Raw genomic sequence first — 72,089 nt, forward strand, 5'->3', positions numbered from 1 at the left:
CGCTCGCGGAACCTTGGCGTACCTCTGGCACTGCTCACACTTCCTGACATAATCCACACAATCCTTCTTCATGGTGGGCCAGAAGTATCCTTGTCGAAGGATTTTTTTGGAGAGGCTCAGCCCGGAGGTATGATCGCCACAGAAGCCTCCGTGAATCTCATGGATGATGGTGCTGACTTCGGTTCCGGCAACACACCTAAGGAAGGGTATGGACAACCCCCTGCGGTAAAGCTTTCCATCCATAACCACGTATCGGGGAGCTTGATACTGGAGCTTCCTTGCGTCAGCTTTATCGGTGGGGAGTTCTCCGGTGGTGAGAAATCTGAGGATGGGTCCTATCCAGGAGTGGGAATGGTCGATGATGGCGTTTATCCTTCGCGTCTCAGTACTGGGGGCTTCTAAGTGCCCGATGGGGACTAAGCCATACTGTTCAATCTCCGGGTCCGTTGCAAGCTTGGCCAGCGTGTCCGCGAGTGAGTTCTGGTCCCTGGGGACCTGGCGGATTTGGTAGCCTTTGAAATGCTGCAGTAGGTCGCGGGAGAGAGACACGTAGGCAGCCATCCTTTCGCCTTTCGTCTGGTATTCCCCGGATATTTGGTTTACCACAAGTAAGGAGTCGCTGTACACTTCGATTTTTTGGGCTCCGACTTCTCTGGCCAGTCGTAACCCAGCTAACATGGCTTCGTAATCTGCCTCGTTGTTGGATGCTGGGAATGCGAAACGGATGGCGCTCTGGAGCTGATGCCCTTGGGGAGATATTAGGATGACCCCCGCTCCAGCTCCTTTTTCATTTGAGGCTCCGTCTACGTAGACCTTCCAGGTGGGAAGTTCCGGGACAGGATCTTCTGGGAGGTCATTCATTCCCGAGCACTCCACAATAAAGTCCGCGAGAGCTTGACCTTTTATGGAAACACGCGGTTGGTAGTGGACGTCGAACTGGCTTAGTTCCATGGCCCACTTAAGCAATCTGCCAGAAGACTCGGGCTTCTGCAGGACTTGTCGGAGAGGGTGGTTGGTGAGTACTTTGATGGTGTGCGCCTGGAAATATGGCCTCAGCTTCCGTGAAGCGATCAGCAAGCAGAGGGAGAGTTTCTCGATCATCGAATATCTGGACTCGGCGTCCAATAACCTCTTGCTTACGTAATACACAGGGAGCTGGATACGGCCATCTTCCCGGACGAGAGCGGCACTTACTGCGTGCTCAGTCACAGCTAGGTATAAGAACAACGCCTCTCCTTCGACCGGCTTGGACAGAATGGGGGCTCGGGTTAAATGTTCTTTGAGGTGTTGGAAGGCCGCTTCGCATTCGGGGGTCCACTCGAACTTCTTGTTCCCTCGCAGAACATTGAAGAAGGGGATACACTTGTCGGTGGCCTTGGATACGAAGCGGCTAAGAGCAGCTATCCTTCCGGTAACGCTCTGGACATCCTTATGCTTCCGGGGGGAAGGCATGTCTATGAACGCCTTTATTTTCTCAGGGTTGGCTTCCACTCCGCGGGAGCTGACAATAAAACCGAGGAACTTCCCAGACGAGACCCCGAAAGTACATTTCTTTGGATTTAGTTTCATCCCGTACTTTCGGATCACGGCGAAAGCTTCCTCAAGGTCGTTACTGTGGTCCCCGGAGGTCTTGGACTTTACCAACATGTCGTCCACGTACACCTCCATGTTCCTCCCCAGCTGGTCCTTGAACATTCTGTTTACCAGACGCTGGTAAGTCGCCCCAGCATTCTTCAAACCGAAAGGCATGACCACGTAACAGTAGACACCCTTATCCGTGAGGAAGCTGGTGTGTTCCTGGTCCGCGACATGCATCTTGATCTGGTTGTATCCGGAGTACGCATCCATGAAGGATAAGAGTTCGTACCCGGAAGTAGCGTCCACCATCTGATCGATTCGCGGGAGAGGGAAACAATCTTTCGGGCAGGCCCTGTTTAGGTCCGTGAAGTCAATGCACATTCTCCAGGACCCATCGGGTTTCGGGACCAGAACTGGGTTGGCCAACCACACGGGATAGTGCGACTCCTGGAGAAAGCCTATGGACATCAATTTGTCCACTTCAGCTTTGACGGCTTCGGCTCTCACTGGGTCCAGCGGCCTCCTTTTTTGGCGAATTGGAGTTGCAGCTGGGTCTATGTTGAGTGCGTGGCACGCAACATTGGGATTAATCCCCGTCATATCAGCGTGGCACCATGCCAGGATATCCTGATTATCCTTCACAGTGGCCACGATCTTATCTCGAACGGCCGACGGCAGGTTTTTCCCCACCTGAATGACCTTGGTGGGTTCTCCCGGATTGAGGATCACCTCTTCGACTTCCTCCATCGGCTCTATTGCTTTCTCGATTCCCACTCTTGGGTCGAGTTCGTCAAAGTATGCCTCCTGAGCATCCCTAGTTTCTGGCAATACTTCCGCCAAAGGAATGGCAGCAAACGTCTCTCGGACCGTGTAGACGGCTCGGACGGAGACGTTATAACAGCTCCGTGCACTTCTTTGGTCTCCTCGGAGGGTGCCAATACGCCCATCGTCGCAGGGAAACTTCAAGCATAAGTGACGTATCGAGGTTATGGCCCCACAATCGATCAGGACCGGTCGGCCTAAGATGGCATTATACGCCGTGGGGCAGTCGACCACCACGAATGTGCTATGCTTGAAGGCACAAGCGTCGCTTTCTCCTCTGAGGGTGACCGGAAGTTGAATTTTGCCTAATGGCATGAGTGCGTCCCCATTGAAACCTTGAAGCTGGATGGGGCATGGGGCCAGGTCCGTCTCGGTCAATCCGATCGCGTGGAAGGCCGCTTTGAAGAGGATGTTCACGGAGCTTCCGTTATCGATCAAGATCCGTGAGACCTTCTTATTGGCAATCTGGGCTTCCACCACGAGGGGATCGTTGTGGGGGAAGTGCACATGTCGAGCATCGTCCTCCGTGAAGGTGATGGGAAGATCCATCATTCGGGGACGTTGAGCAGGTGATTGGACCAAGGCGCACATCTCCTCGGCGTGCTCTAACTCCCTCAAGTACCTCTTCTGGGAGTTGCGTGTGCTTCCGGCAAGGTGTGGTCCTCCGGAAATGGTGGCGACGTGTCCGTCAACGGGTGGCAGAGCAAGGCCGGGCGGATATGGGTTGCCTGGCCCTGGAGCCAACAAGGCAATGGGCGCCGGAGCAGGTGGAGGAGGAAGTGCTGGGAACTGAGACCCGGGAGCTTGGGGGTGACCGGCTCCAGGAGCGCTAGCGGCCCCCCTCTGTCCCGGTGAATATGCAGCTCCGTGAACTACCCCCTGTCCGGGATAGATTATGGGTATTCTCACCCACTGACCGAGGTGTCCCGCTCTTGCCAGGGACTCGATCTCATCCTTCAGCTGAAGGCACTCATTCGTGGTGTGCCCCACGTCTCCGTGGAACTCGCACCTCTTATTGGAGTCTCGCGGACGCCTTCCTCCGTGAGACACTTTCGGGGGCTTCCTGTAGTTGACCATATTACAGGTCGCCCGATAGACATTCTCTCGCGAGTCTATCAAACTGGTATATTCCGTGAACTTGGGCTCATAATCCTTTCGGGGTTTCTTTGAATGGTCTCCCCGGTTGGAGTTTCTTCCGCTTCGTTTGCTCCGCGATTGGCTCAAACTTCGTTCCGGGGCTTCCGCTTGCGGCTGCGGCATGCTAGGAGCGATACTACATCCGGTTTGTACTGCTCCATACCCAGAGAAATGGGTTTGACCCGGCGTCTGAGCAGACGCGGAAGGCCCATACACACTCGGAGTGAATCGGGCTCCTGGAAGCGTGAGGGCTGGTGCGGGAGCTTGCGAAGCAAAGCTCGGCGCAGTCACGGAAGGGGTTGGAGCCGGGGGAACTCCAAAGGCTTGCTGGTAGGCATCCTCAAGGTTGATGATTCCCTGAGCTTTTGACATGAATTCGGACAGGGTTTCTGCCCGTCTCCTTTGCATTTCCCCCCATAGCAGGGAGCCGACAGTGAGGCCCGATTGAAGGGCGATCAGCTTCATGTCATCGCTGACCTTGGTTTTTGCAGCAGCTTCCATCATTCTCTGAATGAAAGCTTTGAGGTTCTCAGTGGGTTGCTGCTTGATGTTGGTTAAGGAACCAACCTCCATGTCGTGGTCGCGGGCAGCAATAAACTGCCTCCTAAACGCGGACTGTAGCTCCTTCCAACTGTGGATTGATCCGGGAGCTAGTCTTTTCCACCAGTCCTCCGCGGACTTGGTAAGGGTGAGTGAGAAGCACATGCATTTGGCGTCCTCACTGACGCGCGCCACTTGCATCATTTTATTGTATTTAGCTAGGTGGGTACGCGGGTCTGTCCTCCCATCATATAATTCTATGTGAGGCATTTTGAAGTTATCCGGGAGGGACGTTTCCGCGATCCTCCTAATACATGGTTCCGGGTCTTCCTCCTCAGAATCTGACAGGGCCCCACTTTGCTTCCGGACCAGCTTGGTCAAGGCAGCAATCTGTTCCTCGAGCCTCTTCGTATCACTTTCCGGGAGGTCACGTCCCCGGAGCTTGTCATTAATATGATTTCGGAGGTCATCTCCGCGAGGCCGGGCTTTTTCCCCTTTGGCCTTCTCATACTTGGCCTCCAACCTTCTTCTTAGGTCCACCGTGGACCAGCTATCTTCGGAGTGCGAGTTCGCAGCCCGACCGTCCTGATTGACGGAATCACTGGGGCGGTTGTTCCTTCCCCTAGGCCTGGGTGCCTTAGCACCGGGCCCTTTAGGCACAGAGTGCCCCCTTGGGGCTGAAGGGCGTCTGGGCTTAGGAGCGCCAGAGACCTTCTGCGCGCGGGGGGGGGGCAGTCGGCCTGGTGATTCACGCCTTTAGGAGGTGCAGGGGCGTCAGCGCGCACAGGCTCTCCAACTTTTTCTTTGCCCTTGTTAGGGGCGGCTTTGGATGGTCCAGCAGCGGCTGGATCCGGCATGGGGGCATCAGCACCACCTCGAACAGAGGTATCCTCGTCCGAGTCGCCTAGATCTCCGAACTTACTTTGGAGGCGTTCCATCATGCGTTGCATTCTTTCGGAGACGCGCTCCTGCTCAGCAAGCTTGGCCTTAGTGGCCACCAGTTCTTCGGCTACTTGGACCAGTTCTGGGTCCTTCTCATAGTAGCAGCCGTCCTTGTAATAACCGTCTTGGACATACTCTTCTTCGTCTTCTAAGTATGTTGTATCTTCGGTACTGACCTGATCCTGGCGGGATGTCGGGTCTTCACTTCGGTAGTCTAAGGGTTCGCTTTGCACCACATCTTCCATCACGGTATCGGGGTTGACCGTAGCATTTTTGTCAACAGCGGATTTTCGCGTAGTCACCATCTCTTTAGTACGAAGTGAATACAAAAAACGTACACAGAAAAAGAGCTGACTAACAACTTCCTACAGCTCTCAATGAAAGCACCAAAATGTTTACCGAGTTTTTCGGAAACGAATAACTAACAGAATAATAAAAAGATAAGAACTGTAGAAATACTGAAATGTAACTAAACAAACAGTGTTTTTACGTGGTTCAGGCGTTAACAAGCCCTAGTCCACGAGTCGATGTTATTATACTTGGAAAAGGTTACAGTAAGATGGCTGGTGCATAAGAACTTCACACACTCACAATGTTTCTCTCGGGTTCTCTTGAAGAAGATGAAGCTAGAGAGATTTTGGTAGAGTTTTTGCTATGTGATCTCTCGGTCCCCCCTCTTCTTGTAAAATGAAGGGGCCTTTATAGCTAGGGTTTCGGATTAGGGTTTTTCTCCACGTACATGGGTCTTAATTACACCAGCCATAAATAGGGGATACAATTACTGTAGTCGCATGGCTACAAGACTCTATGTGGATATATTTACGTGAAAGTATGGGGAACACCCAAAGTCAGCCGTCTTTTCCAAGTTGTCAGCGGAACAGTAGGCGAAAAGGTACCTTTAGGCGTGCTGGGATGTGTGCGGCTTTGTCCTGACGGGCGTGTCAGGCGGGATCCTGTGTCAGACGGATATCATTCCAAATATGCCCTCTCCCGGACTCGACAGTTCGGTTTTGTTCTGTGCGAGGCACGGAACTGTTTCTGCGGAGACCACTCGAAGGGCCTCTCCTGGAAGGGGCCTCCCCGAGGGGTATCCTTCGGGAGTCCGGGAGAGTCAACGAGTTTCCGTGTTGTGCTTGCTTGGAAGAGTAATCCGGATATCAAACAGGGGAGGCGAAGCCTTTCTGTCCATCCGCGAGCTCTGGTCACCTATCGTGAAAGACATCGATAATTCTGCTTCCCCGAAGTCATCAATCTAAACGCTATCCGGAAATCTGGATAACAGTCCTGTGTTACGTGACTTTTCGATATCTAATGTCGGGGGTTATGAACATGGTTGGTCTTTGTTTTATTTTTATTGTCCCTAGTTTGAATAATGAAGTTGTTATCTCCAACTTTCTATTGGAAAATTATTGGTTGATGGTTGTTGGTAGGGTTGATCCATCATATTCCCATTTGGAAAGAAAACCTAGTTTACTTTGCACTCGTTGAAATCTTGATTGCTTGTGGCTAATTAGACCTTTAGTTGAAGTTTCTTTTTAGGGTTTTCTTTCTATTGATTATTGTAAACAACTTGGTATGCCTATGTTGGTTGATTTTGCTCTATGAATATTATCTTCTTGTAATGGACAATGTTAGATTGACCTATCAATAAATATTTCCTTTAACTTTAAAAAACAAATATAAGATAGAATTAACTATAGGTATATATTAATGGGTAGTTATCCGATGTACCCCCTTTAGTTTTTAGCTCAAGAAGTATCTTCGGTGCAAAAGTTTTTATGGTCGTGTATATTGTATTTATTTAGAGCATCCTACAAATTTTCAAGAAGTTTCGAATAATTTACAGTGTAGAAAATAAAGTTCAAATAGTTTATTACACGCGTAGTTGTTTTTTATGTGCTTAGAAAATTACATGTTTGAATATTATTTTTGGTACTGTAAATTATTTAAAATTTTGTGAAAATTTGTATGATGCTCTAAATAACTACAACGTACACGGTTATAAAAAAATTTGCCAAACAAAAAGGGTGCACCAATGTACCATTTTTTGAGGTGTCATGTAGAATCCTCCTATATTAATACTAAAGCCAATAAAATAATAATAAAAAATAGTATAACTCCAATAATAAATGAGAGAAAATATCATGGTTGCTGGGACCTTCGCGTTGGTAAGTATTGTAGGTGGGTTGAGTTGAGAAGATTTGAGACATTTTTCAAACTTAAAAAGCTTCTCTCTTTATTTTCATTTTGTCAATTCAATGAGTGCCTCTTGCGTCACTTTTTTTTTTCTTTTTTAAATTTAATGGATATTTTTCGTTTATTAACGAAATACTAAAAATAATGTCGGCAAAAAGAATAGTTTTTCTAAGCGGCCGGTGATTGCCCGTCTCCATCAAATGTTCTAATTAAAATTGAAATCCAGATAGTTTTACTAAAAATATATATCTCTTCCTTAAAAAATATTTTTTTTTCTTATTATACATTACCAATGATGGATTTATATTTTATAAAATTAAACTCATTTTCTGTATATACGTGGATCCAAGAGGATTCCAACTAAATTCCAAATTTGAGTCTCCTTCCCACTCCTTATCCAAGGTAATAATTGATTGAGAAAGCCAGAAAACTAGCCAAAGGAAAAGTGCACCATGTTTATTTTTCAAATTACTCATAATAATAATAATTTATTATATGAAAAGATTGATATTTAAAGAGTACAAATATTTCCTTTAAAAAATAGTGTACAAATATTGTATTTCAAGTATATTTAACTTTTTCGCAAATAGATTAGACAACCATTTATACTTATCTACGAACATTGTAACAAGAAGAAAAATAATTTAAAAATCTTTCATCCCAAACAATTGACAGTAACATCATGCAATTAATTATAGTATGGTTGAATTTGAGTACATAATTAGGAGATTTCATGAGAACCGTCAAATTTTCATAGTCTAGTCGTTTAATAATTTTTCTAACTAAATTGGATTGTTAACTAAGAGGGGGTTTGGTACCTAACTAAAAAATAATTTTTTGTTTTTAAAAGCTAAAAGTTGTTTTTTGAAAATAAGTTAGGGTATTTGGCGTTGTTTTCCTAAAACAATTTTTAAAAATAAAGTTACAAAAAACAGAAAATTTTGAAAATAACAAAAAATTGTTTTTTTGTTGTTCTCAACAAAAATTTATCTATATATATTTTTTTCTCACATCATTTATTTATTTATTATTATCTAACATAATTTATTGTCACATAATTTTCTCTCTCATTAGTTTCTCTCACATCACTTAATATATCATCATTTTCTCTCTCGTCATTTCCTCTCTCATCACTTTCTCTTTACTCACTTCTCTCTCTTCACTTTCTTTCTCATCACTTTCTCTCTCTTCACTTTCTTTCTCATCACTTTCTCTCTACTCACTTCTCTCTCTTCACTTTCTTTCTCATCACATTCTCTCTCATTTTTTCTTGGATCAATTTCTCTCTTCTCAATTTCTATTTCTTCAAATTTTCTCTCGTTACTTTCTCACTTCTTATTTTTCATCATTTTTTTTTTCAAATTATTTTATGTCATTATTTATTACAAACTTTTAAAATATATTTTTCTTTGTAAATATATTTGTTAATATTTTATTTAAGATTTAAAAAAAATAAAACTAAAAAATTGTTTTTAGAAAACATTAACTAAACACTTCTTGCTTTTTGAAAACTACAAAAACAATTTTCTGTTCTCATTTCTAAGAACACAACTTTGAAAACAAAAAACAGAAAACAATGCCAAACAGACCCTATTATTTGATACATACACTGTCTTAATTAGTGCTAAACATTGGTCGGTTTGGGCAGTTTTTTTCTATTCTAAAATCTAGATTTCGGTTCAGATTGGTGCGATCCAAAAACCAACCGACTTACTTACAACACCAAAAAAATAGACCGATTTAGACCGCGATTTGGTCGGTTAGAATCGTCCAAACCGAACTTGAATTTTTTTAAATAATTTTTTAGGAAATTTAAGTTAAAAAATGTAAATTATTGGAATCCATTTTTTTCCAGTTTTTTTTAATACGAAATTGATTCATTTAATTTGTTAACTTGAAGATTTGAAAACCTAAACACAAGGTTATAATGTTATATCCACAAATTTGGAACCTAAGCATATTCGGTCAGTTTCGGTTTGTACGGTTGGTTTGCGACCAACTTATAAACCGACTGATTTAATGTTGGTTTTCACCAAGGCAGTTTCAACAGTTTTTTGGTTCCATCGGTTTTGCTTTTTTCGGTGTTTGGGCATTCAGTTTGAGCGATTTATTTGGTTTTTGCACAACCCTAGTCGTAATAGGATAAATTCTTCTAAAGTTGCTTAACAAAATATACTTATTTGATACACTCTTTTAACAAAATATAATTTTAGTACTTTATGTTTTGATAATGATTATCGAGTATCGTGTAATTTGAAATCGTACATACTTTTGTATTATATGTTATCGATAATAGTTATTAAGTACCATATAATTTAAAAATTAGTATAAAAAAATACCCTATTGTATGTACGATTTCAAATTACAATAAACTCGATTTTAAATTACAAAGTTCGATAATCATTATTGAGAACATAAAATATCACTCTTGCATTTCGATAAAGTACTGAATCAATTGAGTATATTTCCTTACATAATTTATTTTTTAAAACTTTATACAAAATAGTAATTCTCATTTTGTTTTTGTTTTTATTAAGCTATATACACAATCATATAGTTGCATTCAAAAATGCACTCAATATTATATTAAGAAACTAATTTGCACATAATTTTTTAATATAAAAACATTTTTAAAACCTCTCTCAATTTCCTTAAAAAATTAAAGGTACATTTTTTAAAAACAAAAATACAAAACACACCCTTTCTCTAATTTCTAATGAAATGACTAATATACCTAGAATAGTATTATAGTACTAAGAAAGAAGATAATCAACAACCCACCCATTGTTTATTCGAGAGAACCCACCAATAATTAACACATAAAAAAGCACTATCTAAGATAGATTTTAATGAGTCGCACTTTTTGGGTATTATTTCATATTAGTGCCAAGTTGCTTAAATCTACAATATTAATATAAATAGTAGCATGAGGTTTCTAGAGCTTTTAAGGTTTTGGATTTTGGCTATGCAATGGTGGAGGAGTGCAGATTCAGTGCAGTGGTACTAAAGCTATGTAACCATTGGATCAGAATGGATGCCTGCCTAAATTAATAATTTAAACCAAACACTATTTAACAAAAAAGAGACTTGTACTCTTGTTGTTGCATAGATAATTAATTAAATAAATTGAATAGCAAACATCATTATAAAATGAAATATAATAATATATATTAATTTGAAGGGACAATGTAGCAAAAGCAATGAGATGGCACTCAACTACTGCCTGCTTGAAACTGTGAGAAGTACTTTTGAGTACTTGACAGTTAAAATTATATTTTAATAGGAAAAGAAAAATAACAAAATAAATAAAAACAGGTGAGGGAAAAAGTATCTTAGAATACTAATATTCAAATGATATTTATAAGGGAATGGAGTCCACATAAAGGGAAAAGTGTAGGAAAAGGACCAGGGTCCCACAAAATGTAATGCACTTTTTATCAACTTTGCTTATGTAAGATGACACATGTATATTTTTTCTCTTATGCTCTTATGCTCACACCCACCCCATATTTGATATCTATCTCTCTATCTTTTTATTTTATTTTAATTTTGCTAAAAAAAAAAAAACTTTCTTTCTTTCTCATCTGAAGACACACAAAAGAGATTCTGGAAAAGCTTCAGCTTTTAGGGTTCTTTGCTTCAGATTTTTCCCTTTTTTTCCTCTCCAAATTTTGGTAAACTATAAATTTGTGACTTTTCAGCAGATCTTTGTCATCTCTGTCCTCCTCTGAGGTAAATATCTGATTTTTTTTTTTTTAAAGCTTCTGGGTTCTGTTGTTTATGTCTTTGAAGAATTCATTTGATCAACCATATTTCTTTTTTTTTTTTATATATAAAAAAATTAGAGGTATGAAGTCAAATCTATGAATCTTTCTCCTTTTATTTTCTGTATATGATTTGGTTACAAACTGTAATTATACTTTATATATTTTTTATTTTCCTTTTATATATATTTTGTTGATAAACGAAAATTACATTAATAAAAACTAGATGTATATTTGTTGTGTTGTTTTAGCATATTTGTAATGATTTTATTTTAACTGTTGCTAAAAATTATATTAAATATGATTAGTGAAGGCAACTCCCTCTGCAGAATTTCTTGTAACCATTTTGTTTCAAAGCTGTAAAATTTCTGGAGCTTACCTTCTTTTAAGGATTGCTATGTCACAACAAAAAATTTCTTGACACATTTTTTTCATTTTTTTTAGTGTTATAATTCACATCCAAAATTTTAGTTTTCCCATATGAATTATGAAGATCAAGTTTTTTTGAGAATCGGATTAAATCTTTAATTTATAGGAAGAAGAGTTCATAGACATGTGGTGTAGTGGTTTAGTACTGATTTTATTTTTAGTCAACTTCCTTAATTTTGTTAGAAAGAAACAATGAAGCTAAATTATTCTTTCTGTGACATTATTTAAGGTTTTTGAGATACACTCTGAAAGTCTGAAGAACTGTGGTCCCCCTAAGAAGCTAATTTTGGTTAGGTTGGTCTGTAGTTTGGCTAGAAGTTTGGAAACTTGAAAAGTTTTTTATTGGCTGAGGAAAGCAGTCATTTTGAATCATGGGTTACTTGTGTGATTACTGTGGGGATCAAAGGTCCATGGTATATTGTCGGTCTGATGCTGCATGCTTGTGTTTATCGTGTGATCGTAATGTCCACTCCGCTAATATCTTGTCAAAGCGTCACTCGAGAACTCTAATATGCGAAAGATGTCATTCCCAACCTGCATTAGTGAGATGTGCAGAAGAGAGAGTTTCTCTTTGTCAGAACTGTGATTGGATGGGCCATGGTGCATCCACTTCATCTTCCACGCACAAGAGGCAAACAATCAGTTGCTACTCTGGCTGCCCCTCAGCTGCAGAACTCTCTTCTATCTGGTCCTCCATTTTAGATTCCCCTACTGGGGGAGAATCTGCTTGTGAGCAAGAAATGGGTTTGATGAGCATCAATGAGAATAGCTCTGGAAATGACCCTGGACCTTCCGAAAATGCATCTTGTTCGGTTGGAGTAAATAGTGGGACAAGCATGGCTAAGGCTAGTGTTTGGCCCAGCTCTTCTTCAGTGCCTGAGATTAATGCTGCATCTCAAGTTCTGGACCTTCCAGATGAATCTGATAATGCAACTTTTCCCAAGGTATAAATCAATATATACTTTTAAATGGTACCTATTTTTAGTTTTGTTTCATGAAATAAACTTTACCCTTGTTGAATGTTTGAAAGATATTTTTTTCTTACATTGAATCATTCTTTATCCAGTTTACAATGATAAGTCTCATGTTTTCCTAGGAAACTAAATTTTTAATACTATGGACTTGTAGTTTTCTCTGTGATGTTGATATATAGTTGTTTTCATATTTCATCTGTTTCTTGCATTTGGGTTATTACAAATAGTCTTACATATCAAGGTTCGTTTACATTTTTGAACATTGTACTCCCTCCCCTATTTGACATTGATAGCCGCCACTGACTTTTCACGTGTCTTTTGTCATTTGGAAGCTAAATTCTTTCCAAGTGCTTCTCTCTTAATTCTCATTATCAATTTTGCACTAGTGATCATTCTGATAGGATGAACCTGCACAGATAATTGCAAACAGCCCAGAAAATAGAATAAAAAATGGAAATGAAAGAGAAAAGAATGGATGAGCCTTGATTGTATTGATATCTAGGAATTCGAGAGCCTAGTTCTCTCCCCCAAACAGGTTACAATCCTCAACTCTCTTTCTACCCGATTCCCTCCTTGCTGGATTTGGATATACCCCTTACCAATTCTTACTGTGCACCCCCTCCTAGACAGTCCCTTCTCCTATAACTAACTGTCTAAAATCTTATTCCCCTACATCAGCAACACGTGTCCCTTTTATACCCTTTCTGCTATAGACATAAGTCAATGGAGGCCTAACACATTCATCACCATTCCAATTCCATGTTGAGAGGATTAGAGCATGTGCTGGCTGTGTTGTTAACTTGATCCTGTATGGTTAGTGACAAATCTTGATAAGAGTTTGTACTTTAGGTGTAAATTTAGGATTTATATATTTGCATTTTATACAGGAATCTCTCAGTTACATAATAATTTTTTTAGTTTATTTATTTTTCAGTTGTAATCTTTGTCCTATATTAGATTTTGGCTTTCCTAATTGCATTGAATATTCTGCCTACCTATGAAAAGTTTGATCTAAGTTAAACTTCTCAGGCAAAGATAAATTAGCAAAAATCACAGATTGTTCTTTGTCTTTCCTCTCGATAGATAGGTCTAGCACAATTTATTTGTGACTGCTAATATATGTCCATACATTGATGGAAATCGCACTATATTGCAAATGTGCAAGGTTTACTTAATGCATGGTTGTTACTCCAGTTATGGTTTATTACCCTTCTTATTACAACTATCCAACTATTTGTTTACTGAGAGTCTAGGTTGTTTTATTTTTTAAAAAGTCTAGGTTGAAATTGATTCTCAATGGACTAAAAAATCAGTTAGATTCAACCCCAGAAGTACTGCTAGTGTGGAATGGGATACATGGATAGGTATCTTATTTCTGCTAAGGTAAGAGGCAGTTTTTGCACTTGACTTACACACTCTGTGTTCTATATAACGTTTTAACTGGTTTTTTTCCCTTCTTCCTGGGGCCTCTATTGCCCATTTGAATTATTAAGGTGAGACCAGTTTCTCATAATCTGGATCAGTCTTGGTCTTTTAACTGTTTCATGAACTAATTTTAAACTTGCATCTTCACAAATGAAGACTTTGTTATGCTTAAGTAGTCTTCAGCATAAAGCCAAATTTTCTTGTTAAACTTGTTAATTATAGTCTAATTTGTCAATTAATGTGTATATGTGTAGTGCTATTGCACCTACTTTGTTTACAAAAAAAAATTGTGCATGAACTAGTGTTGCACTTTCCTTGCATGGCAATATTAGGTCAAGGCAATATTAGGTACTAGTGTCCTTACTTGTAGTGTTTTGTCAGATAATGCAACATTTGGTAAACAAATTTGTTGCACTCTAGTATTACTTTTGTGTAGCTCAGATAAGTTCTTCCAAGTTCCTACCTGTAGGGTAGGTGGGTAAATTATTTTTTATGTAAAAACTTTGTATCTTTTTTCTTGAATAGGAAAATGTGAATTTTTGTATTTGTAAGTGCAAGTATGTCTCTAGTATTTGTTTCTTCATTATGAAATGCACAAGCTTAATATCAATGGTTTACAGTTAAGCTTTCCTGGAATGAAAGGTTCTGAACTTTGTGCAAATGACGATCTCTATGCGGATTTAGACATGGATGAGGTGGACCTGAATTTTGAAAACTATGAAGAGCTATTTGGGGTAGCTCTAAATAATTCAGAAGAGCTTTTTGAGAATGGAGGTATTGATAGCTTATTTGGAGCAACAGAAATGTCTGGTGCTGACTCTAATTGTCAGAGTGCAGCTGCTGTTGAGGTAATTTTACCTCAAATTCACTACCCTTGTTTTTTTCGATAAAAAGACATGTTTGGTTTTGTGTTTTATTGTTTATATGTTATTGTATTTTCATCACCGGAACAACAACAATGACCCTCGTGGCTTTATGGTCAGCAATCTATAATAGTTCCTAAGTTTGTGGGAGATTAATTAAAGGAAAACTTTGAAATCTAGGCTGGCCTTTGCAACTGAAGCTTCTTCTTTGAAGTTTCTTAAGTTGTCCCGGTCCCACCACAATGGCTGGGTCATATGACCATTCTATATTCATGCATGTGACAGCCTACAAGACTGAATAATTCTTGTATGCATGTTGTGCTTGGAAGATGGTCAAAATGAAGCACTTCAGACTTAAAGTGATCAGTGATATAATTTTTCTAGTTCATGCTTTTGAACTTTAATGGTTAATTAATTATATGTTGCTTCAGGGATCAGTTGGACGGGTGAATGCAATGCCAGCATGCAGCAATGCTGCATCTGCTGATTCTGTAATGAGTACTAAAACAGAACCACTTCTTTGCTTCACTAGGCAGCAATCGAGTGTTTCATTTTCAGGTCCAAATGGGGAAACGACTGCTGGAGATTATCAGGATTGTGGAGCTTCTTCAATGCTTCTCATGGGAGAACCTCCATGGTGTCCTCCAAGCCAGGATAATTCTCTCCAATCAGCCAATCGAAATGATGCTGTTATGCGATACAAGGAAAAGAAGAAGATGCGCAAGTATATTTTCATACCATTCAACTTTTTACCTACCAAGTTCATAGCTTTGTACATTAAATTTGCTTAGATTTTCAGGTCTCTATGTATCTCCCACATGAACTAATGCATATTGGTTACATGAGAAGGAAATTCTAAATGTCTCTCTGAGTGCCATCATTGGAATTTAGGCAACATGATATATGCACACTACACATAAATAATCAAGGATATGCAGAATAGCATGGCCTTTTCCATCCTCTGCCATTTTTTATGATTGTTCTGTACATATTTTCTCTACATGCAGACTAATTGTGATTGTAATTTCAAAACTTCCAATCTACCAATTTGTTTGATTACCCTTCCACTGGTCAAGAAATTTACCTTATTAGTGTTTGTTGTTTTAGGTTTGATAAAAGGGTGAGGTATGCTTCTCGGAAGGCAAGGGCTGATGTAAGAAAGAGAGTGAAGGGGCGCTTTGTCAAAGCTGGTGATGCCTATGATTATGATCCTTTAACCCAAACCAGAAGCTGCTGAGTACAAATTTTTAACCATGCTTTATAAAAGGAAAGAAACACTTGCTGTTTGAATGGAAACAATCATACCTAAACAATGGATGAAATTGATGCATTTTTTCCTTGTGCATGACAAGCTGTGTGATGTATCACAGGGTCCTTGATTTTCACCAGTTGGCGAAAAAGGTGGATGTGGATGTAGAAAGCCTGTTCTGATGTCTCACCAATAGATTGGACAAGCAGATGTTTGATTCTATATCTCCATAAAGATCTGATGATCGCCCACATGATCCAACCAGATTGGTTGCCCTTGCCTTGCTTAGGCTATGACCTTTATTTCCTCTGTATCTCTGGGCAAGTTCGTCTTCATTATCTCAAGATTCATACTCTTTACAAAAAGGAGAGTTCTTATTGATCTCTCTTTGCCCATAATTATGCACCATTATACATATTCATTATCTCAACTATATAATCCTCCTCCACCAGTCAATCGAGTCAGTCACATACATAAAAAGATGAGGCTGCCAAGGCATCATGAGTAGCTAAACTCACAATTGCCAGGTCCTCCGGAAGCCTTGGGGTTTTAGTATTATCCTTTTTTGTTTTATTTGGGTCTTGACATCAATGACATGTACAGTTACAGGATCTATATGTATGTAGTAGAGGATAAGATGTTCGGCCGAAACCGCTGCAGGGTCGGACTTCGAACTTGCAGTTGTAAATATTTTCTTCTTCTTTTGCATGGACATGTATAGCACATGATGATTTCATATGCTGTTTAAAGAGAATAGTCTGTACTGATTTTTTACACCAATGATCATGATCATCTCTACTTGTATCTTTTTGCCCTTGTTGAATCTCGTTGCCACTGCGGATGGAGATACAGATTGCTTCTATGTTGAGGAACTGTAAAGATTGTTCAATCTTTCTCTTTGCTTGAAATCAAGAGGCACAATGGTTCATACGCTGAATAGAGTAGAATATTTTTGGTCTAATCTAAAGATTTCTAATGTTGCTTTGAATGAACAGATTGTTGTTTGGTTGAAATTTAAAGTCCTTGCAGTGTTATTTTCTCTAGCTTCTGATTTGGTTTTGACTATTACTGTGATGCTATAATATTAATATCGCATAGGTGAATGCTCGGTTCGAACTCCCTATGAACCGAAATGAAGTGGCTAGGACTTTGGGTTCCCAAAACAGCCAGGCTAGTTTTAGAAGTACATTTCATTATCTTATTACTTTGCTAAATAAGATTCTTATGTTAGAAGGCCAAACTTGAGGATATTGTGCTCCCTTGTCCCTTAGCGTGAAACCAAACTATACACCTAGACTAACTTACGATGGATGTTTTTGGTAAGGCCTCTAAACCCCAGTAAAGTAAAACTATAATGGTGGCTGCATTAATCTAAGTATGGTAAGCAGACTCAGTTAATCAACTCAAATCTAATTGACTCAGTTAACCATGAAATTGGAAAATTATAAAACAGTGGACATAGATTGAAAAACGGATGTGGCACACAGAGAATAGATAAAGCAGATAAATGAGAGAACAATGAATGTTGTAATGAAAAAAACTTAGCTCAAGAAGCATTAGCTCAGGATACTGTATTATATATATTATTGAGTACAAGAAGTGTACATCATCACTGAATTACACAATTGTAACATAAAAGGAGAAAAAGAATATTCTTCCATCATCACACTATTGTAACCGAAAAGTGCAAAAACAAAAAGGTGAAATCATAATAAAAGATTATAACAGAATGAGAGGGACCACTAGGACAACTGTGCACAAAATAATAATCAAGGAATATTTTATTTTCTAACAACTCCTCTCAAACTAAGTGGGGTTTCAACCACACCTAGTTTGTCACTGAGAAAATGAAATCTGTCTTGAGTGAGACTTTTTGTAAGACAATCAGCCACTTGGTCATGAGAAGGGACATATCTTATTTCCAATTCCTTGTGCAACACTTTATCTCGAACAAAATGGACATCCAATTCTATATGCTTAGTCCGAGCATGATACACAGGATTTGAAGCAAGTGCACTAGCTCCCATGTTGTCGCACCATGTTACTGGTGTAATGACCAATGGAAGTTCAAATTCCTTTAACAATGATTGAATCCAGGATATCTCTACTGCTACATGAGCAAGAGCTCTATATTCCGATTCAGTACTCGACCGTGAGACCACTGCTTGTTTCTTAGATGACCAACAGACCAATGTGTCTCCTAAGTACACACAGTAGCCTGCTACACTTCTCCTATCATCGGGATAACAAGCCCAATCAGCATCCGAAAAACCAACAATGTTGAGCCTATCTGTATATTTAATGTGTAGTCCATGATACATTGATCCTTTTAAGTATCTAAGGACTCTTTTCATGTCATTCCAATGAGCTGTTGTTGGGGCTTGAAGAAACTAGCTGAGCTTATTTACTGTAAAACTTAGGTCTGGTCTGGTGTGTGTCAAGTATTGCAAGCCTCCGATTATACTCCGATATGCTGTGGGATTACTTAATGGCTCACCATCAGTTTTTGATAGCATTTTTCCAGCTGTCATAGGCGTCGGGCAAGATTTAAGGTGCTGCATTTCAGTTCGGGAGAGCAGTTCTTTGATATACTTAGATTGATTGAGGTATAGGCCTGTATCATCTCTGTGCACTTCAATTCCCAGAAAAAAAATTCAGAGGTCTTAAGTCTTTTAGAGCGAACTCGCTGTTTAATTTTGCAGTAAACTGTTGCAATTTTTCCTTGTTGTTTCCAGTCACAATCATGTTATCCACATAGATTAGAACCATAATAATTAGACCAGGTGCTTTAAGGAAGAATAGTGATGAATCTTACCTTGAATTTTTGAACTTCTAGCTTAGTAATGTTGCTCTCAGTCGATCAAACCATGCTCTTGGGGCCTGCCTTAGTCCATACAGCGACTTCGTTAGTTTGCACACAAAATCAGGTCTGTTCTTGTCCTTAAAGCCTTGGGGCTGACTCATGAAAACTTCATCTTCAAGCTTGCCATTTAGGAATGCATTATTGACATTTAACTGTCGTATATCCCATGCTTTTGCCACTACTATAGTCAGAATAATCCTTACTGTAGATGCTTTGACTACTGGACTAAACGTCTCCCCAAAATCAATTCCTGGTCGTTGATTGAACCCTTTTGCAACTAAGCGTGCCTTGAATCTTTGAAATGAGCCGTCAGTATTCCTCTTGACTTTAAATACCCACTTATTGCCTACAATATTCATGCCTTTTTCCTTTGGAACCAGATGCCACGTACCATTTGTTTTTAAAACATCCAACTCCTCCATCATAGCTTGCTTCCAATTACCGTGTCTCAATGCTTCTTCAACTGAAACGGGCTCATCATCTTCTTCCCATTTCGACTGTCCAACATAAACTTTTGGTTTAAATATGCCCGCCTTTGATCGAGTGGTCATAGGGTGATGAGGAATTAGAGATGGATTTGTCTCTTGACTCACATCTATTGCTTCATTTCTCTTTGATGTGTCTTGAATGTCCCTGGCAGATTGATCTACTTCACACACATTAGACCAGTCTTGAGAAGAGGAGTGAGTGTTAGGAGAGTTTACCTCATGACTGCTGAGTATTAGTGGCTCTTGTTGAGGCGGTTTTGCAAGAGTAGCTTGTGAGTTGTGATTCGCATTAGTATGTTTGGGTTCTTCTTGTATGTTGGTTGTTGATATGTTTTGAGAATTGGATGATGTTGGTGATTGAGGAGGAAATAAAGCTGACCAAGATGGGACAAAAACAAATACCTATTGTTCTGTGTGAAATGTATTGAGAAAACCAGTTTTGAAAGGAAAATCACTCTCATTAAAAATGACATTTCGAGAAATGTACAGCCTCCCAGTTGTGCTTAGACACTTATAGCCTTTGTGAGCCTTACTATAGCCTAGATTGATGCACTTAATCGAATGAAACTGAAACTTTTGTGACTGATAAGGCCGAATGCAAGGATAACATGCTGCCCTAAATACCTTCAAGAACTTGTAGTCAGGTGTCTTGGAGTGTAGAACTTCATAGGGTGATTGGTTATCAAGAACAGAGGTAGGCAATCTATTTATGAGGTACACTGAGGTTTGGAAAGCGTCCCACCAATACTTTAGGGGCATGTGTGCTTGGGCTAGAAGAGTTAACCCCATTTCTACAATATGACAGTGTTTTCTTTCAGCTCTACCGTTTTGTTTAGAGGTGTGTGGACAAGAGTGCTGAAATGTTATGCCATTTTCAGTGACATATTTTGTAAATGCTTGAAACTCTCCACCCCAATCTGTACGGAGTGCTTTTATTTTTCGCTCAAATTGGTTTTCTACAAGAGTTTTAAACAGGATAAAAGCATTTAAGGCATCCGATTTTGCTTTCAAAGGGTAGATCCATGTAAATCTGCTATGATCATCAACAAGGTGGATATAGAAACGAAAATTTGTGTTGGATAGGACTGGGGCTGGTCCCCAAACATCAGTGTGTATCAAGTCAAGTGGTAATTTTGCTCGACTACTACTTAACGCAAAAGGTAAGGCATGTGATTTCCCATATTGACAAGCTTCACAGAAATTTTCTTTTTCATTTTTCATTTGCTTTACATTGACATGACTTAAAACAAGGTTCAAGACCCGACTGGACGGATGGCCTAAACGTCTATGCCATTTGTCCTTGATTGAAGACTCAGGCTGCTCAGCTACATGCTGGTTGCCACTTGATTTGGATACTAAACCAGAAAATGGACTAGCATACTTAGAAGACTATGACTGATGTGGTTTTGGTGAGCTTTGGGCTGGTGTTGTTGAGCTAATACAAACCTTCTCTAAGCTTCCCTTGTAGAACTACCTTCCTTGTTGCCATGTCCTTCACAAAACAGTCATGAGGAAAAAATTCAACAAACACATTATTATCAAAGGTGAGTTTGGAGACACTAATTAGATTCTTTGTAATTTGAGGAACATGTAAAAGTTCTTTCAAAACAAGAGAATTATTAGCACCAGAGATAATATTACCACTACCAATGTGAGCTATGTCTAGCTTGTTTCTATTTCCAACAACCAGACCCTCCTTACCATTGTATTCATTTTTCTGGATCATATGTTGAGCATCGACTGTGATGTGGTTACTTGCTCCACTATCCACGCACCATGCATCATCTCTGGTGTAGCAACAAAGGCAGTCGCATTTGTACTCTGACTTTGGACTTCCATTCCTATTTGAGCTTAGGTTGTTCTGACTAGCAGCTCCAGGAGGGATTGAACCCATGTACTCATCATCAAATCTATTGTAATAGTAGGTAGCTGAATGCCCATAACGCTCACAAACTTGACATGTGGGCTTAGGATTGTTTCGGCCACCTCTTCCTCGTGCACGATTTCCACCTCCTCTAAATCCATTTGGGTTGCTACGACTGTTATTTCCATATACATTTGTTCCTCGTCGATAAGATGGGCCACGATCCTTGAAGGCAATATTGGCTGTTGGTGTAGGATTGCTCGGCACTCTGCTGGAACCTGAGAGGGCACTCAGGCGCTCCATCTTACTGTCAAAACTCAGGAGTATGTCTTGAAGTTCTTGCCAGGAAGTTGATGGTTTGGCCTCAATTAGAACCACAATAGGAAGGTATTCTGCATCTAGACCAGACAGTATATTAGCAACTAAATGTTTTTCGGGATAATGGTCACCTGCGAGAGCCAGAGAGTCAGCCCATTGTCGTTTACTCCGGAGGTATTCAGCCATGGTTTGAGAGCCCTTTCGAGTAGTCTGGATCTTTGTACGAAATTCATCCATCCTTGATTTGGAATGAGCTCCAAACAGAGCTTCAAGAGCTTGCCATAGTGCTACTGCCGATTCACACCCCATCACTTCACTTGCAACACTTTCTATTATAGATCCATATAGCCATCCGAGTAGTAGTTGATCATTCACGATCCAATGTTCAAGGGCAGGATTCACTTCAGCTTTAGCATTTTGTTGACCATCTGAAGGCATGATGAACTCAGTTGGGCGAGCTTTTGTACCATTTAGGTACCCGTCATGACGATGTCCACGAACAATGGCTTGAACCATTGTCTTCCATAGATAAGTTATTTCTGTCTAACTTCAGCACAAACGGTTGGGTAAGTGTGCTACCCACCTGAGGCATAAAGCCTACATTCATGGCCGAGGAAGCATGTACTGGACGATTCATGTCGCTGATACCACCAGGTGAGGGAGCTGAGCTGACTGTAGTCTGGGTGCCATTGGCAGGAGTCTTCTCGCCGACTAGTTCCATAGCTTACGAGCTCAACTTGGCTCTGATACCAAGATTGAAAAACGGATGTGGCACAACGAGAATAGATAAAACAAAGAAATGAGAGAACAATGAATGTTGTAATGAAAAAAACTCAGCTCAAGAAGCATTAGCTGATGATACTGTATTATATATATTATTGACTACAAGAATATTCTTGAGTGTACATCATCACTGAATTACACAATTATAACAGAAAAGGAGAAAGAATATTCTTCCATCATTACACTACTGTAACCGAAAAGTGCAAAAACAGAAGGGTGAAATCATAATAAAAGATTATAACAGAATGAGAGAGACCACTAGGACAGCACAAAACATCTTCACAAGGTATCTCCAAATTAACAAATAATTGCTTGAATTTCTTCTATTACTAGAGTGAAGAAAGAAAACAAAAAACGAGTAAAACCAGAAGAATCGTATTACATAAACAAAGCAATAGATTAACTCAAGGCATTCATTTATAATGATCAATAATAAAATATTCTACAAAACTTTAGAAAGGAGGTTGGGAAACTCCTATCCGAATAGCAACAAAAACATAGTATAGCCACAAATGAAAACTAGTGTCGGTGCTCCGAGTAAAGTGCTATAAATTAGTCATCACCATCTGAGCTACTATCTTCTGACATCTTCCCAATGTCGTCCGTAGCTGCGTTATCCTGATAGCAAGTTCCAAATACATGTTATTTGGATGCATACCTAATAATTGAGAAACATTTTGACATCTATAACAAAATTCTTACCGGCATCTTATCCCAACCCTTCAACTTGGAACTCGTTAGCATATAATTATCACGTAAAGGGGCCCAACCAGGCGCTTCATCGTCCGCTTGCCCACTTGATGTCTGAGCCTGAATGTAACAGAAAAAACAAGACAATCCACACACGTAAATTCACTAAACATAAATTCGTATTCAAGATGAATTTCCCTCTTACAACCCATCTATGATCACAATTTCATGGAAGAGATTGCAAAATTCTAAACTATAAATACAAGCATGTGAAACTCAATTACTCTGAATATGATACTAGCAAAACAAAAAGTAATCTCCTTGACAAGAAATGTGATATGTTATGTAATGATTGTCCAAAAGCATCAACAAAGCTTTTCAATACCCAAGAAAGAAAAGTCTAGATATATTTCAATGTGTCAAAAAGCATGGAAAAGATAAAAAAACATAAGAGCAAGAAGAAGGAAGAGAAAGAACAGGTAAATAGCTGACCTTTGCAGCTGATGGGATTTTTCCTAATTCTGAAAAGAAGGCTTCTTTCCTTCGTTTCCTTAGCACTGGTAACATTTAGCCAACAACGAGAAAGTTAAAAAGAAACCATAATCCCACATTTTCTAATAGTTAAATATAGCCACCGACAAAAGCAAATATATGTGGTATGAGCCAACCAAAAAGAAATAAATAGGAAACAGATGAGGATTGTCCAACAAATAGGATAATGATAATGATGAATTACGATAATAAAAGAACATGCACAATCTTTAGGGATGCAGCAAACAAAGGATTACACAGAAGCTTCCAAGTATAATTTCAATGCACCTACTGACAAATTTGATCATAGAACTTGTCCACAGCTAGAGCTCACACATAATAAACTTTGACTTGAATAACAGTATTTACAAAAATTAATTTGGATTACTGCGACCAGGTGAGATTAAGTAGTAGTAACTTTGACTTAAAGATACCCTAGTTTCCAAAGTGCAAACCAAATTTAAACAGCAAAAAGCAAAGAGGAAGTATATTTAGTAAAGATGTGGTCGAATTAAAGTTAAGGTCTGTCTGTGTGTATAAATATTTATGCAAGGCCACATGCAGCTTAGTATACTGTGAATGTCAAGATGACTCTGTGTCATATAGAAACGTTTCAAGTATTTAGATTCACAATTATATATCTAGCCTCATACCTTTAGCATCCTTAGACCTTGAAGGGTCCAATCCTTTTTGAGCATGTTGAGCCTTGTTAACCTGAAGAAGATTTGAACATGAACAACACACATTAGTGGATTAATTCATAAATGTGACTAAATTACAAGCACTCCAACCAGACAAAATCATTCATGTATAATGGAAGGAATCAAACTTGACTATAACATCATGAAACAACTTACAGCGTTAAACAACTTGACCACTGAAACACCGCCCGTGCACAAGAAGTAACTCAGTTAGTAAAAGAAACATTGTAATAAATCTTTAGAGAAAAAAAAGAATAAAAAGAAGCCACTACCTCCTTTTGTAGCAACACCAATTAAAAACTTTTCATGTGCATCCAAATAATTTGCTGGTATCACATGTCCCTTTTCTCCCATCTATTACATTAAAATGCTATTAAGATTAGACATATAGATTAAGAACATGGAACAGATACAAATGTAGTGTAGACAAAGGTCATTTAAATTACCAAGTGTTTTTCCTTCCTGACTTCCTTCTTCACCTTCTTCTCAGCGTCTTCTTCAGCGAGTTTTTCTGCAACAAGCTTCTTGTGAGCTGATAGAATCGGACCCTGCAATGCACAAATTACATAAAAAATCGAGTAATTCCCATCTTTAAAAGAAAAAAGAAACCTCTACAAAACATAGCTTACCAAACCATCATCTTGAATAGCCTTCTTAATGATACTCATGAAAGCCATTTTAAACGCTCTACAACCCTCTGTAAACTTGGTGACTCCAGGCTGAATATCACCGTCTTCTTCCTCATTGCCGTCGGAGAGCCCATCATCTAAATCTTCACGGTGCTCTTTCCGATTCCCATCTTCTTCCTCTGCTTCTTCAGATGAATCCCCACCCCCACTCATCTCCTCGACTTTCTGAAATTTCCTCTTGTCTTCAACATCATCATCATCTTCTTCTTCCCCTCCTTCCCCATCTGAATTGTAATCCCTAGCTCGCTTACGAAACAAATTCTTCATCTTCACACCTATCTTCTTAGGCTTTCTTGAGTCTCCAACTCCCCCGGGTACGCCCCTGTTTGGTCTGTTCCTACCCTTGGAGCCTTTCTTCCTCCCTATATTCCTCCTCATGTGAATGGGACCCTTTGCCGCGGCATCCATCACTTGGTTTTCTCCGGCAGCCATGGCGGCCGATAAGGTTTAGACAGAAAAGGGGTATTAGGGTTTAAAAGAGGTTTATAGCTAGAGCAAGTGAACAATTACAATCTTAGACTGACTTGCAGTTGTTATGTGTTTCTTTCAGTCAATATATGAATAAACGAGTCTGGAGGGTTCGAGAGAGAAATATGGAGGCGGGTGACTATGGCTGTGGCCGCGGAGTGGCGGAGAGAGAAAGGGCAAGTTATGGCTATGGTTGGGGCTGTGAAGCATGAATGAGAGGCTGAGCACCCGATTATGGGCTGGACATACTTGGGCCTGGGTTTTCCAAAAGTACATAAACCGGTGGAATTTATGGGAAAATTGTCAAAAATTTGATAAATATGACATTTTTTTTGTGTGCATTATTTTATGGTATTTTTTATTTTTGTTGTGGGATTTGTTTTCCCATATTTGTGTAATAATTTACTAGTATTATCATATTTAATTATACTAGATAGAAGCAACGTACAAAGTATGTTTGTTTACTTTTAAAATTGTAAATATTGTCTATAATTTTAATAAAAATTGGTTCATTTTTTTAAATATATATAATAGAATGAATTATATTTCTATAGTATATATAAATATTTATATCAATAATCTCTATATATTTACATGGCTACATAATAAATATATAAATTACAATAATATTTAAAAAGAAATTAATAATAGAAATAACATAAAAATAGAAAAAGTCATAGTCTAGACAATAGTATTGATTAGAGGTGAAAAGTGCACTTTTATTGATCTTAAATGACAAAATAAATTAAGTTTTGATTATTATTTTCATTTAATTAATATGATATATTTTATGGATGAAAATATTTGATCATGATTTAATTTATTGTTATTTTGGCATAAAGAAAAAAGAAAGAATAAAGAAAGAGTTAAATCTGGAAAAAAAAAACAAAAGGGAATGTGGCATTTTTGAAGTGAATGAACCCATTTTTTCGGCCCAAGCTTTCTCTCCTCTTTGCCCAGCCGCCACGTGTCACCACCACCGCCTGCCACACGTCCCAGGCAGCTCCTTCAACTCAGCCATTTTGTCTGCATGTGCCAATTCCCTTCAGCAGCCTCCATCAATCCTCCTTCAGCCTCCTTCCCAAATGCATTGACCCAGCATGCATTGTTTCACCAAGCCCAACGTGACCCAACTGCCCAACAGAAGCTCCTTCAGAAAGCTCTCAACGTGACCCAACTGCCCGCAGGCCCATTTGAAGCAGCCTAATTCTTCAGCCCAGGCTGCCGACGTGGCACTCTCTCATTGGTTGAAAATGGGTCAAAACCCTCTTGTGTCACCAGCCATGTTTTGTGGGTATTGGGTTTTGTAAATTGCTATTTTGAGCTTTATAGATCATGTTTTTGTGGTATTTTAGAAAAAGAGCATTTTGACTATACACAAAAATAGCTAGAGTAATATTAATAATAAGATTTGATTTTTCAAAATCATATTTTATTATTAATATTTCAAATTTATTTTGTAAACCTCATTTTGTTGTTTAATTTCTTTTTAGTCATTTTCCCCATCTAAAAATAGGGACACTTTCTTCACATTTGGTATGTAATTTTTAGAGTAGAGAAACTATAGCAAAATTTCCACTCACTTTCTTCTCATATTTTCTTCTTAGAATTTTGTGAGAATCATGAGCATAATGGCCTAATCTTCCTAGGAAGGTTAGGGATGATTCCATATGCAAGTGATGTTATTTTGCTACTTTGACTTACTATGTTCTTAATGTAATATATTTGAGTTATTTATGTTCTTTCATCTCTATCTTTATTTTGTTATCTTTATTTACTTATGTTAATAGTATATAGGATTAGTCATGCTCTTTCTATGTGCTTCTAATTAGTAAAAGTAATATTGATACATAATTTTATGTCTAATCTTCTATTGCATTATTGCCCTTGGGTATTTTGTCATTTTTAGATTTTTCATAAGATTAACATTGTGCTTTTAAAGTAAAGAACTTTATAACTCAAATGAATTTTTGTTAGAAAATACTATGGACTTTAATGTTAGATTTTCCAAGTAAATGTTGGGATGTGAACTATTTACTTGTGTATTTTTGTAAATCAAGTAACCAAGTAACTAAACAAGCATATGGATGATTCTTGAAACCTTTCATTTTCTCAAACTCTTGATTACATCTTACCGTTATTTCACTTATCTCATTTCATCACTTTATCAAAAATACAATACCAAAATCTCAAACATCTTTCCATTTACAATTTTACTTACTTCTTGTTACTAACTTTTTGTGTTATTTCCTACTAATCTTTTGATTTTAGGTTACCTCCTTGTGGATCGACCTCCCGATTATACTACAACCACCGCTTAGTGGTTGTCACATTTTGGGCGTTAAACAAGTATACATGTATAAACTATTTTTAGTTTCTAATGTATCTCACAATGTCTTTTGGTGAATTTGATGAAAAAAAAGAGCCCCAATTACTTGATAAAAAAATAAACTGTCATACAAATTTAAAAGATAAAAAAATGATATGTATGCATTTATTATTTTTAAATAAATATGATTTAATCATTTAAATTATCATAAAATATCTTATTTTAATTAATTAATTTTTGTTTAAGTTTATGTTTGATCTAGTTTTTGAATTTGGCAGTGACAACAAGACACTATATATTATATTTTTAATATAATATTAATATTATACGTGGATTTTAAATTTAAGTTTGTCGCTAGTTGATAGTAGATTATATTATATTATATATTTAATACGATATTATTCTGATACGTGAAGTTTAAGTTTAATTAAATTATTTAAGTTATAAAACGTATGGTTTTATTATTTTTAAATAATAATCATTGTAAAATATCTAAAAAATATCTTATTTTAATTTGTTTAATTATTTATTTATTTAATTTTATCTAAGTTTAAGTCATGTTTACAATATACAATTAAATATAAGAATATTCCATTAAAGTTAACAGAAAAAAATAAAAAAACCATTAAAATCAATAATTTCTGTTATATACACACTTTTTATATAGAAGAGATAAGATTATTGTGGCTAATTTTGAATTTTTGTGAGGGTATTTCAGTAATTGCAGTTATTATTTTAATTTATTTTTTGTATAGATATTGAAAAATGTTTTTTAATCATTTTTTTAAATCTGGCTGGTTTCGTGTGGCTCTTCATTTCTGCCATGCATATACTCGAGTACTTATAGCCTCCATTTTTCTCTAACTTGCTTCCTTCGCACGCTTTTATATTTCGACCATTCCGTTGTACTCCTATTCTTCAGTCATTACTTTTAATCAATTGATCCGTCTTCTTCATTTTCTTTTTAGGGTTTGCTCTTTATTTTCTCTGGTTCTAACATTGTTGTTCATGAGTTTATCGTTCTTTTGTGTTGTTCTACCTGGTGAGTACCTTGTTACATGGGTTACGTTTTTAGTTAATTTTGTCTATTTTTTCTGATATTGCTTTGGATCATCTATTTTTTCGTTAATATTAGTTTGTATTACTGTATTTATTTTGCCGGTTATGGGTGGTTGATTTTGAATCGGTGTTAATGGTTGGTTTTTGGTTTTAATACACGTTTTGATGGTTAGCTTTTTAGTTTGAGGGGGGGGGGGGGGGTTGGCAATTTTTTATCATTTTTTAGTGGGAAATTTATGGTAGTTATTCTGAATCTTTGCACTATATATATATATATCTGTTTTTCACTTTCGTTTTTGTTGTTTGATTTTTATTTTTGCAGTGCATTTTCAGTTCAAACAATTCGAACGGAACAGTCGGAGTTTCCTAGTGATGTTGTTGCTGGAGTTGGTGAAGTTGGTGGTGCTTTTGCTTATGAGAATATTGCTCATAATGTGCTTGATTCTGAGAAGAAATCGTCTGAAGATGTAGAGTGTGACAGTCAGAATCTTGTGATCCGTAAGGGGAAAGACCGAGTAAAGTTGTGCAATCCCACACCGCTTGGGGAAGGTCAAGTGTGATGATTCTAAAACTGTGTAGGTATGGGACTACACAATTGAAGAGGGCTTAAATGGATTGATGGGTACTACCCATGCCAACAAGATGCATCTTCTTTTCGGTAGCCCATCACTTGAGAACTCCAAAGTTAAGCGTGCTTGACTTAGAGTAATCTCAAGATGGGTGACCTCTTGGGAAATTTTCCCAGGAAGCATGCGAGTGAGGACAAAGCACACTGGAAAGACTTATGTTGGTTTGTAGGGCCAGTCGTCATTCCAGGAAGCAACCATAGTGACGTGGGACGTTACAAATGGTATCAGAGCCTTGACCCAGCCAAAAGTGTGGCCGACGGGGACGTCGGACCCTAAGGGAGGGTGATTGTGACAGTCAGAATCTCGTGATCTGTAAGGGGAAAGACCGGGTAAAGATGTGCAATTCCACACCGCCTGGGGAAGGTCAAGTGTGATAATTCTAAAACTATGTAGGTATGGGACTACACAGTTGAAGATGTCTTAAATGGATTGATGGGTACTACCTATGCCAACAAGATGCATCTTCTTTTCAGTAGCCCATCACTTGAGAACTCAAAAGTTAAGCGTGCTTGACTTGGAGTAATCTCAAGATGGGTGACCTCCTGGGAAGTTTTCCCAGGAAGCGTGCGAGTGAGGACAAAGCACGCTGGAAAGACTCGTGTTGGTTTGTAGGGCTAGTCGTCATTCCAGGAAGCAACCATAGTGACGTGGGACGTTACATAGAGAATTCATCGAAGGTGGTTGACGTTGGTGATGAGATTGGTGAAGTTCTTCCTCGGAGGAGTAATATTACTCGTGTGAAGTCTGTTGTAAGGAAGAAGAGTAAATCTCCTGCAATCGTTAAATAAAAGAGGAAAGCATCTGCATCTGGAAGTAAGGAGGCTAAATTTGATGCATCAAGAAGTAAGGATGCTAAATCTGATACCATTGAGATGAAGAATGTTATGGTATGATTTTTTTTATTTTTTTTATTTTGTCAAGTATAATAATAATAAAAAAGTTCATATGGTGATGTTAATGTAACCGGGATCACATTCTGTGTTTGTGTTTGTTTTATTTTTATCGTTGTCATTTTTTTTCCTTAAAGTGTTATGTTTCTCTGTTACTGGTTACATGTGTTACTGGTTACTAGTATATAAGTTTACATATATTTTTCTTATGAAACCGGTTACATGTTTTTGTAATTGATTTGTTTGTTTCTTTTACAGGCTCATTTAAAGATCAGTCCCTCTAAGAGGTTTGGAAGTAAAGTTCAAAGTTTCAATGACAAGCTTGAAAAAAAAGTTCACTGCAAAACAAAAAGAAATGTTTAAGAAGACGCCATTTGAGCACTTCTTAAATGTTTATGATATTCATTTTCAAATCCAACTTGTACAACTGGTTTTGTTGAGAGAGGTATCTCATGAGAGGGAGGATGAGGAGATGTGTTTTAAGTTGGGTCATAGGGTTTGTAGGTTTTCTATTGAGGAGTTTGCCCTTGTCACAGGTCTTAACTGCTATGGTATTTTTGATATAAGTCTTTTTCATAAAAAGAAGGTTTCTTTTAAGAAAAAAATATTTGGTCGTTTTAGTGGTAAAGTGTCAAAGGTAGAATTGAGTAATGCTTTCAATAGTAAGAAGTTAGTAGATGATGATGATGTTGTGAAGTTGGGGATAATTTATTTGTTAGGAAACTACTTGTATGGCGATACTGGTGACAAATTGGTTGATGGCTTTTTTTTGAGATGGTTGACCGTGATCTGTCTGAATTGGGAAGTATTGGTTTTGGGAAGTTCATTTAGGATAGGACTTTTCATTATTTGAAGAATGCTTTGAAGGGTGGTAGTAAAATTTTTTATGGTCTTTTTGTGGATGTGAAGGTTGGGCTTCATCCTTATAAACTACTAGGTTTTCCTATTGCTTTTTCTGGTTTCGATATATGAAACCATACCTGAGTTGCAACCTAAGTTTTGTGAGAGAGTTTCTAAAATGTATTCTCATTTGTTGAATTGGAAGAGTTCTGATAATGATTCTTATTCTGGCTTGGTGTCAAAAAAATTTAACAACAAAAATGTATAACATTTTTTTTTGTAACTAGTTATTGTATATATGTTTTTTTTGTATCATTTATATTTTTTGTTTGTGTAACTGGTTACAGACCATGGTAACCACTTTCTGGTTTTGATTGTTATTTACTGATTTATTTTACAGTTGACTATTTTGGATGTTTATCCCGATTTTGGGGAGAGGCACAAACTTGAATTGAAGAATTTTAAGTTTGAGCTGATATATTTTCCTAAAGAGTCTCCTTATAATGAAGGAGAAGTTGATTCGGGTAACCAAGTAATTGTTAGTGTTGGTGATTTTTTTTTGAAAAAAAATTATTATTTTGTTTAAAATTTATAGGTTTGGTTTTATTTTTTATTATTTGATGTTTTGTAATGTATTTGATTATGTTTTTTCAGGTTGATAATGAAAAATTGAAATTGATTTGCAAAACAATCACTTCAATAAAAGAGAGTCAACAAGCAATTATTGATGATATTGGAAGTCTGAGGTCTGAGTTCATGGGGAAACTTTCTGAGTTGTCTGCTATTTTGGGAAGTATGATTGAAAATAATTATGAAAAAGTTGGATGTTCTGTTGATGAAACTACTAGTTTTGATGAAGGAAAAAAGCCAGCTAATTTTGATAAAGTTTCTAGTCATGTGTTCTCCTGATACTAAGGTAACTAGTTTTTTCTATTTAATAGTATGTTGTTATGTGTATCTTTATTTTTGTGTAACCAAATTTTTTTTTGGTACAGTTTTGTGGGATGGATTTATGTAAAGTTTTTGATGGTAGTAAGGTAAATGATTCCTATAATATAATAGCATGTTGTATTTGTAAGTTTGTTAGTGTAACCAGTTTCATTTTTGTTTTTTGTTCAGGGTTCTAGGAAGGATTTTAGTGAAGATTTTGATGGTGCTTATTCTAGGGTTGGAGTTATCAAATATTGAGACTGCAACTAAGGTATTGAAATCAATTTTTTTTTCTTTGTATTATTTTATTTAAAAGGGAATTTGTTGTAACTGGTTTTATTCTTCTTGATTATAGGATTATGCAAAGAAAGCTAAGTTCAGTTCTGATGGTTTAAGTTTTGATCGAATATATACTGATCCAGAGATTTTGAAGGTTATTGATAAAACTGTGGACTATGCAGAAGGAGAAAAGAACTCAAGCAACAATAAGGATGATTAGAAAGTTGTGTTGGTTGGTGATGCTAATGAAGTTCCAGCAGATATTGAAAAGAGGGAGCCTAAGCATAGTGCTCATGTTAAATCTCCTTTTGTTACTTAATTTGGTTCATCTAAAGTAAAAGGATATGTGAAGAGGAAGGTAGAAGAAGTGTTGATTGTGAGAGGGTTGCTTCCATTTAAAAACGAGATTGGACCATATGTTTCAAATGATGAATGCATGGATTATGTTGCTTGGATTGAGGATAAGATGATTTTTTTAAAACAAGTATGTTTTTTTTTTCTAAATATTTATGTTTTTGTTATGTAATTTTTTATTAATATAGTTTTTTTTTTGTTTGAAGGAAGAAGAAGTTTTTTGATGTCGATAACATTATTAATCCACGGATGGATTATACTTTTGTTAAAATTGCCGAGAATATGTGGTTTTACAAGCATTAAACTTGTGGGGAGGAGCTTATGGACATGGTAAGTAACCAGGTTCTTGGTATAATGCTTGTAATTGGCTGCCTTGTTGATTTAGATGTTGTTAGAGAATATATTTTTATACTCAATGGAAATATGGAAAAACCAAAATACAACTCTATGCAAAAATACAATAGACAAGATAATTTTGATTAAAGAAATATTACAACTCAATTGCTCAAAATACAAGTAAATAGAAAGATGTAGAAGAAGAAGATTACAAACTCAAAACAATAATAATACAAGTAAATAAAAGATCAACAAGATCAAAAGAATGAAAATAAAACCAATAAAAAGAACAAACTCTCACACAACCAAAGTTTAGAGTAGTGGGGATCACCAACTTGAACAAGGTTTAAAACCTTTGTCCAAAAGCTTATTTCCCCCTATTCTCTAAGCACTAAGGGATCTCTCTAGGAAATAGCTCTCTGGAATTATCAAGCCTCTATGGTGTATTTTCCAGCCAAGTGCTTTGTGGATGGAAAATGGTGTGTCTTACAAGTGAGCATTAGGCTCCTATTTATAAAGTTTGAGATACCTTTTGAATTTCGAATTCCACCAACCCCCATGGCTGTTGCCAATGTTTAATTGGATGTTTATGGAATTAAAATGGAGATTTGTGAGTTATTTGGGATGTTAGAACCGTTCAATTTGGAAAAAACTAAAAAACCAAGTTGGCTGTCAGCCTCACTAGCCGCAGCGAGGATTATCAGTGGTTGCGGCCACTGGCCTCTGTCCCCCAGGCTGCGGCCAGGGAAAGTCAGTGGCCGCGACCACAGGCCATTTTTAGCACAAAGTGTAATTTTTCAAAAAACGTTCCAAAACGTCCCAAATCCTTTCCCACATGATTTTGTAACCTCTAAACACCTATTGAGAGTTAAAAACATGTCTCCAATAGCCATATTTCATAATGGCTTTGTGAAATCCAATCTCAAATGTGTAACATACAATCTACACATTATTGGGTAATATTTAGGAGTTACACATTTGTGACTGAATTTGTAACACCAAATATGTTACATATTTAAATATTCACATATATCTAAATATTGTAACTCTCTATTATATGTTACAATATGCGACACTCTTTGTCACATTTATTTAATCTAAAATATTATATTATAAAATAATATAATATTACATTATATTATAAAATAATATAACATTCCCCCACTAGATTAAATAGTTATCTATTGTAACACTTATTTAATCAATCAAACATTATATAAAATATAATAGATGTTTAGTTATTTTTTGCATGATGGTGACGACAAGTAACCAGGTTCTTGTAGTAATGTGTGTAACTGGTTTTGATTAGTTTTTTTATAAAGTTTTGTTCCTTGTATTGTTACTATTTTTAATTCCTTTCTTTCTATTACTTTAATGTTATATTGTGTGTAATTAGTTTATTTAATTGTAAGTTCTGACTTTTGTTTTTTTTTTTTTTGTAGCATATCAATGTTTGTTTTTATTATTTGAGGAAGAAGGTTAAGCTAAGTGTAGTGCCTCGAAGTTTTACTTAGTTAGATAATATTAGCTTATGCTGTAGCATTTTAAATTTTCGTGATATTGGTCCAAGCCGGGAATTATTTGGAAACTCGTAGAGCTAGTTATGAATTTTATAAGTTTAGGGCCTATAGTTTAGAAATATTAATTTTATCCCAATGTTTAATTATTGTAGTTGGTCTTAGAAATATTATTTACTATAGTCTAAGAATTAAATAGAATAATTAAGAATGTGATATTTTTCACATATATATTTATTAAGGATTTAAGGATTTTGGATGAATAAAATAACCAAGGATAAGCCTAGGAAGTCTAGAACCTTCCCTCAGATGCTAGGATCTCATATTAATCAGTCAAAGTGGTTTAACCAGCTTTAAGTGTGCTTAAAACGTGCCAAAACATGGTTTAGTACATAAGCGTAAGCCGATATATCGTAGTTACAGGGGGCGATATATCGCCTATGCTAATACGGAAAAACACGTCGACGTTGCATGATCGAAACCACGGGGCCTCGACAAATCAGAGTAGGTGATATATCGCCTATGCTAATATGGAAAAACACATCGACATTGCATGATCGAAACCACGGGGCCTCGACAAATCAGAGTAGGCGATATATCGGCTGCCTGTGTCACTTTTGAATTTCCATGGAATCTGAAGCTAGAATCAATTCTTAACAACTTGGACTTGTTCTTAAACGATTTTGACCAAGTTCTGGGCATTTGTTGAGCAAAAAATGCCATTTTTATTCATTTATTTATTCATTTTAATGGGAGTTAGTTCACTCCTTGAACTCTATAAATAGGACCATTCACCCAGTCATTTGCATCATTTTTCAAACAATTCTCAGAGCTTTCAAGCTTCCATTTTCGTTCTAGAGAGAAACACTAGGGTTTTGGGGTTTAAAGCTTTCAAATCTATGCTTTTATAAACACTTGAGAAGTAAATTATAGTGTGATTTCGGTGTTTGTGGTATAGATCGAAGCTCTAGCTATCTAAGGTAATCTTAATCCTCAAATATAGTCTATTTCTATTATTCTTATTCTTTTCTTTTAATTCAAATCTTAACTTGTCATAATGAATTTTGGTTAGGTACTCGTTTTCCTTGAAACTTAAGATTTTCGGTAAGTCTTTATTCTGATGGTTTAGATCTTCTGATCATCTTATTTTCTCTAGGAAACTTATGGTTTTTAATGTTTGGTTTTAGGAGTTTCCAATCCCATTCTTATCTCCAATATCTCAATTTTGGTAAGGAAAATAAATTAGATTTTTATGTGCTACGTGTTTATATGTTTTTTTATGTCTTTAGTCACTTGGGAAATATGGTTGCTTAGATAGAAAATCCTGAGATTTTTATTGTTATCGTAGACTATAGTTGTGTTTAAACCTACCTCTAAAATAATAGTTAAAATAAGAGGACTATAGTGATTTTTATCACATACTACGATAATGAGTTAATGGCCATTAATATTGAAGTCTATTTTATGTTTTAGTAGTTTTTCCTTATTGGGCATTAGGCTCACTCCTTTTTATTTATATTGTGCAGGAAAATGAACATGGAAGGCGGGACGGATCCAAGGCGGCTTTGGCTTGTGTATTGGGCGAGGAACTAAAGAAATGAACTGATGGGATCGATTGAGGATGACGTTGTTATTTTTGAGTCTTTTAAATTATGTCTTTATGATTTCCGCACTTAGTACTTTGAATATTTAAATTTTAATTAAAGATTTTGTTCTCTTTATTATTTTATGTATGAACAATGGGATCTCGTATTTTTGGATTTTCTATGAATTAATAATAAAGTTTGATTATTTTATGTATATACCCAAAAGATAGTAGTTATGTATTAGTAGTTTTAAAGGTCCAATGTCTTTAAATTAGTCGAGTCTTTTCACTAAGTGATAGTTTGAACATGAGCGTTAAAACACGTCGACGTTGCATGATCGAAACCATGGGGCCTTGACAAATCAGAGTAGGCGATATATCGCCTATGCTAATATGGAAAAACACATCGACATTGCATGATCGAAACCACGGGGCCTCGACAAATCAGAGTAGGCGATATATCGGCTGCCTGTGTCACTTTTGAATTTTCGTGGAATCTGAAGCTAGAATCAATTCTCAACAACTTGGACTTGTTCTTAAACGATTTTGACCGAGTTCTGGGCATTTGTTGAGCAGAAAATGCCATTTTTATTCATTTATCTATTCATTTTAATGGGAGTTAGTTCACTCCTTGAACTCTATAAATAGGGCCCTTCACTTAGTCATTTGCATCATTTTTCAAACACTTCTCAGAGCCTTCAAGCTGTCATTTTCATTCTAGAGAGAAACACTAGGGTTTGGGGTTTAAATCTTTCAAATCTAAGCTTTTATAAACACTTGAGAAGTAAATTATAGTGTGATTTCGGTGTTTGTGGTATAGATCGAAGCTCTAGCTATCTAAGGTAATCTTAATCCTCAAATCTAGTCTATTTCTATTATTCTTATTCTTTTCTTTTAATTCAAATCTTAACTCGTCATAATGGCTTTTGGTTAGGTACTTGTTTTCCTTGAAACTTAAGATTTTTGGTAAGTCTTTATTCCGATGGTTTATATCTTCTCAACATCTTCTTTTCTCTAGGAAACTTATGATTTTTAATGTTTTGTTTTAGGAGTTTCCAATCTCGCACTTGTCTCTAATATCTCGATTTTGGTAAGGAAAATAAGTTAGATTTTTATGTGCTACGTGTTTATATGTTTTTTTTATGTCTTTAGTCACTCGGGAAATATGGTTGCTTAGATAGCAAATCCTGAGATTTTTATTGTTATTGTATTCTATAGTTGTGTTTAAACCTACCTCTAAAATAGTAGTTGAAATAAGAGGATTGTAGTGATTTTTATCACATACTACGATAATGAGTTAATGGCCATTAATATTGAAGTCTATTTTATGAATTATGTTTTAGTAGTTTTTCCTTATTGGGCATTAGGCTCACTCCTTTTTATTTATATTGTGCAGGAAAATGAACATGGAAGGCGGGACGAATCTGAGGCGGCTTTGGCTTGTGTATCTGGCGAGGAACTAAAGAAATAAACTGATGGGATCAATCGAGGATGACGCTGTTATTTTTGAGTCTTTTAAATTATGTCTTTATGATTTCCGCACTAAGTACTTTGAATATTTAAATTTTAATTAAAGATTTTGTTCTCTTTATTATTTTATGTATATATCCAAAAGATAGTAGTTATGTATTAGTAGTTTTAAAGGCCCGAGATCTTTAAATTAGTCGGGTCTTTACAGTTGGTACCAGAGCCATGATTCATATGCATAAAGTTCTCATTGATACACACGCAAAAGCTCCAGATCTAACCGCCAATGTAAATGTTTATGTTATGAATATTATGCTTATGTTAAAACTAACGTTTTAGTTAATCTGTTTTCAGTCAAAACGAATGGAGCCATGACTTATCAGGATATCCGTGCCATTAAGGCAATGAAAAGGATTAGAGAGCCAAAGGATACAATAAATGTGCTAGAACGAATCACTCAAAGATTGACCAGATTTCACAAGGAGATAATTCATCTTCAAATCACTAGGCAAATTATGATGAAAGCCATGGATCAATAAGTCCTAGTAATTAGGCTTTTCAGAGATATGCCTTCTATAGTTTCAAAATTGAAAGAAATATGGGAAGCTCTAGATAATAAGGATAACTAACTGATAGCCATTAGATATTATTTTCTTATACTTAGGTTTACCTATAGGTTTGAGATTCAATTCACCATTGAACAAAAAAATAATATCCTAATAAATATTTCTTGTAGTAGATTCGAGGCTTATGATAATGATGATTATGAGGAAATAACTAATGATATTTTAGATGAAGGACCAGATGTAGAGGATCCTGATTTTTAGAAATTTTTACCTTAGTTATTATTAGTATTATTTATTTATTTATTTTAGATTATTATTGTAATAAGTGAGAATTTTCCAAATGAATAAAGTTATTATTTTTGGTATGTATGAAATTTGAATTATTTTTGAAATCATAATTAATTTAGAATAAATTCAATAAATAATGCTTGAATTTGGTGAGGGTGGATACAAATCAATGAACCAAGTTCTGTATTGAGAGTTTAGAGGGCCACAGTAGTGGGAACGATTTTACTGATCCCAACCCTCCCTCAATATGGTTAACTTCGGAACAAAGTTCTGTATTGAGAGTTTAGAGGGCCACAGTAGTGGGAACGATTTTACTGATCCCAACCCTCCCTCAATATGGTTAACTTCGGAACAAAGACAAGTTTCGAGCTTGAGAATTAAGCCATATAGGGTGGTTAGAAATAGACTTAGAAAATAATAAAGATAGCCTAATATTCTAAGTATAGAAAAATACCCTAATTTATAAAGATGACTTACATAAATTTTCATAAGAAATCATAACTGGTAGGTTCGAGTTATGTTTTCTTAGACTAAGTGTTTGCCTTAGAAACTATTAGGGTAAGCTCTAACGTGTTTCTCTCGATGGTTAGAACTCTGACAAAGATGTCGCTATGAAGGTTTGCATGCACTAATGACAACCCCCAACACCACCAACGAGACACTTGAGACCTCTCCAATCCGAAGAAGGGGAAGACCTGCTGCCACTACTGCTGCTAATAGGAACACACCACCTCAGGTTGACAACAACGCTGAAGTTATCCAGTTACGATGACAAGTAGAAGAACTACAACGGAAACAACAAAAACCTCAGCCGTAGCCTCAGCCAGTAGCTCAAGCACCCCAGCCAAGCAGAACAGAGGATATCGAAATGGCAACTATCCGAATGGAGGATATCTGTATGGGGGATGGGCGATGGAAAATTTTGCACCCTATCCAGCTCAGTACATGGAGCCAGTCTACAAGCATTTTCAAAAGCAGCACTCTCCAAATTTTGAAGGGACAACTGACCCCTTTGAGGCTGAGGAGTGACTCAGGAATGTAGAGCCGATTCTGACACACATGAACCTCGGCAACGCAGATTGCATATCCTGCATTTCTTCTCTACTAAAAAAGGGTGCTAGAATCTAGTGCGATCTAGTGCAACAGTCTCACGATATCACCACCATGACTTGGGCTAGATTTGTGGAGCTGTTTCACAAGAAGTAATACAATTCAGTAGTCATCGTTACAAGGGTGGAAGAATTTGTCCGCCTGAAACAGGGAAGTTTGTCGATAGTCAAGTACGCTCGACAGTTTGATCGGCTAGCAAAGTTCGCACTAGAGTTAGTCCCGAACGACTACTTGCGGGTAACCAAGTTTTCTAGAGGGCTCAGACCAAAGATCTCTTTAGGGGTTAAGCTGGCAAACCTCGGAACAACTTCTTACGCCGATGTCCTAGAAATGGCTATAGAGGTGGAAAGGCTCCAGGGAAATATTAGCAAGGAGGAGGCGAGCAAATCAGACCCCAAGCAGCAGAATCAAATTCAGAATGGGCAGAACCACTACAACCAACATAACAATAATGGACAAAAAAGGAAGTATCCTGATAATAAGCAGACCGACACTGACAAAAGAGCACGGACCAACAATGGCAATAACAAGCCGAGTTTTGTGGAATACCCTCAATGCTCCAAATGCCAGAAAAGAGATACTGGGGAGTGTCATGAAAACAACAAGGGTTGTGACAAGTGTGGCCAGGAAGGTCATCTGAAAAGAGAATGTCCACAGCTCAAAGTAGAAGAGAAGAAAGAAAACAAGATGGTTCCAGCCAGAGTCTTTGCTTTGACCCAGGGAGAAGCCGAAACCAGTAACAAGGTGGTCATAGGTCAGCTTCCTATCCTCGATAATATATGTTTAGTATTGTTTGATTCGGGAGCAACACACTCGTATATCTCGTTAGGAATGATAGAGAAACTAGACAAACCTTGTGAAAGATTTAGAAATAGGTTTGTTACAGAACTGCCTTCGGGCGAAATCGTTCTATCATCACGGATAACACGAGGAGTACCAATCAAAGTTGAGGACACAGAGCTAGAAGGAGACCTATTAGAGCTAAAGATCAAGGATTTTGATGTAATACTGGACATGGACTGACTAGCAAGACATGGTGCAACCATTGAATGTCGACACAAGCAAGTGACGTCAAAACCCCCGAGGGTCATAAATTGTGTTTTATTGGCAAGGTTTCAGGACTACGAACACCACTTGTCTCATCTCTCAAGGCCTATATGATGATAGAGAAAGGATGTCACACATTCTTAGCAAGTGTCACGGATGTTGCGCCAGGAAACACCATTAAAGGTTGGAGACGTTCGCATTATAAAGGAATTTCTAGAGATATTTCCTGATGACTTATCCAAGGTTACCCCCTAACCGGGAAATTGACTTCACAATCGAACTAGTACCGGGAACCGAGCCAGTCTCAAAGGCACAATACCGGATGGCACCTACCGAACTCAAGGAGTTAAAAGCACAGTTACAAGAGCTTTTAGACTTGGGATTTATCAGACCAAGCCATTTGCCATGGAGGGCACCGATTCTATTTGTGAAGAAGAAGGATAGAAGCATGCATATGTGTATTGATTACCATAAGCTGAATAAGGTGACAATTAAGAACAAGTACCCGCTACCTCGAATCGATGACTTATTTGATCAACTCCGAGGAGTGATTGTAATTTCAAAAATTGATCTACGGTCTGGTTATCACCAGCTCAAGGTAAAGGAAGAAGATATACCAAAGATGACTTTTAGGACTCGATACAGACATTACGAGTTCCTAGTTATGTCTTTGGTCTTACCAATGGTCCAGCTGCATTTATGGACTTAATGAGCCCGGTCTTCAAGGATTACCTAGAAAAATTTCTCGTGGTATTCATTGATGATATATTGGTGTACTCCAAGGATGATGTTGAGCACGAGGAACACTTAAGACTGACCATGCTGCAATTGAAGGAGAACCAACTTTATGCCAAGTTCAAGAAATGCGAATTTTGGCTATCACAAGTGGCGTTCCTCGGGCATATAGTATCCAAGGATGGAGTTGCAGTAGACCCCACTAAGGTAGAGGCTGTGAAGGATTGGCCAAGACCAAATAATGTGTCAGAGGTTAGAAGTTTTCTCGGGCTGGCAGCTATTACCGGAGATTTGTAAAAGGATTTTCTAAGATAGCCATTCTGCTTACCAACCTGTCCCGGGAACAGCAGAAGTTCAATTGGATGGATACATGTCAGGAAAGCTTCCAATTACTCAAAGACAAATTGTGTTAAGCACCAGTGCTTTGCGTACCGACACCCAACGACAAGTTTGTATTCTGTGATGCATCCAAGCAAGGGTTGGGTTGCGTGCTGATGCAAAATGACAAGGTGATAGCCTATGCCTCAAGACAACTGAAGGAATATGAGCAATGCTATCTAACATATGTATGGATTTGTCATCGGTGGTTTTTGCACTGAAAATCTGGCACCATTATCTATATGGAGAATGGTATGAGATTTATACGGACCACAAAAGCTTAAAATATTTCTTCACACAAAATGAGCTCAACATGAGGCAGTGTAGGTGGTTAGAACTAGTAAAGGACTATGAATATGAAATCCTATACCACCCAAGAAAGGCAAATGTCATTGCAGATGCATTAAGTCGGAAGAATTATGGAAGTTTGATAGCATTATTTGGCATTGAGAAGCCATTACAGCAGGAGCTGATTAATGTCGGGATAGATGGGTCAACTGGCTAACTTGTCTATCCAGTCAAGTTTACTAGAGGATATACGGATCAGGCAAGGGCATGATGACACGCTATTGCCGCATATAGCTACAATCAAAGAAGGCAAGACTATGGAGTTCTCTATATCAGGACATGGGCTCTTGAAATATAAGGGCCGAGTATGCGTGCTGAATGACCATGAGATTAAGGTGAAGATATTGGAGGAGGCACACACTACCCCATACTCAGTTCACCCAGGGTCCACCAAGATGACTCACGACCTTAAGACATTGTATTGGTGGTCGGGAATGAAGAAAGATGTAGGAGAGTATGTGTCCAAATGCCTAACATGCCAGCAAGTAAAGGCATAACATCAACGACCCGCAGGCTTGTTACAACCGCTTAGTATTCCGGAATGGAAGTGGGAAGACATAGCCGTGGACTTCGTGATAGGACTACCACGGACAAGCAGACAACATGACTTGGCTTAGGTCGTGGTGGATAGACTAACAAAGTCAGCTCACTTCCTGTTTGTCAAGCCTACGTACACTGCAGACCAATGCTCAAACATCTATAATCGAGAAATTGTATGACTGCATGGAATCCCTAAGACCATAGTATCCGACAGAGGTTCGGTGTTCACATCAAGATTTTGGGGAAGCTTGAGCAAGCCATTGGTACTAAGCTGAGTCTCAGTACGACATTTCATCCTCAAACCGACGGACAATACGAGAGTACCATACAAATTTTATAAGATATGTTGCGCGCTTGTGTATTGGACTTCAGAGGATCATGGAGTAAGTATTTGCCACTTATAGAATTCTCCTACAATAACAACTACTAGGAAACGATTGGTATGATGCCCTATGAACTACTTTACGGAAGGAAAAGCTAGTCACAATTACATTGGGACAAGGTAGGAGAAAGACAACTGCTTGGACCCGAGGCTGTTAGAGAGGCTCAAGATGCAGTGGAGCTAATTAGAAATCATATGCTCGTTGCTCAGAGTCGACAAAAGAGGTATACGGATACTAAGCGACGAGATGTGGAATTCAAGGTTGGAGATCAAGTCTTCATAAGGATTTCTCCAATGAAAGGAGTGAAGCGGTTCAGGAAGAAAGGCAAACTTAGTCCTCGGTACATGGGTCCTTTTGACATATTGGACAAGGTGGGTCCAGTAGCATATAGATTAGCCCTACCACCAGCTCTAGCAGACAACCACAATGTGTTTCACATCTCGATGCTGCATAGATATGTGTCAGACCCGCCCCACATGCTCAGGTATGATACGTTAGCACTCTAGAAAGACTTAAGTTATGAGGAATGACTGGTTCGCATCCTAGAAAAAGGGGTGAAGGAATTACGGTCGAAGAGTATTCCAATATTCAAGGTCTTATGGAGTAATAACAAAGAACGGGAGGCAACGTGGCAATTGAAGGAAGACATCCAAGCACGGTATCTGGAATTGTATGGTAAGTAAATTTCGAGGATGAAATTCTATTAAGTAGGGGAGAATTGTAATGCCTCAGAATTTTACTTAGTTAGATAATATTAGCTTATGCTGTAGTATTTTTAATTTTCGTGATATTGGTCCAAGTCGGGAATTATTTGGAAACTTGTAGAGCTGGTTATGAATTTTATAAGTTTAGCTTTGTAATGCCCCAACTAATTCTAGACCTCGGACCATTAAAAACTACTAAACATAGCTACTATTTTGGAATACATACATAAGAAATAACATAACTTTATTTAAAATCCTAAATATTGTACGAAATACAAAATACGGTATGGGTACCCATTGTTTAGTACATAAAACATAAAATCATAACTTTAATAAATTGTAAAAAAAAAACTAAGTGCGGAAATACATAAAAACATAAATCAAAAGACTTAAAAACAACGTCATCCTCAATCTTCTAGCAGTCCATTCAATCCATCATCCTCAACACACATGCCAAGCTGCCACAAATCCTTCTCGCCTTCCATGCTCATTTTCCTGCATCATATAAAAAGAAAGGAATGAGCCTAATGCCCAGTAAGGAAAATTTACTAACAACATATATGTCATAAATCATAAAACATAAGACTATATCATAATGCATATACTATAAAACATATGATGTAAAAACATATATCATATAAGACTACAATATTAATGGCCATTAACTCATTAACATGGTATGTGATAAAACCATCTAGGTCCTCAGTCTACTAATTGAGGTAGGTTAGATCACAACTATAGTATATGATAACCCATCTAGGTCCTCTATCTACTAATCGAGGCATGATAAATCATAACTCTAAACCACGAAAATGATAAAAATTCTTGGGGCTTGCTATCTAAGCAAGTCATATGCCCAAGTGACTACAAAACATATATCATATCACATATCATAACATAAACATATAAACACATATAATCTAACCTATTTTCCTTATCAGAAACCGGGATATGGAGTCAAGAACGGGATTGGAACACTCCTAAAACCAACAGTAAAAACCATAAGTTTTCTAAAGAAATAGAGATGAAAAAGAGAACTAAACCATCAAGATAGAAACTTACCAAAAATCTTAAGTTTCAAAGAACCTAAACACCTAACCAAGAATCATAACAAAGAATTAGGATTTGAACAAAAACAAAAGAAAACTAAAGAACCATGAAGAACTGAACTTAAGGATAAGAATACCTTGGATGAACTATGACTTTGATCTACACCTCGATACCAAAATAACACTCTATCTTACTTCCCAAGTGTTTAGAAAAGCTTAGATTGGAAAAGCTTTTAACCCAAAACCCAAGTGTTTCTCTCTATAGTAGCCTTAGCAGCTTGGAGGCTCTGAACAATGCTTGAATGATGAGTGAAATGGCTGAGTACTAGGTCCTATTTATAGAGTTCAAGGAGTGAAACTAACCCCTTTTAAAATGAATAAATAAATGAATATAAAATGAAAAAGATTTGAATTTTTGTTCAACAGATGCCCAGAACTCGGTCAAAATCGTTCAAGAGCAAGTCCAAGTGGTTAAGGCTATTTTTAAATTTAAATCCTCAAGTTTCAAAAAAATGTTTCCCAGAGGCGATATATCGCCTACCATGGGCGATATATCGCCTGGACCTTTACCCCGAGCCTTCATGCTTTCGTTCGTGCAAAGTCGATGTGTTTTCCGTATCTCCCGTAGGCGATATATCGACATACATTGATATATCAAACACGTATTTGAACTCTTTCAGCATATTTTGAATTGATTAAACAACTATGACTGAGTAAAAAAATGTGATCCTAACAGCTGCTGGAAGTTTCTAGAGTTTCTAGATCTTTCTTTTAATTAAACTATTCATAAAAAATACTTAAATTCTTAATAAACATGCTTGTGACAAGTGTCAGGTTCTTATTAATTCTATCGAAACCTTAGGGTATAATAAATAATACCTCCATAACCAGCTGTATTAATCAAACCTTATGTTATAATTAATATTTCTAAACTACAGGTTAAACTTATAAAATCCATAACTGTTGCTATGAGTTTCCAACTAAGTCCCGGCTTGAACCAAAATCCATGGAAACTAACATACTACAAGCTACTACTACTACTACTACTATCTAGCTAAGTAAAATTCTGAGATACTACAAGCTTATAGTTTAGAAATATTATTTTTATCCTAGGTTTAATTATTGTAATTGGTCTTAGAAATATTATTTATTATAGCCTAAGATTTAAATAGAATAATTAAGAATGTGACATTTGTCAGATGTATATTTATTAAGGATTTAAGGATTTTAGATGAATAGAATAATCAAGGATAAGCCTAGGAAGTCTAGAACCTTCCCTCAGATGTTAGGATCTCGTGTTAATCAGTCAAAGTGGTTTAAACAACTTTAAGTGTGCTTAAAACGTGCAAAAATGTGGTTTAATACATAAGCATAATTCAATATATCACCTATGCTAATACAGAAAAACACGTCGACGTTGCATGATCGAAACCACGGGGCCTCGACAGATCAGAGCAGGCAATATATCACCTATAGTGGGTGATATATCGGCTGCCTGTGTCACTTTTGAAGTTCCATGGAATCTGAAGCTAGAATCAATTCTTAACAACTTGGATTTGTTCTTAAATGATTTTGATCGAGTTTTGGGCATTTGTTGAGCGGAAAGTGCCATTTTTATTCATTTTAATCAGAGTTAGTTTCACTTCTTGAACTCTATAAATAGGACCCTTCACTCTGTCATTTGCATCATTTTTCAAACACTTCTCAGAGCCTTCAAGCTGCCATTTTCGTTCTATAGAGAAACACTTGGGTTTTGGGGTTTAAAGCTTTTCTAAACACTTGGGAAGTAAGTTATAGTGTGATTTTGATGTTTATGGTATAGATCGAAGCTCTAGCTATCTAAGGTACTCTTAATCCTCAAATCTAGTTTATTTCTATTCTTCTTATTCTTTTAATTCAAATCCTAACTCGACATAATGGCTTTTGGTTAGGTACTCGTTTTCCTTGAAACTTAAGATTTTTGGTAAGTCTTTATTTCGATGGTTTAGATCTTCTCATCATCTTCTTTTCTCTAGGAAACTTATGGTTTTTAATGTTTGGTTTTAGGAGTTTCCAGTCCCCCACTTGTCTCCAATATCTGGATTTTGGTAAGGAAAATAAGTTAGGTTTTTATGTGCTATGTGTTTGTATGTTTTTTTAAGTCTTTAGTCACTCGAGAAATATGGTTGCTTAGATAGCAAATCCTAAGATTTTTATTGTTATCGTAGACTATAGTTATGTTTAAACCTACCTCTAAAATAATAGTTAAAATAAGAGGACTATAGGGTTTTTTATCACATACTACGATAATGAGTTAATGGCCATTAATATTGAAGTCTATTTTATGTTTTATGATTTATGTTTTAGTAGTTTTTCCTTACGGGGCATTCATTTTATTTAGATTGTGTTGGAAAATGAACATGGAAGGCGGGACAGATCTAAGGCGACTTTGGCTTGTGTATTGGGTGAGGAACTAAAGAAATGAACCGATGGGATTGATTGAGGATGACATTGTTATTTTTGAGTCTTTTAAATTATGTCTTTATGATTTCCGCACTTAGTACTTTGAATATTTAACTTTTAATTAAAGATTTTGTTCTCTTTATTATTTTATGTATGAACAATGGGATCCCGTATTTTTGGATTTTCTATGAATTAATAATAAAGTTTGATTATTTTATGTATATATCCAAAAGATAGTAGTTATGTATTAGTAGTTTTAAAGGTCCAATATCTTTAAATTAGTCGGGTCTTTTCACTAAGTGATAGTTTGAACAAGAGCGTTACAACTACAGACTCTTGATTTAATGCAACTATGAACGGTTTGTATGATAACTTTTTGGCAGCCAAATGTGATCCAAGCAGCATTCGTTTTAATAACCTAGTTTCTAATTATATTATTGGTGAATATTTGTTTTGTAACACTCCTTGGGTGGATGTGGATCATGTTCTTTTTCCCATGCATGTGAAGGTTTAGTTACATTGGATTTTCATCCACTTTTGCATAAGGAATAGGATGCTAACTGTCTACAATTCTCTGGTGGGGAAGAAGAATGAGACCATTGCTTTGCCATATGTAAATGCTTATTCTATTGTTATATTATATTTCTTGGACTAAAGACCTGGAGTTGAATGTGAGTCCATATTCTGTTGGGAAGAAGGAACCATTGGATTTTAGGTTTTCCAAAGACCTGCCTTCTCAAGAGGACAAGTAAGTAACTGATGTTTATGATTTGTTGTTAATTTTGTTTGTTTTTGTTTTGTTTTGCAGTGATTGTGGAATATTTGTTATCAATTATGTTGATTTGTTTATCCATGGGAAGATGGATGACATCCCAAAGAACATGGCTCCCAAAGTTGCTACCTATCGCGATTATCTTGCTATTAACTTGTATACTCATGGCAAAAAGAAGTAGATTGGTGGGTACAAGACATAAGATGATGGTCCATCGAAGAAATCAAAGAGGAGAAAGAAGAATAACTAGAGATATTTGTAGACTTTTTAAGTTGTAGTAATGACTTTGACTTTTTTAAAGTAAATTTGTGGTTTGTAGTTGGATAGTGCTTTGCAACTGTAGTTGTTTGTGGGTATTTTTTTATTTTTTTTGGTTAATGTAAAGAATTGGTTTCACATTTTGACTAAATATAAAGTTTTTTTGTTTGTTTTTTATAATTATATGTATGTTTTTTTTCCTTTCAATAGAGTTGGTTAATTTTTTTTTTCTAAAGTTTGAAGATACTGTTTTGTACATGTTTTTTTTTCATATAGGTTTCTATCATTTTTTGAGAAGTTTGTGTGCTAATGGATAACCGTAGTCTTTGAAATTATAAGTTATATGTTACGGGTAACTAGATACAATATTTTTATATTGTTTTTATTTTTAATTTTTGAAATATTTGTTTGTTAAAGTATAATCATTTATTATTTATGAATTTTTAATGTATTTGTAAGAGATAATTCATTAAGTAACTAATTTTTAAATGTTTATTTTTTAAAAATAGGTGTGTATCATTTTTTGGCAAGTTTGTATGAGGATGGCGTAACTGGTTACTTCAATTTTTGTTAGTGTAATTCAGATGTCTCAGGTAGCTGGTTACAATATTTTTTTGTTATTTTTTTTTTAATTTTGATATATTTTTTGTTAGAATAGGATCATTAATTGTTAATCTTTTTTGTAAAAAATATGTGATCAAGTAACTGGTTTTTATTTATATTTATAGGTGGTGTATGACTTTTTTTCCAAGTTTATTTTTTGCTAGTGTAAGTCATTTGTTACAGGTATCTATAGTAACTAGATACTGTAAGTATAATTTTTTGATTAACTTGTGTGGTGATGGGTAACCAGGAACTTGACTCCAGTTTATATAAAATGTTAAATGCTTAAAAAAAAACAACAATTTCTATAATTGGGAAAACAAATTTCCAAAATTTCTGACATTAGAATACAATTTTATTACATCCATTGAATGAATTGAAATTGTAGCCTATGTATCCCTTACAAACTTATTTGTCTAATTTCTGTGACATTTTTGGGTTTCGCACATTTGGGATTGGTTGATTCCTGCATGTTTTTCTATTGTGTCCTGGCTGCCCACATCGTCCACATTTAATCTGCACTTTTGGCTCTCCTTTAGATCTGATTCTTTTCCTTCTAGGGCGGCCTGGTGGTTTTCTTGTTTTTGGTGGTAGGACAATTTTGTCTAAAGTCTCTGGTAGTTTCCATTCGCTTTCATTTGGCAAGGGATGAATAATTGACTCATATGTTGCTTTCATAGTTGTAGTTTTGTAGTGATCAGTAACATAATCATATGTTTTGTAATATTCATTTTCCTGGAAGGGTAGTTTCGTAATTTTTCCACTGAGAGTATTTTGTCGTTTTTTTTTTATATTTATGGGTTTAGATATGTATGGATTCCATTTACAATAGAGATTATCGATTTCTTATGTTTGCATATTTGGAATGATAGTTGAATTTCTAGCATCAGTTAAATGCCTAGTAAATAATTAACGACTTGGGTTAAGTTATAAATTATTTAATTGAATATTATTATTATGGGCATAATAATAATATGCATGAATTTATTTTATCCTATATGATTTAGCATATTTTATGTTATTATATGGTTTGATGCATTATTGTTATTTAATTGGATTAAATAATAATAACTTTGTGAAAATTGTGAAAAGACCATAATGCCCTTATGATGATATTTGGTTAAGAGGCAATTTAGGGAAATTAAATTGTGATTAAAAGCTAAATAAACTGATTAAATTCGAAATTTAGATAAGTTACAATATTATAACTTTTATTTATTTTAAAATAGGTGATAACCTAGAATTAAGGAAAGGGAATAGCTCCACATTCTAAACAGAGGATTTCTTCATTTATTTTCTTGTTAAATCACAATTAGAGAGTGTTCTGAATGAGAAAAAATTGTGAGAAGAGAGAGAGAGAGACAGAAGCGTAGAGTTGTTCTTGAAACATTCTAGAGAGAGAAAATGGAGATTTCGAGTTTGTGAGCTCTAGAGAATTTCTGGGTAGTTTTGGATGTTTTGAACATCTTTCCTATTATCTAAGGAGAGCATTTGATGTGGCCAAATGGGTTAGGAAGCTGGGTTTCGAAATCCACCATTTTTGGAGCATCAAAGTGGTGTTCTTGGGTGGATTTTGGATTTGAGGAGGTTGTGATTGTTTCTGGGTTCGTGGAAGCTTGTGTACAAGCTTAGGGGACCCCGAGAATCACTTTGGATGTGAAGTAATGGGGTGAAATGGTCGAGAGCAAGAAAACCAAGTTTGAGCTCCATTTTTGGCGGTACACCGAAGTTGAAGAAGAAGATCTTAAACCAAGGGGTTTCAAGCATAGTTTTGGGCTGATATTGCATGGTTTGAGTCGCTGGAAATGTGAGGACTCATTTCCAAGCTAAATGAGGGTCGGAAAGGGCCGAAACCGAAGATCTAGAGTCGTCGACGTTGGAGAAGACGCCAACTCTGGCGAGCTGCAGCGAAGCCCAATTTGGGTAGCTGTGAAGCTCTTTTTCTCAATTTTTTTTTTTTTTGGATTCTATATGATTTTTAGGGATGATTGGTGAAGTTTCAAATTTTTTTGAAAATTTCTTGAATTATTGTGAATTATTTGGTGTTTTTCAATGAATAATTATGAAAAATACACAGACTGCTTTTAAATACTTGAACTAATTTTTAATGGTGTATTATGTGTTAGGAAAAGATTTTAGGCAGTTAGTTTGAGTTTTTTATTGTTTGTGTATTTATTTATAATTATTTGATATAATTCCTAGATAAATTATGAAAATTACCTAGGACATACTTGAGTCACTGTTTATACTTTGTGATGCTAAATATTGATTATGAAGTGATTTGGAACTGAGTTTTAAGCATAATTACTATTGTAGATATTTTTAGAATTTAACTGTTGATCATTATAGCATAAATAAGTTTAAATTAAAATAAATGGTATAAATTGTTGCTCTCTGTTTGGGTACTGTTTAAATGACTTAGAAATAATTTTAAACTATTTAGAACAGATTTAGAAGCATGATTAGGAATGTTTATAATGTATGGAAAATTATTTGGTAATTTATACATTTTAAAAGTGTGATTTTATGTGTAAGTAATTATAATAATTGGTGGATGTTTCTAAAATAAATAATTATGTTTTATATTCTGTATAAGTGATTTAGAATCATGTTAGATACTGACTTTGGTAATTTTATGGAATATTTAATTATTTTGTGAATTATGAGTAATTAAAGTGTTAATTATTGGAATTAATTAATTAAAATAAATTTTGAGCACTATTATGAGTTTATAGAGATAAAATAAACTCAGATGATGTTTGGATTAATTATGGTCACATGCATAATTATTTGATTGAAATTATTTGACATAAATGACTAATTTTAGGCTATAAGGGTATTTTCATAAATTTTCACATAAAGAGTGTTTATATGAATACATGCATTACGTGAAATATGTTTATGTGTGGGTATGCAAGTTAGTGGTATGAATTTTAATGAAAAATAACTAGGGTTAGTATGCCATGCAAAGTGAAATCTGTTTTGCATTGTGTATTTTGGCGTAGAGTTTTCCGAATAGGTTTCTGTGTGAAATATTGATTTATGTGCTTGAATGCATTTTGAATGTGTCATTGTATTGTTGAGTGTTTAGGGTCTTGTCCTCAACAAGGAAACTCAGCGAAGGGTTCTAGAGAGAACAAGAGGATTCACAACAACTTAGGTAAGAAGAGTGTACATCTGCACACAGGGTGTAACTTATGCGTACAACCTTGTTTTCTTATTTGTTTAATTATGTAATTATATTTGTGACCTGAATTGATGCATTAGATTGGCTAGCATGAGGGTATTGCAAGAGATTTTAGTTAGTAGACAAGCTTAGATGATAGAGTAGGCGTGCTACTAGATTCTAGCTGCTTGTGTGAGTATAGCACTTGCAGGAATTATTTTGGGTGTGTATAACTTAGGATAATAGGATGCCACCATGGAACTACCGAGTGTGAGTACAACACAGGCTGGGCAACGATTTCATGATGGAACGACCGAGTGTGAGTACAGTGCAGGCTAGACTAGGTGCCACTGTGGGAATGCCGAGTGTGAGTACAGCGCAGGCAGGGCATATTACATTTCATGTCTGATCAGCATGACTTGTTAGTATTTATGTGTATGAGTATAACACACATTATGTTAGTGTGATATTGTGTTTATATATCGTACAATGATTATTATGTTTATGATTGATATATATGCTTATGTTATCTGGTTGGGGGGTTATGTCCTACATAACTCTTCTTACTAAGCGTTAGCTCGTAGGTACTCTGTGTGCTGGTAAAGACAAGACAAAGCAGTGAGTGGTGCTGGCTCGAGACATGGATCTTACATGTTAACGGTGGGCGATGTTATAGAATTTTAAAAATATTTTCAGATTGGAACGGTTTAGTTTTGGTTTTGGACTGGAAATGGTTTATTAATATCATTATGATTTTTAGTTAAGTGTTAAACTTTTTATTTTAAATTATGAGACCTCATAGCTAGTTTTATTTCATTAAATAAGTTTTTCTATCATAAATGTTTATCGATTTTAAAATGGACTTTTATAAGTAATGTCTCGGGAAATCGGGGCGTTACATGTGTTTTAGTCGTGTTTCTGCAAATACCGCTATTGCATGTGCACACAGTATTTCATCTTGTTGGAACCTTTTGCACTCGCATGTTTTCTCAATTAAGTTGACCCAAAAATTTACTTTGTTTTCTACCACAACTTGCTACAGTATAGTGTTTACTGGGAAGACCTGTTTTTTTTAGCAGATGAATATAAGTTAGAAATTGGTTACTATGATAATTATTAGTAACTGGTTACCGAATGAATGTCTTGGAAAATAATATTAAGTGCAGAATTAATGTTAGTTACCTGAAATTTAATGGCTCGAACAAAATTTTCTCTAAGCACAGTTTCAATATTTGTTGTTACTTGTGTGAATGTTCCATTCGCTCCGTTTCCATTTTTCCATACCAACTTTTGAACTAAACTTCGAAGGCCCTCCATCATTGTAGTGATTGGCAGTGTTCTTCCAGCTTTCAATGCAGCATTTATTGATTATACTATATTTTATGTCATCACTGTATATCTTCTTGCTGGAGCATAGCATCAAGACCAAGTGTGATATCTAATTTTTTGTAAATATGGTCTTATGCGAATGTCAATCTTTTCTATTTCGTGCGTGTAGTGCTAAAATATTTTTACCCTGTATGCTTTTACTGCCTTCACAAAATTTATGTTTAGTTCGGTAGCGCACCAATTTTTATTTATTTATTAATTTTGTGCTTTGTTTTATTTTTTAATTGTTAAGTGTTATGAATTATTTTTATTATTGTTTGAATTGTTTGGTAGAAATTGTGTAATTATAATTTTTAATTGTTTTATTTATTTATTAATTTAATTTGTAAAAAAAATGAGTTTTGATTGAATGCACCAAGGTGCATGATAGGTAGTAATGCACTTTAGTAATTGGGTGTGTGCATGTGCATGGTTGCATGGTGTCCATGCAATAGATTTTCTAAACATTAATTTCCTTTTATTGGTTTATTTTTATTTAATTAAAATGATTAAAAAGAAAATAAGAGAAAAGGAAAGGAAGGAGTAGGCGTGTGGACATAGTTGGAAGAGAGGATTCATTTTTCCTATTCCTAATTTATTTGACAATTAAGTAATTTGAATTGATGACCATAGTAAAAATGGGAAGGAGGATGGTTGTCATCTTTATCATATTTATTCATTTTCCTTTTATTTTAGCAATCAAATAAAATAAATAAAGAAAAGAGGAAACTTACCCATTTCCCACCAGGCTAGGCTATTTTCTCCAAGTTAGATAAAAATGGAAGAGAGAAAAGAAGAGAGCCATTTTTGCTCCTTGGATTGTTGGCCATAGAGAGAGGAAGAGAGAGAGTGAGTGTGAGAGCTAGAGAGAGAAAAGAAGAAAGAAAGAAAGAAGGAAGAGGGAGTGAAAGAAATTTTGAAACCTAGGTGAGTGTCTTTGATTCCTGGTTGTTTAATCCTCTCATCTATATTCTCATCTTCTTAATCTCTAGTTTTCATGTTAATATTTTTTTTCCTTTTTGTGGGTTTCGAATCCTTAGGGGTTTGATTAAAGGTGGTGGTCATTTTGGGCTCTTGATTTTACAATCAAGAGAGGTAATGGATCCACTTCTATTCTTTTTGTGTGTTGATTTGGTGATATTGAGGGTATGACACCTAGGGTTTTTCCCTATGATTTGATGCTATGTTTTGTTTGGTTTGAAAGTTCTATGTAAAAGTATGCAAGGGTTTTGGTTGTTGATCTACTAATATATGATGATGTTTTAAGACATGAAAAGATTTGGTTGTTTTTGGCTAGGAGAGTTTCGGCCTAGGGGTGATGCTCAAGCATGCTTAGTTTCATCTTATGTTTTAATGCCAGATGTAATCTTAGAAACATGATAGGTTGTTTGTAAGATTTTAAATGGGTTCCTTTAAAGATGTTAATATATGCATGCTAGGGCTTAAATGTTGCCTTGATCTATTTTATGTTAATGTGTTCTCCCCAATATTTTTGTAAACTTGCAAAAAGAAATATGAAATGTTGATAATGAGGTTTCATCCTATAGGGTTTGATGCACGTTATGTTGTTTTTTTTATTTTGTGTCACTTATGCATATTAAGAACATACTAGGTTAATTGGTTAAATAAATGGTTGTCTTGAATCTTTCATAAATTGATATATTAGTGATACATGAAGATTATGGTTTGAGTTTTTGAGAAGCATGAATTAAAGATGAATTTTATGAAGAGTTATGCTTGCTGATTTTGTGTATAATTGGTGAGTAAATTTGGTGAAACAATGATTTGCATGCATATAAGTGATGTCTCAAATGTTATGTTGATTTTATGTAAATAAAATGATATTTTATTTCACATTTAAAATGGTGTTTTTACTCAATTAATACCTAAATTTTTTTTTTGTATATTTTATGAAGAAAATATAGTTTTTAATCCAAGTTTATGATTTTTGAGTGATTAAATAGTTGTTGGAAGTTTTGATAAAAAATCTGAAATGTCTTTTAAATGAAATAAATAATGTGAGTATATTGAATAAACTATTACCCTAAATTATGTATATGTTAAATTGATATTTTTAAAATGTAACCATGAATTTTCACATTATTATTAAGTGCAGTTTTTTTTATTTTAATAAGAAAATGTTTGGGTTTAAATTCACTTATGATTTTTAAACAAAATAAATAGTTGCTGAAAGTTTATGTTATTAAGTTAAAATAATTATTTTGTTTAAAAGTAATATGTTTTACACTTACATAATTTAAGTCTTAAATAATACAAGTGAAAATATATTTTCCCACACTTTAAATTATAATTTCTCACACTTAATCTTGTAATTTTATTAATTTAGAAGAAAATATTATTTTCTAAAGGAAACATGAAATTTTATAAGTATTTCTAAATAATTACAAGTTTTATTCTTTCTAAGCAATTTAAAATAATTAATGAAGATATCATTTTATGAGAAATTTAGAGAGGTTAAATGAATTATTTTAATCAACTTTGAGACTTAAATAAATAATGATAAAAAGAATATGTTGCTGAATTTTTACTTGAAGAGATTAGAATGAACATGTAGAAATTATCATTTTAAAATGTCCATTTTTAACAAGGCTTCCACGTATGCATGTCGCATGCAAATGCACTTTTACGTTCAAATATATGCCTATTATTCAAACATATAATTTGTACTTTGTAACCATGAATGGATAATAGGTAGACTTGACATTATTCTTTTGTGATTTTATATGAAAATGTGCATGTTTAGAATTAATGGACAATTTGCACCATGTGTGCATGGGTATATGTGTTGGGCACGAGAATTTACATGTGATTCTAAAGAGAAATATTTGATTATTATTATAGGCTCGTAGGGGTGTTCATTGGTCGCTTTGAGCAGGTTGGGTGAATTTTTGACAAACCCAAACTTATAATCATGTTGGTACTTTTCAACCCGTAACCCACCCAATTAAAAAAAATTAAAGTTCAACCGAACCATCGACCTGCCCAAACTGCCGAAATTTTTTTTTTCTTCTAAAAAATCATTTTTCACTAATATTTTTTTTATTTTCTCTATTTTTAGTTTGTATTTGTAACTAAAATAATTGTTACTTTAGAATATAGGGTCTTTTATAAAAATAATAATTTGAATTTAGTTTTATATATGTATAATTAATAATTAAATAAATATAAAATTAAAAAAAGTAGGCAAATCCTTAATTGGGTGGGTCGGGTTGCCAAAAATTTCAACCCGCCCAATATAATAATTGGGCGGTTTGAAATGAAGGTAGGGTTTTTCGGGTTGCATTTTTTGTCGGTTTTTTTGGGTTGGTTTGGGCGGTTTATTCGGGTTGGGCGGGTTGCAAAATTTTTTGCATAGCCCTATAGGCTCGTTGTGAAGTTTTTCCCATTTTGCTTTGCTTGGACCTGAGGTAAGGAAGTTAGATAGAATTTCTATGTTTATGCTATGAAGTGGTAAGAATGGTCTGTTATGAGAATAAGGATATGCTATGTATGATGAAGGACCATGAAATATGAAGTATTGAATTCTATCTTGAAATGCTACGATGAATGTGTGTGCAACATGTGTTTTCCTTTTTGTTGTTTGAAATGGATTTCATGTGTTTGTATGTTGTATGAAAAAGCAAAATGTTGTTAGCGTATTGAACGCGACACAACAAAGGGGTTACTAAGGATATGACGTAACCCGAGTTACTAAGGATATGATGTAACTCATATGGCGGACGTGCTGAGGTTATTCAAGGACTAGAGCCTCCTGTTTACCTCACAGAGGAGGTCTTTCCAGTTTTATGCTTTTACTGGTTACCTCAAGAAGTGACATGGACAATAGAGGTGCCATGTTCACAAAGAATATGATATATGATGATAATGATGTTTGATTATGATATATGATGATGACGTTTGATTATGATGTATGATGATGACGTTTAATTACAATGTATGATGATGTATGGATATGATGTATGTTATGAGCTTTATGATATGAATATGTTCTTATTGTGTTTTCTTTGATTGTTTCTTGTACTTCCCTACTGAGCTTTTAGCTCACCCCCTTACTTTCCCCCTTTCAGGTAGTAAATATGGTTTCTCTTTGGCACACGCTGTGATGTGATGAGTTCCGACGTCAGAGTGTGTATGGCATGGGGGTATCCTATGAACGAATAAACGATCAACTTAAGCGCCAGATTTTAAAGAAAAATGCTATGGACCTTAATGTTCTAAACCTATCAGTGGGACTTAAGCTTTATTTATTTTTAAACGTTGCATGAGTACACTTATTTTTATTTTGAACTATTGGGCCCAATTGGCATGTATATCAAGGCCCCACTGGATTTCATATGTTAAGTGGTTTTTCTTCTATATTTTTATGAGTATTGAGACGTTTTGCAAAGAGGTAGATTAGGGCGTTTTACAAATGGTATCAGAGCTGGTCGTTTATGTTTCCAAGGACCCTCCCCATACACGCTAAAGACGGGAAAATCTCACCTCACCGCGTCGTAAGTACTTGTTCTATATGTTATCGTTATTCTTTCTGCTTTTAAATTTTGTAGTTTTGTAATTGCAGTATAGTAAGATGCCTCCTATTATTAGAACCACTAAGAAACAGTTACTTAAGAAGATCCGCGCGATACCTAAGCTCCAACTCGACGAGGATCACAACGATTGAAGGATTGCTATGCTGAAAACGACGGTGGTGGTTTGCGATCGTATTCAAGGAATTATTAACAAAAGAGGGGTGTTGCTATGGCCCATAGAACAATACTAGGTGTTAAGGGAAGTGATATCGATATATCTTGAGGCCCTTCTCCAGTTGGCTATGGCATGGCACAATGTCGCTCAGGACAATCTTGATTTTGAAACTATCGAATACACGATCTATGGCCTCATAGATAACTGTGAATTCCACCGATTGGAGGTGGTCATGGTTAAGAACGATGACGGAGGGATGGAGGAACACTTTGAGATGGCGCGTCAGGAGGTGATACAAGCCATACTAAAAGTAAGCGCTAGGATGAGGGCATTGGCGAGCGCTCTTGACTACTTCCACATTTCAGAGGAGGTCTTCGACTACAGCTCAGGGGACGAATCCACTGTTGAGGACTAGAGTTCGTCATGTAATTCTTTCAATGAAATGTTAACGAATAAGATGGGATGTTTTTTTTAAAAGAACCCTTAAGAACTTATGCTTTTTTTTGTTATTGAACACTTTATGAGTTGTTGAATTTTGGACTAGTTTTTTAACAAAATTTGAATGTTTTGGTTTAATAATTCCCCCCTTGAAAACTCTAAATGGTGTGAATGTGGAATGTATGATAATTTTCACGAATATCTATCAAACCATTATGCGATTTATCCTCTCTTATGATTTTCTTTTGGTGCCTTAGAATCTCATAATGTCAACAAGAGGAAGATGAGGCAAGGGAAGAGGGGGAGGCCGAGGAAAGGGTGTCTCCACAAGATCTAGGGCCACAACAACTCCTGATGTAGGAATGCCATCAATCCAACCAGCAGCCCCGGCTGCACTAACTGTGGATCTGGCCGTAGAGATAGCAAGGTTGAGGGAAAAAATTAAGGCAGAGAGATGAGAAGTTCGCTTACATCAGGCAAGTGCCCCAAGTGCCTTAAGTGCCAGTGGCACAACCTGAGCCTCCAGTACCACCCCCTGCATCACTGCCTGTGGCTTATGGATGTGAGCCAGTTTATGAGCATTTCAGAAAGCAAGCCCCACCTACCTTCGAAGGGAAAGCTGATCCTATGGTGGCAGAGGATTGGTTGAGATCAGTTAAGGCCATCTTCGATCATATGGAGTTGAATGATCACCAGAGAATTTCATGTGCAACCTACTTACTCAAGTTGGATGCAAGGATATGGTGGGATGTAGTTAAACAGACTCATGACCTGAATACCATGACCTGGGCAGACTTTGTTCAGGCATTTGGCAAGAAGTACTATAGTGCGGCCGTATTGGCAACCAAGGTAGATGAGTTTGTGAATTTGGTTAAGGGAATCCTCTCTGTCACTGACTATGCGCAAAAGTTCGATAGGTTGGCTAAATTTGCTCTTGAAGTTGTACCAACTGAAGCCCTGCGAGTCTAAAGGTTTATGAGAGGACTCTAGCCAATGATCGCTAGGGACGTTAAGATGACCAGTGCTGAGGTGGTCAGTTATGCTAAAGTACTGGATAAGGCACTCGAAGCAGAATACTTGGAGGATCGGATATGGAAGGACAATGCTGCCAGAAGGGAGGCCCATCGAAACAAGGGCTTCCATGAAGGCAATAAGAGGAAAGCTAATGAAGGGCATAATAGTGACACTGACAAAAGACCTAGACCCCCGACCACAAATAACAACAGTCACGACACTCATAACCACAATAACAACTGCAACAGTCGCAATAATGATCGAAACCGTGGGAATCACCAAAGTAACAAAGTTTAGCACCCTAGCTGTCCTAAATGCTCGAGACGTTGTATGGGAGAATGTCAGGCCAACACCAACAAATGTTACAAGTGCGGTTAGGCAGGATATTTGAGAAAAGATTGCCCACAATTGAAAGCGGGACAGAATAATAACAACAACCTAGTGCCAACATAGGTTTTTGCTTTAACCCAAAATGAAGCAGCCAACAGTAACACCGTAGTCACAGGTCAGCTCCCTATTTCTGGTATGATGTGTAGAGTCCTTATTGATTCTGGAGTGACTCACTCTTATATTGATATGAATATGATTGATAAATTGGGTATGCCTAGTAAACTATTTGAGCATAGTTTTAGTACAATGTTACTGTCATGAGACATGATGTTGTCAACTAGGTGGTTACAGTCAGCACCTATAGCAATAGAGGGCAAGGAATGCCCGACGGATCTTATAGAATTATACATACCAGACTATGATGCCGTACTTAGGATGGATTGGTTATCCAAAAAATGGAGCGACGATTGACTGTCGGGAAAAGACCGTGGAGTTCAGACCAGAAGAAGGAGAACTCTTTTCTTTTAAAAGAGAGGTAGTGGGTTTTCGTACACCCATAATATCGACACTAGAAGCACGAAATATGATGCAGCATGGGTGTTTAGCATAACTGGATAGTGTGTTGGATAAATCCAAGGAGACATAGTTGAAACCATAGAATGTTCATATCGTCTGTGAGTTTTCCGGAAGTGTTTCCAAAGGAATTACCAGGTTTACCCCCGGACAGAGAAATCGAATTTGTGATCAAACTTACACTAGAAACAACACCAATATCTAAAGCACCCTATCGAATGGCACCTGCAGAGTTGAAGGAACTCAAGAACTAGCTATAGGAATTGTTGGATAAGGGGTTCATAAGACCTAGTCATTCGCCATGGGGGGCACCAATCCTATTTGTGAAAAAGAAGGATGGGAGCATGGGAATGTGCATCATTACCAAGAACTCAATAAGGTCACCATTAATAACAAATATCCTTTGCCTAGGATAGATGACTTTTTTTATCAACTGCAAGGGGCAGCAGTATTCTCAAAGATTGATTTGCGATCCGGATATCATCAGTTGAAAGTAAAGGAGGGAGACATTCCTAAGACGACTTTTAGAACTCGTTACGGGCACTATGAATTCCTAGTGATGTCTTTTGGACTCACTAAGGCCCCAACAACATTCATGGACATGATGAACATGGTATTTAAGGACTATTTGGATATGTTTGTCGTAGTGTTTATAGATGATATCCTTGTCTACTCAAAGACTAAGGAGGAGCATGAGCAGCATTTGAGGTTGACCCTAAAAAGACTACGAAAATATTGGTTATACGCTAAGTTCTCTAAGTGTGAGTTTTGGTTGGAACAAGTAACTTTCCTAGGGCATACAGTGTCCAAGAATGGAATAGCAGTGGATCCGTCAAAGATCAAGGCCATTAGAGACTGGCCCCAGCCGAAGAATTCCTTAGAAGTTTGAAGCTTCGTAGGGTTAGTGGGTTATTATCAAAAGTTTGTCGAGGGTTTTTCAAAGATTGCCACACCCTTGACCAACTTGACCTGCAAACATCAGAAGTTCACATGGACCGAGAAATGTGAAGAAAGCTTTCAGACTATGAAGGACAAGTTGATCTCTGCACCTATCCTTTGTGTTCCCACAGAGGGTGGGAAATTTGTGGTGTATTGCGACGCATCAAAGAACGACTTAGGGTGTGTGTTGATGCAGGATGGGATGGTGATAGCTTACGCTTCCAAACAACTCAAGGACTATGAGCAACGGTATCCCACCCATGACCTTGAGTTAGCAGCGGTAGTGTTCACACTAAAGACATGGAGACATCACCTTTATGGGGATAAGTACAAAATTTACACCGACCACAAAAGTCTGAAATACTTCTTCACTAAAAAAGAACTGAATATGAGACAGCGAAGGTGGTTAGAACTAGTGAAAGACTACGATTGCGAAATCCTATACCACCCAGGAAAGGCCAATGTTGTTGCGGATGCATTAAGTAGGCGGGGACATGGGAGTGTCTCAGCTCTGAGCACAATAGAGGTGCCTCTCCAGAAGGAGATTATAAATGCCGGCATTGAGTTCATGACAGGAGGCCTAGCGAACCTAATGTTACAATCCTCCATACTGGAACAAATTAGAGAAGGACAGAGGTGGATGAAGCCCTAATGAAGCAAGAGGCTTCGGTATAGGAAAGTGGTAACGGTGACTTCACTATGTCCAATGGTGGATTGCTGCGATATAAGGATAGAATTTGTGTGCCTAATAATGATGAGATTAAGGAAAGTATTATGAAAGAGGCGCATACAACACCCTATTCCTTACATCCAGAGTCGACAAAGATGTACCAAGATCTTAAGGCATTGTATTGGTGGCCTGGATTGAAGAAGGACATTGCTGCATTTTTTTCCAGATGTTTGACATGCCAGAAAGTCAAGGCAGACCACCAAAGGCCAGCAGGGTTACTTCAGCTGCTTTACGTTCCAGAATGGAAATGGGAAGATATATCAATGGATTTTGTTGTAGGACTACCCAGGACTACAAAGCAACATGATTTTGCTTGGGTAATAGTGGATAGGCTCACTAAGTCCGCCCATTTCCTACTAGTTAAGACCACCTAATCGGTGGACCAATATGCATAATTGTATATGAGTGAGATAGTGAGACTTCATGAGGTTCCAAAGTCAATAATTTCTGATCGAGGGTCAGTGTTCACATCGAACTTTTGGAAGGGATTACAGAAAGCTATGGGAACAAGGTTAAAGTTCAATACCGCATTCCATCCTTAGACCGATAGGCAATCTAAGAGGACTATACAGATTCTAGAGGACATGTTGAGATAATGAAGTTGGGGAGAAGCAGATATTAGGCCTCGAGGTAGTTAGGGAAGCCAGCGAGGCGATCGAGAAAATTCACCAAAGGATGCTTACCACTCAAAGTAGGCAAAAGAGTTACGCGGACCTTAAGAGAAGGGACATCGAGTTTTCAGTGGGCAAGTTTGTGTTCTTGAGAGTCTCACCAATGAAAGGTGTTATGCGTTTTGGGAAGAAAGGGAAGTTGAGCCCGAGATATATAGGTCCATTTGAGATTTTGTACAGAGTAGGGCAAGTTGTGTACTGTTTAGCACTGCCCCCAGCACTAGTCAAAACACATAATGTCTTTCACATCTCGATGTTGCGTAAGTACGTGTTAGATCCCTCTCATGTTTTGAGTTATGAGCCGTTACAACTGAAGCAGGATATGAGTTACGATGAACAACCTGAGCGTGTTATCGAAAAGGGAATCAAGGAGCTGAGATCCAAAATGATTCCATTAGTTAAGGTCCTATGGAAGAATAGTACAGAACGAGAAGCAACATGGGAGTTGGAGGAAGAAATGAGAGAAAGATACCCAGATTTATTTGGTAAGAAAGAATTTCGGGACAAAATTCCTTTTAAGGAGGGTATATTGTAGTGCACCAATTTTTTTTTTATTAATTTTGTGCTTTGTTTTATTTTTTAATTGTTAAGTGTTATGAATTATTTTTATTATTGTTTGAATTGTTTGGTAGAAATTGTGTAAATATAATTGTTAATTGTTTTATTTATTCATTTATTAATTTAATTTGTGAATAAAATGAGTTTTGATTGAATGCACTAAGGTGCATGGTAGGTAGTAATGCACTTTAGCAATTAGGTGTGTGCATGTGCATGGTTGCATGGTGTGCATGCAATAGATTTTCTACACATTAATTTCCTTTTATTGGTTTATTTTTATTTAATTAAAAGGATTAAAAAGAAAATAAGAGAAAGGGAAAGTAAGGAGTAGGCGTGTGGACATAGTTGGAAGAGAGGATTTGTTTTTCCTAATTTATTTGACAATTAAGTAATATGAATTGATGACCATAGCAAAAATGGTAAGGAGGATGGTTGTCATCTTTATCATAGTAAATTTGGTGAAACAATGATTTGCATGCATATAAGTGATGTCTCAAATGATATGTTGATTTTATGTAAATAAAATGGCATTTTATTTCACATTTAAAATGGTGTTTTTACTCAATTAATACCTACAATTTTTTTTTTTTGTATATTTTATGAAGAAAATATAGTTTTTAATCCAAGTTTATGATTTTTGAGTGATTAAATAGTTGCTGGAAGTTTTGATAAAAAATCTGAAATGTCTTTTAAATGAAATAAATAATGTGAGTATATTGAATAAACTAATACCCTAAGTTATGTATATGTTAAATTGATATTTTAAAAGTGTAACCATGAATTTTCACATTATTATTATTTTAATCAACTTTGAGACTTAAATAATTAATGGTAAAAATGGTAAAAATAATATGTTGCTGATTTTTACTTGAAGATGTTAGAAATGAGCATGTATAAATTATCGTTTTAAAATGTCCCTTTTTATCAACACTCCCACGTATGCATGTCGCATGCAAATGCACTTTTACGTTCAAATATATGTCTATTATTAAAACATATAATTTTTACTTTGTAACCATGAATGGATAATAGGTAGAATTGTCATTATTCCTTTGTGATTTTATATGAAAATGTGCATGTTTAGAATTAATGGAAAATTTGCACCATGTGTGCATGGCCAATGCATATATGAGGTATATGTGTTGGGCACGAGAATTTAAATGTGATTCTAAAGAGAAATATTTGATTATGATTATAGGCTTGTTGTGAAGTTTTTCCCATTTTGCTTTACTCGGACTTGAGGTAAGGACGTTAGATAGAATTTCTATGTTTATGCTATGAAGTGGTAAGAATTGTCTGTTATGAGAATAATGATATGCTATGTGTGATGAAGTACCATGAAATATGAAGTATTGAATTCTATCTTTAAATGCTATGATGAATGTGTGTGCAACATGTGTTTTCCTTTATGTTGTTTGAAATGGATTTCATGTGTTTGTATGCTGTATGAAAAAACAAAAGGTTGTTAGTGTGTTGAACTCGACACAAAAAAAAGGGTTACTAAGGATAGACATAACCATAGTTCCTCTGAGAAACACCTTGGCCGTGGTGGTCAAGTGGCCGCATATGTACACATCGCCACCTAAGTTCTCCACTCAAGGCAGGGTGAGCTTTTCTTTCCCTTTACCTGCACCACATAGCACCCGTGAGCTAAGACTCAGCAAGAAAACTCATTACTGCATGTATACAATATCAATTGATGATTATGATAATCATACTGGGCTTGTAGCCCTAATCAGATAATATCAAGATTCTAATAATCATGCTGGGGCGTGTAGCCCTAATCAGATGGTATCGAGATTCTAATAATCATGCTGGGGCTTATAGCCCTAATTAGATAAGTGACTGATGAGTAAGTCACGAGCTTAAACCAAATGAGTGACTATGGAGTCACAAGTTTGAATCAGATAAGTGACTGATGAGTGAGTCACGAACTTGGGCTCCGCACCCTTAGCCATGTGACGATGCAGTCACCTAGGCCTTCTGGCCCTGGCTCTAAGTAACTAGCCTTTAGACTAGACAAGCGCTTTTGTTTTGATCGAACTTAAGGTCGGTCAAGCATTTCATGCTTATGACGATAATGCTTATGTCGATTAGATCTAATCTTTTTGGCTTGCGCTAAACATGCTAATGCCCTTCTTGACTCATAAGCCAATACCATATGACCAGTGCTCGGTACTACTGCCGAACTTGACGAATGAATCACAGCTTCATAGTCAATACTGACACCATTGCCGATTCTGACTAATAATTCAGTGCCACTCACAAGTAAGCAAGATTTATAAGCTTTTAATATGCAATCAATGTCCACATTTAGAGCACTCAACAGAACTCAACAATAACCATGCATGTCACATACTAGGTGCATTTTTCTTACCTATGGTTCGAGCGAGAAATAGTAAAAGAACGACCCTTGAGAATGATCGGTCCTTTGATCCCTTAGTGGTCACCTAGTCATAACCAAATATGCAATCTCATCAATAAAATAAATCAATAAAAGGATTAAAATCTAAAACCTCACTCCCGGGACCAATCACATGCTCTCGGGACTCCCAATCCACCCAAACAGGGTAGTGGAATCATCCCCCGAGCCCCCAAAGTCATCCCAAACCCTAAAATTGGGTCTTGCTAGAAATGACCTAGCGCTGGGGCGTTGCTAGGTAGCGCTGGGGCGCTGCCCCAAGTCAGAGAGAACCCCATTCTTTGCTTTGCCTAGCGCTGGGGCGTCAGAAGTGGCGCTGGGGCGTCACTGACAGACCATAAAATTCTGGTCTTCTCCCCTGTGATTTCTCCTGAAAACCAAGCTTCAAAATCAACCCCAAACATCATACAAACCTATAATTTAACCCCAAACTTCATCCATACCTCAACCTCATCAAAACCCAAGCAAACTTTCCCAAAAACCTCCATGAATTCTCAACTATCCACTTAAAAATTCTCAGCTGAAATCTAATAGAAAAACAGAGCAAAACCAGAGTTTCATGGCTGAAAACCTTACCTCAAACTTGAATTGAGTCCTCTTCAATGGTTGAACTAAGGTTCTAAGCTTCAAACCTTGATCTCCTAGCTTGAATCCTCAAATGGAGTTCAAAAATTCCAAAGGAAGAAGAAAGAGGATGATGATCGTGAGAAGAAGAAAGAGGCTCTGTTTTAGGTCCTAAGGTTTCTACAACTTTCTAGTTTAAGTATAACTCATGGTCAAAAGACCAAAATGTCCCCCATGCCTAATTATTTCCTTAACAGCCACCAAGGGCAAAATCGTCCTTTCCTGACTATCTCGTTAATTATAATTAACATCCTTCAATTTCCGTTATTCCTAATATTCTCAAATGCTAATAAATCATACCCCGTTACTTTTTAATTCCCGGTAATGCACTAATCATCAAATTACCCCGAGACTCACCCCGAGTCCCAAAATTAACCCCGTTATGACTAAACCACTAACTTGCATTCTAAGATCGTCTCATGCTGAATAACTCGAAAAAATCCACATTATAATGTGGCCTCATCATAAATCACCAACATGCATGAAAATATACAAATATGCCCTCAACGGGCCAAATTACCAAAATGCCCTTATAAAGAAAGGTGGACCCACATGCATGCATTTATCATCATATAATAATATAATTCACATAAACATGCATATAATCATTTAATGGCATAATAAATCAATTATGGTCTTCCCGACCTTCTAATCCAACCATAAACCTCATTAGGGATTTTGGGGCATTACAATTATCCCCTCCTTACATAAATTTCGTCATCGAAATTTACCTGAACAACTCGGGATACTGATCCTGCATATCTGACTCTAGCTCCTAGGTCGCTTCCTCGACCTTGCTGTTCATCCATAATACCTTAACCAAAGGTATCATTTTATTCCTGAGGACCTTGTCCTTTTTTTCAAGTATCTTGACTGGTTTTTCCTCATAGGAGAGATCTGCCTCAAGCTCCAGATCTTCATAACTCAAGACATGAGTCACGTCAGAATCATACCTCCGAAGAGCTGAAATATGAAATACATTATGCACGACTGACAATGCCGGTGGTAAGGCCAACCTGTAAGCTACCTGACCAACCCTCTCCAGGATCTCAAATGGACCTACAAATCTAGGGCTCAACTTGCCCTTCTTCCCAAATCTTCTCACCCCTTTCCATGGCGAGACTCTAAGGAAAACATAGTCTCCTACCTGGAAATCCACGTTCCTGCATTTGGGATCTACATAACTTTTCTGTCTACTTTGAAAAGCAAGCATCCGAGCTCTAATATTCTCAATGGCCTCACTGGTCCTCTGAACTACCTCAGGACCCAAGTATCTCCTTTCCCCTGTTTCATCCTAATGAATGGGAGATTTGCATTTCCTACCATACATCATCTCATAAGGTGCCACCCCAATGGTAGAATGATAACTGTTGTTGTAGGAAAACTCTATCAAAGGTAGATACTTACTCTAAGATCCACCAAAGTCCAGCACACATGCTCGCAGCATGTCCACTAGTATCTGGATCATCCTCTCAGATTGTCCATCTGTCTGAGGATGATAAGCAGTACTGAACTTCAACTGTGTTCCCATGGCCTTCTATAAACTCCCCTAGAACTTGGAAGTGAAAGTAGGGTCTCGATCTGACACGATTAACCTCGGTGCTCCATGGAGGCGCACGATCTCTCTCACATAGAGATCCGCGTACTGGTCAACTGTATATGTAGTCCTCACTGATAAGAAGTGAGCTGACTTAGTGTAGCGATCCACAATAACCCAAATAGAATCATGTTGACCAACAGTCCTGGGTAACCCCACCACGAAATCCAACGTGATCTCCTATTTCCACTCTGGGATATTTAAAGGCTGCAATAACCCTGCTGGCCATTGATGCTCCACCTTGACCTATTGACATGTCAAGCACTTAGCCACATACTCTACTACATCCCTCTTCATCCCAGGCCACCAATATAGCGATCTCACATCCTGATACATCTTCATGGTGCCTGGATGCAAAAAGTAAGGTGTAGTATGAGATTCATCCAGAATCTCTCGCCTCAAAGCAGTGTCTAACGGAACACATATCCGACCCTTGTATCTCAACAAGCCCATCTCAGACACTGTGTAATCTCTGGACACTCCAGCTAAAACATCCTCTCTCTTGATCAGCTGTGGATCACCCAACTGACCCTCCTTGATTCTTTCCAACAGTGTAGACTGTAGTGTAATATTGGCCAACTGGCCCACCATCAACTCTATACCAGATCTAGTCATATCCTCTGCTAACTCTCTGGCTACCAGCCTCGCACTATAAATCTGTCCCAGACCCTTCTGGCTTAAAGCATCAGCTACCACGTTGGCCTTTCCTGGATGATACAAGATCTCATAGTCATAATCTTTTACTAACTCCAGCCAACGCCTTTGTCTCATATTCAAATATTTCTGCGTGAAGAAGTACTTTAGGCTCTTGTGGTCAGTGTAGATCTCACACTTCTCCCCATAAAGGTAATGCCTCCATACTTTTTATGCAAAGACCACAGCCGCCAAATCTAAATCATGAGTGGGATATCTCTGTTCATACTCCTTCAGCTGACCTGAGGCATAAGAAATCACCTTCCCTGGCTGCATCAAAACACAACCCAAACCCTGATGTGAGGCATCGCAGTATATCACAAACTTCTCCTGATCTGTTGGAAGACTCAGAACTGGAGCTGTAATCAACCTCTGTTTCAGTTCTTGGAAGCTATTCTCACACCTGTCTGACCACACAAAATTCTAATTCTTGTGTGTCAGCTCAGTCAATGAAGTAGCAATCTTAGAGAACCCTTCCACGAAATGTCTGTAACAACCTGCCAATCCAAGGAAACTTCTCACCTCTGAAGCATTCTTTGGCCTTGGCCAATCTCTGACTACCTCAATCTTGGTTGGATCTACTTTAATCCCATCCTTACTGAAAATGTGCCCAAGGAAAGTTACTTGAGATAACCAGAACTCACATTTCTTAAAGTTTGCAAATAATCTGTGCTCCCTCAGTCTTTGTAGAACCAACCTCAGATGTTGCTCATGTTCTAACTCTGACTGAGAATAAACCAGGATATCATCGATGAAGACAATCACAAACTGGTCCAAATAATCCTTGAACACCCTGTTCATCAAATCCATAAAAGCAGCTGGGGCATTAGTCAATCCAAAAAACATGACTAAGAACTCATAATGCCCATATTTAGTGCGAAAAGTAGTCTTTGGTATGTCTCCCTCCTTGACCCTCAACTGATGACAACCATAACGAAGGTTTATCTTTGAGAATATCCTATTACCTTGCAACTGATCAAACAGATCATCTATCCTTGGCAGAGGATACTTGTTCTTAATTGTTAACTTATTCAGTTCTCTATAATCAATACACATCCTTAGAGAACCATCTTTCTTCTTCACAAACAGTACTGGCGCACCCCAAGGTGAGAATCTAGGTCTGATAAAGCCAAAGTCCAACAACTCTTGCAACTATACTTTCAATTCTTTTAACTCTGTTGGGGCCATTCTGTAAGGTGCTATAGACACTGGCTCCATCCCTGGTGCTAGTTCTATCACAAATTCAATCTTTCTTTGCAGTGGCAACCCTGGTAAATCTTCTGGAAACACATCCAGATACTCACAGACTAGTCTGGTCTCTTTTGGTCTCACTGGCATGACCTGAGTGGTGTCAACCACACTGGCTAAGAATCCTATGCAACCTCCTTGCAATAGGTCTCTAGCCCTCAAAACAGAAATAATAGGTATACGAGGTCCATGCACAGTATCAACAAACACAAAAGGATCCTCACCTTCAGGCTCAAAGGTGACCATCTTCCTTCTGCAATCCATGGTTGCCCCATACTTCACCAACCAATCCATACCCAGAATCATGTCAAAGTCAGTCATAACTAACTCTATCAAATCCACTGACAACTCTCTGCCCTCCACTATCACTGGCAAAGATCTGACCCATCTCCTGGATACTAATAACTCCCCAGTGGGTAATAAGGTCCCGAATCCCACAACATAATAATCACATGGTCTACACAGTCTATCAATAATTCTACTAGCAACAAAAGAATGTGTAGCACCAAAATCAATCAAAACAGTATAAGGGGTTCCAGCACTAAGAAGCTGACCTGTAACTACTGAGGGTGAAGCCTCAACTTCTGCTTGAGTCAATGCGAATAGTTGAGCTAGGGCTGAGCTGTTCGCCTTTCTGTGTTCTTCCTTTCTTGCTTTAGGGAAATCTTTCTTGAAATGACCCACTGCTCTGCATAAGAAGCAAGCCTTTGCCCTACACTCTCCTGAATGGCGCCTCTTGCACCTAGGGCACTCTAGATAAGTCTTCCAGGCCCCACTACCACCCTGGTGGCCCGTTGTAATACCTCGTGGTCGCCTGTTAGGACATGGAGCTGGGAAGGTATCAGAAACCTTCCTCTTCTGATCACTGGGGCCTCCACCCTTACTTGAACCCACAAATGGAGGTCCTATCCTCCTCAATTCTCTTCTGGCTGCATAGTCCCGCCAGATCTTGTTCTCTGCGCTTTCAGCTGTGAGCACCTTCTCAACCACCTGTGCATAAGTAGTAACTCCAGCCACAGTGGTGATACGAACATCCCAGGCTAATCTAGGCTGTAGCCCATGGAGAAACCTCTCCCTTCTGGTCCCATCAGTGGGCACCAGCTCCATGGCAAACTTTGCCAATCTATCAAACTTCGGGGCATATTCAGTCACTGATAAGCTCCCACGAAGTAATATGATGAAATCTTTAGCTTTAGCAGCCCTAATGGCATCATTGCAATACTTTTTGTTGAATAGAGTCTAAAACTCTCCCAACTCAAGGCATTGACATTTCTAGTCTGGGATATAACTTCCCACCAAATTCGGGCATCTTCCTGAAACATGTATGTGGCACATGCACCCTTTCATTACCAAACACCCTCATGAAGTCAAGCATGGTGGCAATCATGCTCATCCATTATTCTGCCTTAGTAGGATCTGCACTGCCCTCAAATACTGGAGGTTGCTATTTCTTGAACCTTTCATAAAGAGGTTCCCATTTGCTTCCAACCTCTAGCAACTGCTCAACTATTGGCACCGATACAGGTGGTGCCTTAGGTAAAACATTCCCTGCAGGAACTTGTTGTTGTCTCAGGAGGCGGATTTCTTCTTCCTGCCTCAATACTCTAGCCTGTAAGTCATTAAACAACTGCTGCCAGTTATCAGGAGCTGGCTGTGGAATCTGATTCTGGTAATTCACTTGACCCTGTCTATTGTTCTGGCCTTGTTCTTCCTGGCTAGCTGATGAATATGTATATCTTGGAATCATTCTTATAACTTAAACCTTGCTGCAATAGTCAATGTGACTAGTTAGGCAGTGATAACTAAACCTCTTGTCGCCTCACGGTCCAAGATCAACAGATAACCACCCATATTCCACAATTATACATATATACAAATGGATACATGATCATATCATTTAACATTTAACACATATCAATTAATAATTCACAATGAACAATACTAGTAAGTATGTTATAGCAATATCAGTACTAATAAGCACGTTCTTGCTAATGATGCAGTAGTCAAGGCCTAACCTTATCAATGTATCTCATGTAGACAGGTAAAGCATTTATACTTTATTTAACCAGTTAAATAAAAAACCACATAAATAGTTACCAAACCATGAGTTGAGCTTGTTTTCAGTGGTGAGTGTACATGCCCAGCTAGTCTACAAGAACCCTAAACCTTGGCACGCTCTGATACCAAGTTGTAACGCTCTGGTTACTCCAAGATCATTACTATGCACTTTAAACCGTGCTTAACTTGCTAAACGAGTCA

General features: G+C 37.0%; 2 protein-coding genes across 3 annotated transcripts; one reads left to right on the forward strand and one right to left on the reverse strand.

Moving 5' to 3' along the window:
- Positions 1-10,728: 10,728 nt before the first annotated feature.
- LOC133818327 (zinc finger protein CONSTANS-LIKE 9-like) lies at positions 10,729-16,962 on the forward strand. 2 transcript variants are annotated; one of them, XM_062251119.1, is made up of 6 exons: positions 10,729-10,947; positions 11,638-12,352; positions 14,428-14,655; positions 15,102-15,394; positions 15,778-15,907; positions 16,041-16,962. In XM_062251119.1, the coding sequence occupies exons 2-5, from the start codon at positions 11,780-11,782 to the stop codon at positions 15,905-15,907; spliced, it is 1,224 nt and encodes a 407-aa protein (XP_062107103.1). In that variant the 5' UTR covers positions 10,729-10,947; positions 11,638-11,779; the 3' UTR covers positions 16,041-16,962. The 2 variants fall into 2 exon arrangements, with proteins under 2 accessions (XP_062107103.1, XP_062107102.1); XM_062251118.1 differs by having other exon boundaries at positions 10,730-10,947; positions 15,778-16,962.
- Positions 16,963-22,630: 5,668 nt separating this feature from the next.
- On the reverse strand, positions 22,631-25,517 carry LOC133818328 (uncharacterized). Its single transcript, XM_062251120.1, has 8 exons — positions 24,787-25,517; positions 24,604-24,705; positions 24,430-24,511; positions 24,314-24,333; positions 24,110-24,170; positions 23,418-23,482; positions 22,938-23,045; positions 22,631-22,853 (listed from the first exon to the last, which is right to left on the reverse strand). Exons 1-8 carry the CDS (start codon positions 25,276-25,278, stop codon positions 22,788-22,790), a joined length of 996 nt encoding a protein of 331 aa, XP_062107104.1. The 5' UTR covers positions 25,279-25,517; the 3' UTR covers positions 22,631-22,787.
- Positions 25,518-72,089: the final 46,572 nt, after the last annotated feature.

Source organism: Humulus lupulus, chromosome 2 (assembly GCF_963169125.1).
Source record: "Humulus lupulus chromosome 2, drHumLupu1.1, whole genome shotgun sequence".
Classification (NCBI taxonomy): Eukaryota; Viridiplantae; Streptophyta; class Magnoliopsida; order Rosales; family Cannabaceae; genus Humulus; species Humulus lupulus.

Bases quoted from the DNA above. Each gene is read 5' to 3' on its own strand.
- LOC133818327 (XM_062251119.1), top strand. From the start codon at position 11,780: ATGGGTTACTTGTGTGATTACTGTGGGGATCAAAGGTCCATGGTATAT. The intron at 12,353-14,427 runs GTATAAATCAAT...AATGGTTTACAG, and splicing joins ATAATGCAACTTTTCCCAAG to TTAAGCTTTCCTGGAATGAA. The intron at 15,395-15,777 runs GTATATTTTCAT...TTGTTGTTTTAG, and splicing joins GAAAAGAAGAAGATGCGCAA to GTTTGATAAAAGGGTGAGGT.
- LOC133818328 (XM_062251120.1), bottom strand. From the start codon at position 25,278: ATGGCTGCCGGAGAAAACCAAGTGATGGATGCCGCGGCAAAGGGTCCC. The intron at 24,334-24,429 runs GTAGTGGCTTCT...GCGGTGTTTCAG, and splicing joins TGGTGTTGCTACAAAAGGAG to TGGTCAAGTTGTTTAACGCT. The intron at 22,854-22,937 runs GTAAGAATTTTG...ACTTGCTATCAG, and splicing joins AGGGTTGGGATAAGATGCCG to GATAACGCAGCTACGGACGA.